Source organism: Eurosta solidaginis, chromosome 5, assembly GCF_040869045.1.
Source record: "Eurosta solidaginis isolate ZX-2024a chromosome 5, ASM4086904v1, whole genome shotgun sequence".
In the NCBI taxonomy this organism is placed as follows: domain Eukaryota; kingdom Metazoa; phylum Arthropoda; class Insecta; order Diptera; family Tephritidae; genus Eurosta; species Eurosta solidaginis.
In genome coordinates, this window is record NC_090323.1 from 146,662,024 (window position 1) to 146,734,112 (window position 72,089).

Genomic DNA, 72,089 nt, shown 5'->3' on the forward strand with positions numbered 1-72,089 from the left:
TTTTCTATTCTGCGTCATAAGTTCAACGCAACTACCAAGTTTCATCGCTTTATCTGTCTTTGGTAATGAATTATTGCACTTTTTCGGTTTTTCAAAATTTTCGATATCGAAAAAGTGGGGGTGGTTATAGTCCGATATCGTTCATTTTAAATAGCGATCTGAAATGAGTGCTCAGGAACCTACATACCAAATTTCATCAAGATATCTCAAAATTTACTCAAGTTATCGTGTTAACGGACGGACGGACGGACGGACATGGCTCAATCAAATTTTTTTTCGATCCTGATGATTTTGATATATGGAAGTCTATATCTAGCTCGATTCCTTTATACCTGTACAACCAACCGTTATCCAATCAAACTTAATATACTCTCTGAGCTCTGCTCAACTGAGTATAAAAAACCTTGTCTACTTGCGCATTTTCATTTCACTATTTTTTTTTTTGTTTTTGTTGAGTTTTTTTCCTCTTATCTTTTTGTAGTCGTCATTTCGTCCTTATGTCTTCGCTCGTCCTTAGCATTGCCTCAGTAAAAGTAAACCCAACTACAAATAGATAAAAGTGTACTTACACACGTAGAAACATATGTAAATATGTATATAAGTCAAAGCAATACATGCAGGCTTATGAGTTTTCTACTGACGCACGCAAAGAGTACTCCGTAAGACCCATGCAGTGGATGGACAAAAGCTAGGAAAGAGTTCAAAAAATGGTGCGCAAACAATTACATGAGATCACATTGAAATAACAGAGCAATACATGTGTCAGTCTCACAAGTAGAACGTGCTGAAGCCGGATAACCCCAATACTTCTTTTCTTCTTTTTCAACAGTGTTTCGCCGCATCCAAAAGATGCCATTACTCACACGAATTGTCATCGATATATTCTAAAGGAAGTCCAAGAGAACTTGCAGTTTAAATTGAAAAAATGGTTGTTATCATGAGGAGACACATTACATGCAGGGCATGCTTCGCGTATGACTTTTTTGATTCTCAATAAGTACAATAGCAGACTTCTCATTGCATTACGAGTTTCGCTGACTTAACTTCGATTTGGACACCGTAATAGGTTTAACTCTTGCCAGTCCAGGATAGCCGCCCCCATATGATGTGGGTCCTGCCTGTGGCATTATAGAATCACGCCTCCTTGGTCGAACCAATATCACATAAACTGAATGTGTCCAAAGCGTTCATTAATTGGTGCCTTGCCGTCAAGGCGATTTTGGCCGTTGGGTAACGATTCATGTTTATCATTCCTTTTCAGCGATAACTAATGCATATTGTCGGCACCAATGGAGATCAGGTCTTCCTCTAGTTACCTCTCCCAACTTACTGAAGGCGTCCCTTTTTGTCTGCTTCCAAATACGGTTGTTGATAGGAGCACTTTCTGAGGCAGAGAAACTTCTTCAATTCTCGTATAATGGTCTAGCCAGCGAAGCTTTTGGGCTTTTATACGGCGCAATATCATCATATTTTTGTAAATCTCATAAAGCTCATTATTATAAGAACTACTTCGTTACTTGCTCGTCTTTAGTATCATCTTTCTGAAAAAAAAGACACTGGTCTTAATTAATCCACTAATGAATAAGAAAAGAGCACTTTGTAAGTCCTCCTTTGTGACACAAAACATATTAAATGCTCCAACGATTTTTACAAGGATTGTTTAATTCTACGCAACGCTATCCTTGGTTGGTTGTCAAACAAACGCACACATAGAGCACACATTACACGCAGCCAGGCGCTCCTCGCAATCAGTCAGCCACCCATTAAGACCCTTCTTACTTTGGTTTCATGACCGTTGACTGCCCGTCTGTACGGTTGGTTTACTAGTATCTACGAAGTTTGTTTCAACATTTTGCTCTTCACCTCTATCACGCCATGAATTTGCTGGGTATTTTAACTTGGTTTTACCGTTAGCTACTATTCCTGCACCCACTGCTGTTACTGCTGCTCTATTTTCATCGTTTGTCTGCTACATTCTGCTTGATTTTTGCTTTATATTCCATGTAGTCGTTTTGGCGCGTTGTCTGTCTGTCGATTTGGTTGCCGTGTTGGCATGTTGCTGGTGGGATTTGCCGTCTTAACGCCATAGTGGTTTGTCGATTTTTCGACTTTGCGTTGTAGTGTATGTGCATATGTGTGAGTGTGTATGTATAGCTTTGTCAGTTTGGTGATTTTCATTCAATTTTTTTCTTTTTTGGGTTAGTGTTGCCTCTGTTGGGGCTAAAGCTAAGCGTAAAATGGAAGAGACTAAAATATTTAGTTTTTGGTTGTGTAAATAGCGCGCAAAAGTAAAACAATTCCCCGAAAAACAAATCCGAGTTAGGTGAGTTGTGTGACTTGTAGGAGCTTTTGCGTATGTGCAAGAATTTTAATTTGGGCTATTAAAGTTTATTCCTTTACTAAGCATTGCATTAATGGTTTTGAGACAAATTCGAACCAGGTGGAATTAGGGTATACATGTACATTAGACTGGGTCGATTTATTAACCGATATCGCGCCATCGATTTTTCGGTAGGATATGGGGTCAGGAAAAAAAGTTCCACTACGCAAACCGAAAAAAAAAAATAATTTTCAAGGCTGCGAATTTTTTTTTTTTTTTTTTTTTTTTTAATTTTTTAGGTTTTTTTCGTGACCTACTAAAAAAATTTTCATATGTATACCTGTCCGACCCAAAAATGTCCGCTAAAAACGTTGGCGATAACAGTTTTTTGAAAAAAAAAAAAAAACATGTAATTTTTTTTAGTAGATCATGAAAAAAAACCGTAAAAATCAAACAAAAAAAAAAAAAAACAAAAAAAAAAAATTCGCCGGTTCGAAAATTCTGTGTTTGTGTATGCTTAATGGAACTTTTTTTTTCATGAGCCCAAATCCTATCGAAAAATCGATGGCGCGATATCGCTTAACTTTCATCCATACAAATCGACCCAGGTTAATATACCTATATATATACAAATGACTTCATCTACCTTTGTTCACTTTTGGTAAATAGGTAAAAGGGAACAAGTGACTCCTTCCTGCTGCACCTATCAAAAGCAGGGAATTTTTAGATTATTATATTGGGAAAGCTCCCCTATTTCTAGTAGACTAGGCAGTAAACTTCGACTGCGAATTATGTAAGTCTTATATACATTTTTTTTCGAAGGACTTCTCTACAAAAACACAATCACAAACAGTCTGCCAATACAATTCGCCGTCAGTAGCCTCTACTGAAGCCTCACCAATATTTGCTTTTTTGTATGTATATGAAACCGAGGACAACGCAGTTCCCTCAGAGGTTCCTCTTTTTCACTATGGTTTTTCCAACCGAGCAAGCTTTGCAAATTCTTCAAACATACGCGCCCAAAAAGCTGGAACAACACATATGAGACCCAGCTTTATCGCAGGAAATGTTGCGTTTTATCCTCTTAATAATTATAAGGATAGGATGAGATGTAAGTTTGAATTATGTTTAGTTATGTAAATTCCCCAAATACTTTAAGCTAAGATAAATTACAATATATCATTGGGCTGATGGTGATTTGCACATATACTCCAGTGAGGTACTAAACCAGCGCTTTCCATCCCACAATGTCGGGAAGAGCCTTGATATTGCATATAGATTATCTTGCAAAGTATACTTGGAGTATGGATGTTAGATAATGGGAAAGAGATCTAGCCACAGCAGGTGGACTGAAAAATTAGAGGGCTATGTAAGCTCAGAGTCACTAAAGACGTAATACGCATAGAGGGTTTTCAAAAACGAAAATAAATGTAATTTTAGCGCAATACAACTTCGCCTAGTTTTAGAATCAGCTTTTCCTTCATTTGTCATGCAAACCAAAAAACCTGGTCTCACTTCGACAAGGCTCAATACTATGCGATAAAAAAATATAAATGCACGGTAATACCAATCATTTTGTTCCCTGTATCCGCCCCAACCAAAAATCCTATATTACTTCCTTCCATTTCCGTGCAGTCCTTTTTTTGATTTTACTTCTACTACTCTTCTCTCTTGCATACTTTCTTCACCCAACCTTTTATTGCAACATTTTCTCTTTTATTTCTGTATCCCTGCACTCTTCTCCAGACAAGCTTATTATATTTTGCCAATAACGCTTTATTTTTTTTTCACAATTTTTTTGATCATCCCGTTCTTAATGTTTTCCCCTACCCCTCTCTTCTTCCCCTCAACTAATTCTTCTGTTCCTTTTACCTCTCCGTTTCCTTTTTACTTTCTTAATATCAATTTTCCTTTTTCTTCCACCTTCTTCTTACACTTCCTCTTCTTCAAAATTTCTATCTTCATATTAGTCTGCGTGCATCTTCCCATTGCTCTTCTTACCGCTTTTTATTCACTTCCCCACTTTTTAATATCTCCCGTCCTGCCTCACCTTTTAATTCTCTCTTCCTTAATGGTAACAACACCCTTTGCCTTTTCCACACTTTCTTTATTCCATTAACTGTGCTATATTTCTTTTTGGTTCTACGTCGGAGAGCTCGCTGAACCACCTTCATGCTAAATCAACACAGTATACAAAACCAATCACCTCCATTTTTTTAGAGTCATTTGCCAATTCTGGACCCTTGCACCAATATTTCGCCTCAATTTTTGCTTAAACTCCTAATTCTGCATAAGCGTATGCATGGAATCAGGATTGTCGGTGAGCTCATCTTTAGACGGCTAGTATAGTGCCATTACCATACGGCCTTCGCTTGATTTGCTCCGAGGCATCTTGTTTAAAAGTTCTAGGCCAATTGGTTTACATATGGAAACGCACTAAATGCGTTGGTCGATGTTTATATCCTAAATATCAGTTTGACCTCTGACAGTATTCAGATCGAAGTAGTTCCTAGATGGCGCGTGTTTTCCTGGGAAGTCAGCTTTCCTTAACTGCGATTGTCGGGTATTAATTCTAATATCTGGGTTTGCCGGGCATTTATCGGCATACGATTTTTCCGACTCTTTAAGTATGAGGCTGAGGGCCTGTTTATGCTCATCTACTTTAAACGCCTGAGTTGCTGTGTTCCAGGTTTCTTTATAACACTAGCGGATATGACTTTTGTCACTAGAATGTGTGGCCTCCTCAGTTGGGTGTCTGTATTTTCTCTCCTTTATGAGGGATATTCCCGCTTCGCTGTTTGGATGATGTAGGTGACATTAATAGACATCCCGTTATAGTTCTGGGGCCGATTTAGTTAAAAAAAAGTTAATTTTCGGTGTGGGTGTCTACAAAATAATGACTTTGTAGAAGCTCTGCAAAAATGCGATTAGCCTTGTATGAATGTGAGATGAGTCGCAAAGGAGTATGCAACTTTAGCCAGTTTTGATATTTTTATATGAGTTGAAGTGATGCCTTTTTTTTTGAGAATCTCTGTTTGTGCCTGAACGGGTAGTATAATCGAAAGTCTTGTGGAACATAAGGAAACCACTGCTTAACTCGTTTGTTTTCACAAGCTATTTGAATTGCAAGAACTCCCTTGCTTGTGTACAACAAGCTCACTAATTTACTCCATTCATCAGCCAAAGTATTAAAGTCTATTCATTTTCATACCTTCTATATGAAACATTGCGTAAAACGCAAACAATACCTCATTAAATCGCTATGCGATTTTCCATGAAATTTCCATATTTTACGCTTAGCGCGTTTCGAATCATCATCATATTCCTATTAAGCACGATGATATTTATGGAAGTTATTAATATAGCGAACTAAGTAGAAGGTTATGACAATAGACAAACAAGTGAAAGGCAATAGCTAAGATTATGGTCAATATACAAACGCGTTATTGCTAATAATTTTACATGAACGCACACACACATACACACATTCAAAGTCTGAAACATAATAACCCCATACTAATTCGAACCATAAACTCCACAACCACCACCAAAACTACAAGCATTATTAGTCTAAGCATCTAAACCAAAGTCAGTAGAATAGCTTCAGTCGAATGTTTCAAACGAATACCACTAACTACATAGATACGTACAACAAAAATAATAGAGTAACAACAGAAAATTATTTATTTGTGTATGTAGGTTGACTACCACTTTCTCCACCCTCCCACAAGGTCTCATCAGCTAAAGTTTTGTACGTATGTACGTCGATTCCTTGACGCGGCTCAACAACTGCCCTCGACCTCAACACAGTCGATAAGAACAATGAGGTTGATGGGCAACCGACCAAACGACCAACAAACAACCGACCAGCTCATTCAAACAAACAAATATACAGAACTGTATGCCGTTTTCGAAATCAATTCGAGTTGGTTTGAGTTGATTTGAATTGCGTTTAGTTGAAACTCGAGCGAATCTTCATTGCCAACAACAATTGCTAATAATGTACGGAACGAATTAGTAACGTTAGTTGCTGACAAAATCATTCCTATGTACGTGTGTGTGTGTGAATATACATTTTGCAGGTCATTTCTCTGTTGAGGGTGTGTCAAGTTTTGGATTGTTGTTGTCGTTATATATTATTCGTAAATATACATCACTTGAGTTTATCGTTTTTGTTAAGCTACATGGTGTGACAGTTAGTTAAGCATAAGTCGAAATGGGCGGATGAGCGCAGGGTGCTGGAGCATTGTTTTTTGGACTCCCTGGCTTGGAAAGATTTCATAGAGTCTAAGTTTTTCTGTACCAAAGCCTAGAATATTTGAGGGAACAGTTCCGACTCGCTCAGCTTTCAACGGTGGTCCTAAAAAGACCAATAAATTTAAAATATTTTTTGTTTGTTGGGATGTAAAGCCGTGTGGGACGTCTGCAAAGTGGAGGTCTTTTACCCTGTGTGGGGAGTCTATTAAGAGTTTAAGGCTGCTACCTGGGTTGATCAGCTTCAAATTGGCAAGGACTACCCTTGTCCTTAAACTTACCGAGCAACAACCCCGACAAGGGATCGGGGATCTTCCCCCAGCTGGGCTTAGAATATACCCGCGGTAGGTATGCTTGTGGTAAAAGGCGACTAAAATACCATATTGAATCTAGTGGTTGTGTAGCGTAACTGTTTCAATATAAAACACAATTGTGAAGCTCAAATACCCGTGGTGAATCCTGTTTCTTTAAAAGCTGAGGCCCTGGCAACGCCAAGTTCCTCATAGATCTAGGGGAAGGGAGGGCGTTGTGGCCTTGAAGGTTTCATAAGGTAATGATAAATCGTTCCCGAGATGGTCGAGTTAGTACCTTAATGGTGCTTATCATCGGAACGTACCGGATCTGCATTCGGCAAAGCACCATCAACATCGATAAAACTCCCCAAGGCCAAAATTAAAAAAAAAAAAAAATTGAGATATTAAGAGTTCAGAAAAACACGTCAGTTAGGACGATTTCCCTAGTTTGGGCTGCAACATACCAAGGGTGAAGACTGTCTGCTCACAAAACTTTACTGTGAGAAGTATGGAGCCGAAGGTATTGGAAAAGGAGCCGTATTATTCTGATCTAGAAGTAGCACGATGCAAGTTGAAAGGGAAGCTCGCCCTATATCTCCTCTGAAGTATATCGCGGATTGCATTTTTAAACGGTTTTATTTAGCTTGACTTGATAGGCTGCACGGCCGTTGTGAACGAATTTTGTAATTAAAATTTAAGTAACTTCCCGATAAGCTACAAGCTTGAAACTTGGAATATAGTTCAGAATCCGATGACAATGCAATAATAAGATAAAAAACTTCGATAGGTGGCGCGTGGATCGAAATATTTCAAATAATCTTATTTGTGGTCCGATTTGGCTCATACTTGGAACAAATATTACATACAGTCCGATAGATATGACATCAAACACCTTTGGAGTTCGAGGAGGGACAAGCATACATGGCGCTGAGTCGAGTAAAGTCTTTGGAAGGATTACGTAATTAGGACTTAGATTGTAACAAATTGTCAGGAAAGAGTCCTTTTACTAATGAGTCACTAAATGAACTAAATAGAATGAGAAATATTTACTTACTTACTTAATTGGCGCTTAACCGTGTAAACGGTTATGGCCGTCCAACAAGGCGAGCCAGTCGCTCCTCCGCTCCGGGAGTGTAAATCATTTTCCACCTGGTCCTTCCAACGGAGTGGGGGCCGCCCTCTACCTCTGCTTCCATAGGCGGGTTCCGATAGAAAAACTTTCTTGGCCGGAGCATCATCTTTCATTCGCATAACATGGTCTAGCCAGTGCAGCCGCTGCGTTTTAATTCGCTGGACTATGCTGATGTCTGCGTATAGCTCGTACAGCTCATCATTAAATCTTCTTCGGTACTCGCCATCGCCAATGCGTAGAGATCCATAAATCTTTCGAAGAACTTTTGTCTCGAACACTCCCAAAGCCGCTTCATCTGCTGTTGTCATGGTCCATGCTTCTGCCCCATATAGCAGGACGGGTACGATAAGTGACTTGTAGAGTATGATTTTCGTTCGCCGAGAGAGGACTTTAATTTTCAATTGCCTACCTAGTCCAAAATAGTATTTATTGGCAAGATTGATTCTTCGCTGGATTTCAGTGCTGATGTTGTTGCTAGTGTTAATGCTGGTTCCCAAATAAACGAAGTCTTTTACTATTTCGAAATTATGGCTGCCAACAGTAGCATGGTTGCCAAGGCGCCTATGCGCTGACTCTTTGCTCGTTGACAGCAGGTACTTCGTTTTGTCCTCATTCACCATCAAGCCCATCTTTACCGCTTCTCTTTGCAGTTTGGAGTAAGCAGAACTAACAGCGCGGGTGTTTAGGCCGATGATATCAATGTCAACAGCATATGCCAGTAATTGCACGCTTTTAGAGTATACTGTTCCAGTGCGGTTAAGTTCTGCAGCTAGTATAATTTTCTCCAGCATCAAATTAAAGAAATCGCACAATAGGGGGTCACCCTGTCTGAAAACTCGTTTAACTTCGAACAGCTCGGAGAGGTCCTTCGCAATTCTGGTTGAGCTGATGGTGTTGCTCAACGTTATTTTGCACAACAGTATAAGTTTTGCGGGAAACCAAATTCAGACATAGCGGTATATAGGCAGCTCCTTTTCGTGCTGTCGAAGGCGGCTTTTAAGTCGACGAAGAGGTGAAGTGTGTCGATTCTTTTTTTTTACTTACATTAAATAATAATAATGATAAATGCTACAAAATAATTAGGTTGGTCCTAGGTACTAGTCATCGCACTCTTCATCAATCTGGAGCGTTGATCAGACAATCAAGTAAAAGCGTTGGCGCGTGAAATTTCTAAAAATTTGAGGCGTAGCATAAGCAAATTAAGGTTCAGTTGGTCTTACTTATGACTATCAATAGAAATTTGACACGTACAACGTTTTAATTTAATTGTCTGATCAACACTCTAGATTGATGAAGAGTGCGATGACTAGTACCTAGGACCTACCTAATTATTTTCTAGCATTTAGTATTATTATTACTTAATGTATTGTTTTCAATAAAACGGTTTATCTTAACCCATTTTCTCACGGTACCAGATTCCGTGAAGGAAATGGCATGAAATGTTGTGTGGTTGCTATTATAGGACTACTGAACGTTATTACAAGTTTTCAGGCTGATAGGTCTCCTGGATGCGACAGGAGAGGCTGTTGCGAAAAAGCAATGTTGGGAGAAACGCTGTAAAATGTGATGCACTTAAATAATCAAATAAATTCCGAAGTCTAGTCAATAATGATTTTGAAAATTGTTTAATTGAAGTAGTTTATTTTATAAAGTTAAAAATATTTTTATTTTGTAATAATTAACCTTATTATAATTAAAATAGCTTTTTCTTACTGTCCAATTTTGTATGATATTCATCAAAACATTTTGGGTGTAATCTCAAATTACATTTTTTACATTCATAAACAGTTTGCGATTGGCACATGGCACATATTTTACGTTTGTTGCCTGAAGGTTTCCATACTACATGATCACGGACGTTAGTTCGAGGAAGATGAAGTGGTCTCGCTGCTTCATCAATATCTGATGGCTCACTACTTTCTTGATAGAGTTCTTCTACGCAATATAAAAGCAGATATAATGCTATTTCCGTTTTAAAGGCAAAATAGCACATAGGACGAGTTCCTTCTGATTTACTAACTAAGCAATAAATTTTCCATGCATTAACAGTTGGGCTGTTTACTGAATTGGTCCATAGGGGCCACCACCATTTTTTCCACGAATGCCAACATGGTAATTAGCTACTGCATTATCATGGAGATCTACTCCTCCCATATTTTGATTATAGTCATTTGTAAGTCCAGGTTGTTTAACAGTAACCTTTTTTTCTCAGTTTTAGAACAACGCTGTGATTCTGTTACAAAATTGTATATTCTGAAATTAGATATTACTGTTACTCCAGCATTATCTTGCCATCGACCTACGAAAACTTGTTATTTATTTCAGAGCAGTAGTCAAATTCATGTTTCTTGAGGTTTCTGTCAGTTTTTAGCATTTTTTCTGTACCTCTAAGACGATATGCTCTGACAGTTCCAGTCACCATAAAACATTTTTCGTTCAATAAACAAAACAAATAATACGACGAAAAGAAATTATCAAAATAAATAGCATGATGATCTGGATTTGTAACGTTTTCCAGCAACGTTAGCACGACAGATGCTCCTGAACCTACTTTCTTGTCATATGGTACCATTGATCCTTTATACGGTGCTACTGCATACAAATAACCAGTGTGTGAACAAAGCGACCAATACTTGAAACCAAATCGAATTGGTTTATTTCGAATGAACATTTTGCATGAATGTCAACCAAAATATGGTATCATTTGTTCATCAATGGACAAAGACGTTTCGAAAATGCCGAACTGCATATAATGCATCAATTAGAGGGCGAACTTTAGCAAATCGATCTGTAGCATCAATATCGTTATTATCCATTAAATGGAAAACTTTTTTTATCAATTGGAAGTTATTACGTGATAATGCTTGCTTAACTATAGGTACACCAAATGTTTGCTGTGTACTCCAATAATATTCAATATGGGGTACTTTATGATAGCCACTTAGAATCAAAATTCCGATGAAACGATACATCTGTTGTTTAGTAATATCTGTGACGATATTATTCTGATGAGCATTTATGTTTGCATTCACGAAGCGCATTTCCATAATTTCTTTGTCAAAAAAGTGTATAAATAATTCAAAGTGTTTTTCCACCTGTTTGAAAAATAAAATAATAAATAAATAGAACCAAAAAATTCTAACTCTATCATAGATTCAACGATATTCTTTTTTAGCGGTTCAACTGATGTTTCGTCAGGCGGTCCGAAATTAAATTCAATAGGTTTGGTTTTCTTCCGTTTGGGTGCACCGAAATTTTTTCTGCAGTATGAGTGATGTTTTTTCCAGAACAAGATGGTCTATCGTGAGCTGTTTCAGATAAATATGGTGGCGGTGACCTAAAATCTTCCACATCTGATTCAAGCTCGACTTCTAGCTCTCCACATACATCCGTCATAGCTGTTACATCTTTTAGCAACTCATTATCATCAATAAGTTCTTCATCACTCACTGTATCAACATCTGCTGGTGGAATGTAAACAACAGAAGTTATTTTTTTCGAAACAACTTTATCAATTTTCCTTCCGATGTTTCTTCACCTTCATCCTCACTGTCTGATGCATTAATATAGGATTCAATTTGCCCAATTGTTAAAAAACGCTGACGATTCATTGTTTTCTAAAAAATATATTAAAAAGCTTACCAAAATACAAGCAAAAAAAAACTAGATTTACCAAATATTTACCAAAAATGATGAAAAAGTTCTTCGAGGTGTCTTTCCTTAAATTTTCCTTAGCACAATAGGCTAATGTCATATCAAACTGATATAAACATCAATTTTCGCGCCAAATAAAACGTCATAAAAAGCCAAATGTCAAATGCATCTTTTTAGCCAGCGTTGCGTTTTCGCAACACCTATTTTTAGCAGCTGGTTTTTAATAGAAAACAAAGGCTGAATGGGCAGAAGATTGACAAACATATAAATTTCATGTTTTCTTGTATAAAAACTTGAAAAAAAAAACCACATTTTTATTTTTTATTTTTACTCAACCGAAAACATAAAAAAATCATTATTTTTAAGACATTTTTCAAACATGCACTCTAGAGTATAACGGGTCGCTTATCATATTTTCAACATCTAGTCAGCGGGATCCATAGGTCTCTCGTTGAATGGCATCCTAAGAATTGAATACCGAATACTTCATTCAATATGCCTGCGAATATCAGGCGCTGTGAGCACACACCCCAGTAAGGGTGAAATATAATTTTCCGTGATCCCGCTACGAGTGTTCGTGCGCGGATTGGTCGAACTCTTCGACAAAGAGAATTCAAAATTTGAAAATCAACCGAATACGAATACGCAACGATATTGTATGACAAGGGGATAGTTAGGCTAGACTTTAACTAACCACATCACGGAGGCTATTGACTTACATATTTGAACACATGAATATTCTTCGAGGAAGGCCTAGACTGTGGTAGGGGCATTTCATTATACACAGACGGATCGGAAGTGGATAAAAGAACTAGATCCGGACTGTACTCAAAGCACTTGACCTATGCAGTGTCTTTCAGGCTGACGTACATGCTATGGAGAGTGCAGCGAAATTGCTCCAGGACAGTACGGTCTGAGACAAAAATGTAACGAAATTTATTGCTAGCCAGGTTGCCTTAAAATCTTTATAATCCGTATTTATAAATTCGGATACCATGCTATCCTCGTTTGCGTCCATATGGCATCTTAATATCTACCTTTTCTGGGCCCTTGGGTATGCTATATTAAAAAGAATGAATTTGGAGATGGAATGGAAAGGAAAGGTTTGGAAATGGACAAATGCGAAGCAGGCAGCTTTAAAACAAAGTTCATTTTCAAGATAAACAAATCTGTAGCTGGAATACATATGGGTATCATTACGGGTCACTGCGCTATTGCGCCGATTCTCCAAAGGTGGCGCATACCAAGAAGCTTCCGTTGTAGCAGCTGTCAGAATGAGGAGGAAGAGGAATCGAACCATCACTTTCTCTGCCGATGTCCAGGACTGCACACGAGGCGACTCTGATTTTTGGCGACATGGTTTTTTGACAGTCTAGGCTGGGAAGCTGGATCTTTTGCCGATATTTACGGCTTAAAAAATAAAACACATAAACCGACTACAGCTCCGAATAAACTCAGATGTCCGAATGGGTGCCGAAGCAAAACCGATATATTATGGAAAACTTCCGAATTCGTAACAAAATGGTAAAAATGTTTTTGTATTAAAACTTATCCCAAACCAGTACGAAGCTATCCTGAAAAGATCCCTCACTGTTATTTTGAGGGTTCTGATACCATTATGAAAATATCCTTAAAGAATCAAGTTGAAGACCCATTAATAAACCTCTCCATATGACAAGAGATTAAAGAAAATTGCAATGATTAAAGATAAAAACCATCCATTCACCTGCCTTCCTTACTTTACTTGAATATAAAGCTGGTCGTATAAACGGTGTAGGTATCTGTAGAAATCCTAATTCTGGATTACAGTCAGAATAAACCAAGAGCAGCGCACCCTGTATTTTTTCTGACTGCTTTCAGGCTACTCGACCTACTACACATAAACAATATCTCCTTGCTTTTCCACTGGTTTACTGTCGTAGTATATCCTTTGCACCCAACACATTCGTCTACTTCATCATCAACATCATCATCATCGTCATTGAAATTTGTGCCAGACTGCCTTTGCCAGGCTTATTCATACAAACACACGCACACATACCCAACACTTTTTCAAACGACTACTACACCCACATCTCCAACTACCCCGTCTTTCATGCCATATTTTGTCTAAGCATGCCTGAGTTGCTGTAATATGCTTGGGCGCGATGTGACGGAAATTTTCAGGTTTTCATTGTGTAGACATGTCAAAATAATAGTCAACTTACATGCCGCATGCCGGTAGCAACAACAACAACAACAATAATATTACATAGCAATGCTAGCAGCCATAATTCGTTGACTGGATGGATGAATGATGTCGTCGTCGTCGACAAGGACTAAGCGCAAAATGTTCATAGTATTTTGGTACTTGTGGTATATGCGCGTTGAGTCGCTGCCACTTGACGACACAATCCGATGACATATTTTTGAATACATAAATCTACACATAGGCGTAGCTAGCTTTTAAGTGCAGATGGGGTAGAAGTCAATAATATATCCTATTTTTAAGCTGACACATAATCGGTCTTGCGATTTCGGAAAAGTTGGCAGTTCGAGTGTATGCCGAGACCATGGGAAGTAAGCATATATTTATCAGAGGAGGGATTGGAAGAGCTTTCTGTAATTGATTTTTAAACATGTTTATAGAAGAGCAAATTTCTGCGTACCGCTTTTGGAGCCAAGTTCAAATATGTCAGGAGATTACCGAAAATTGCTCCAAAAAGCAACAAAATCACTTTCTTAAAGGCGCCACGACAGAATAAATGAATATTTCTGAATCACTCATTTCTTGGACTCGGTATCCAGATGTCACTTATATTGTAAAAGGCGAAGGAAAACGAAATTAAAATCAAGCTGGCTCGCAATGCGCTGTAATAAAGTACATACTTCGGATTCTCAAACAGCTTTAGGTAAATAGCTTTACGGAATCTATCGATTGGGGAAATACCGTACCGACTTCGTTATTCATGCAATGTCTTCCAGGCTGAGGTCTATGCCATAGAGAGAGCAACCAGACTACTCCAGGACAGTAGAGCCCCAGACATCAATGTTACGATCATTTTCGACAGCCAGGTGGCCTTAACACCATACGTAATGAATGGGATGCTACTGAGTGCTAACCCGTTAAGACGTAGTACTATTTACTCTGATAGCCAATAGGCTATTCAGGCCCTGAATTCAACACAAGAGAGATCGAAGGTTGTCTGAGAATACGTTATATCGCATGCGATTGCGTGCACCTATTTCCATGTTGTTGTTGTAGCGATAACGACAATCTCCGAAGATTTTGTGAAGTGTTATAGATATCCTTATCCTTTTCCGGATAAGGATCCGGCACGCTCTTGTAAAGAAGCCCCATTAAGTTACTAGACCGACCATCTCGGAAGGGACTTAATATTATCACACTGAAAGGCTATTACGCCACCCCACCCTCTACTTCCAAGGGGAACTTTGCATCGCCAGAGCCTCGCTAGTAAAATATGTGTATAAAAAAATCATATTTGTTACTGTACCCTCCTCAGATAGGTGAGGTTGGCAATTCAGTTGCTTAAAGTATACAGCTTTGTATTGCGCTTATCAATCTCTTTGACCAAAATCATAACAGCATCCCGGGGCAACGCGCATCCCAATGGTAATGCGGATGTCTTTTCCCGCATGAGTGCAAATTAACGGGAAGTAGGTTGGTCATCAATGGCCTATTCTTGCACTGATTGCCCTCGAGTAAGCTGGGTAAACCAACTGGCGTCAGCTAACTCATGGAAGAACTAACTGGCGCGCCTAGTTAGACGCCCATAACCGTTTAGAGCCCATTAAGTATGTAAGCTAAGGAAACGCAGGCCGGACACAATTTCTTGCTGGGTATTGATTCTATAACTTGATCTAACTATGTTACTGAACATCAAAGGTACTATTTTATTACTCTCCCGGCAATAATATATGTCTTTCTAACATTTACTTGTCCCAAGGCCAAAAACTCAATCAATTCGCTGACTAGGGTAAATAAATGGATCTTTGGACCTATGAATGGCTTCTACAAAACAGTTGGTTCTTTTGTTTTTACTTTAACCACAAAAAGGGGAAAAGGAAGTGGGGCGGATATAGACAGTGTTTTTCCAGATTAGTTCGTATAAGATACCACAAAAAACAAGTAAGGAAGGCTAAGTTCGGGTGTAACCGAACATTACATGCTCAGCTGAGAGCTTTGGAGACAAAATAAGGAAAATCAGCATGTAGGAAAATGAACCTAGGGTAACCCTGGAATGTGCTTGTATGACATGGGTATCAAATGGACGGTATTAAGGAGTACTTTAAAACGGAGTGGGCCATAGTACTATAGGTGGACGCATTTTCGAGATATCGCCATAAATTTGGACCAGGGGCGGCTCTAGAATGTGTTTGTACGATATGGGAATGAAATGAAAGGTGTTAATGAGGGTTTTAAAAGGGAGTGGCCCTTGGTTATATAGGTATACGCCTTTCGAGAAAGGTGGACCAGGGGTGACTCTAGAATGTGTTTGTACAATATGTGTATCAAATGAAAGGTGTTAATGAGTATTTTAGAAGGGAGTGGGCCTTAGTTCTATAGGTGGACGCCTTTTCGATATATCACCACAAAGGTGGACCAGGGGTGACTCTAGAATGTGTTTGTACGATATGGGAATGAAATGAATGGTGTTAATGAGGGTTTTAAAAGGGAGTGGCCCTTGGCTGTATATGTGAAGGCGTTTTCGATATATCGACCAAAATGTGGACCAGGGTGACCCAGAACATTATCTGCCGGGTACCGCTAATTTATTTATAAATGTAATACCACGAACAGTATTTCTGCCATGATTCCAAGGGCTTTTGATTTCGCCTTGCAGAACTTTTTCATTTTCTTCTACTTAATATGGTAGGTGTCACACCCATTTTACAAAGTTTTTTCTAAAGTTATATTTTGCGTCAATAAACCATTCCAAATACCACGTTTCAGTACTTTTTTCACATTTGGTATAGAATTATATAATTTTTTTCATTTTTCGTAATTTTCGATATCGAAAAAGAGGGCGTGGTCATAGTCGGATTTCGGCCATTTTTTATACCAATATAAAGTGAGTTCGGATAAGTACGTGAACTAAGTTTAGTACAGATATATAGATTTTTGCTCAAGTTATAAAGTTAACGGCCGAGCGGAAGGACAGACGGATGACTGTGTCTAAAAACTGGGCGTGGCTTTAACCGATTTCGCCCATTTTCACAGGAAATAGTTATCGTCATAGAATCTATATCCCTACCACATTTCACAAGGATTGGTAAATTTTTGTTCGACTTATGGCATTAAAAGTATCCTAGACAAATTAAATGAAAAAGGGCGGAGCCACGCCCATTTTGAAATTTTCTTTTATTTTTGTATTTTGTTGCACCATATCATTATTGGAGTTGAATGTTGACACAATTTACATATATACTGTAAAGATATTCAATTGTTTGTTAAATTTGGCTTAAAAAGATTTTTTTTTAAAAAGTGGACGTGTTCGTCATCCACTTTTGTTAATTTTTATTTGGCACATATATAGGAATAGGAGTAACGTTCCTGCTAAATTTCATCGTGATATCTTCAACGACGGCTGTTTGAGCGACTTAAACTCTGAGTTTTTTTCTTTCGTTTGTTTCATAAGCGCTGAAATTCTCATCCGGCTTATGAAATATTCTAAAGACATAGTTTTAGTTTTTAATTTAAAATTGAGGACCTTCGAGTAGAAGATGGGGTGCCAATACCTCAGAGCCCAGTGCTCGCCTCCATATCACATTTTTTAAGGGGTCTTCAAATAGAAGATGAGGTGGCTCATTAGAGCGAAACCTTAGAGTTCCCTATGTTCGCCCCAAATTAAATAAATAAAGGTGTACCGCTGCTTTGCATCGTCCCGTGTTTTAAATACACCATAAATAAAATTAAAAATAACAAACTTAATAAATTGAATACATTAAAATAAAGATAAATTAAATAAATAAAGGTGTACCGATGCTAAAATACAGTCCATTAAAATAATAATTTATAAAATTATAAATTTGAAAAATGCTTGGTTGCAATGGGCTTTGAACCCGCAACCCCAAGCATTTGAGTCGGGTACGTCATCCACTATGCCACGACACGTACACCTACAAGCACATCACATTACTCCCTTATAACTCACATTAAAAACTCATATTTTAAGTCGTAAATTACAGCTTGTAGAACTTTTAAATTACCTTATTTTAAAACTGGGCGGTGCCACGCCCATTGTCCAAAATTTTATTAACTTTCTATTCTGCGTCATTAGGTCAACCCACCTACCAAGTTTCATCGCTTTATCCGTCTTTGGTAATGAATTATCGCCCTTTTTCGGTTTTTCGAAATTTTCGATATCGTAAAAGTGGGCGTGGTTATAGTCCGATTTCGTTCATACCTACATACAAAACTTCATCAAGATACCTCAAAATTTACTCAAGTTATCGTGTTTACGGGCGGACAGACAGACCGACGGACGGATGGACGGACGGACGGACGGACGGACATGGCTAAATAAATTTCTTTTTTCGCCCAGATCATTTTGATATATAGACGTCTATATCTATTTCCATTAGTTTATGCCGTTACGGATTACCGTTATGCGAACGGAGTTAATATACTCTGTGAGCTCTGCTCAGCTGAGTATAAAAAAGCGGAGGAAGGGAAAGGTGAGCTGCTGAGTCGATTGGAAGGTGATTGGCGCAGAATGACCAGTTAAGTTAAGATTAATGGTAAACGGGTGAACGCCCGGTTGAAGGTGGAACAATGAGTGATTGATCGTGAAAGGTTTTTGTAGTAGTCTCGGTTGGTGCATTATGGTATGACGATTGGTTGATTAGTGTAAAAGTATCAGTGCCTTGGTTTTTGTTATAAGCGGTAGATCCGTGAATGGTACATCAAAGCATTATATCGAGCGGTGAATGGTGAGTCGCTGTCTTGTGTATATGGTTCTAATGGACACATCAAAGCCTTGGAAACGAGGATGTGTGACTTGACGCACGAAAAGTATTGTAGGAGAAAGGATCTGCCCGTACAAGTTACGAGGAACACCTCTCATTATCAAAACTACGTTTTTCCCTGGTTCACTGACTATAAGTTTTGATAAAGAGTTTAAGAAACGCATACCATTCACTTCCGTCGTGCCTCTGCTTTTTAGTTTTGTGGTAAAGTTTACTATAGTGAGAGTGCAAGTAGTGGTAACTACTATAGGTGTGAAAGCAGAATTACATGGTTTAAGTGGACAAATATGCAAAGAGTCTAGTGCAGATCAATGACCCCTCTTTAACAGAGTACTCTTTTGATAATTGTAACGTGAAAGAACATATTTGTACCAGTACATGTCATGTCATGATCAGTAATTGTGATAGAATCTATATCTATCTTCACTTATGCCTACATATTTACATTTATATGATGATAACAGTATTCAATAGTATCTATATAAGTTAATGCTTTTAGGGTAGTTGCCTGTTGTAATTGCGCTTTACTCATGTCTGTAAATTTTGCGGCTGAAGGTAGATCTAACTATGCTACCATCTCTCGTACCACCCACCCACATCCTCACAATTCACAACTCACCTTTTGCATGCCAGCCATTGTCACTGCTCACTGCTGCCTTCTTGTTCCTAGTATTCTTAGTGTGGCGTTGTTGTTAGTGCGGCTCATTACAATGTGCTCCAAATCTATGTTAGGTTGCAGATTGAAAGCTTTTGATTTTGTGCATGGGGATTTTCATTATGTAGATATGTATATGTGTGATTTTATGCATGAGAATACATTTACGCATACATAGTGTACTAAAAAGTTCCATACTATCTTATTTACTCTCTTCCTTCCTCTTGTCTAACCATATAAAAGGTTTTGGCTGTCCAACAAGATGCATCATTCACTCAGTCCTTCGAAGGGTTTTTGAAACGATTTGATTCGGTCTTCACTAAAACTCCGGATTTTTTAAGGGATCCATAACTATTGCATTTTACTCTGGTTACGATATTCTAGAGCCAATATTTTTTACGAATATACCATCCTTCTTCACATTATCTTGAAGACTATATCATTTCCACTTCTCGCATTTACATACAATAATTTTTAACTGCCTTTTCTCCTTTTAATCCTCTTCTTTGACGGTGGATGGTCCTATACGCATGGGTATTATATATACTCGCCTAAGTTCTAGGCAGTTTTGCACTGTGTCTGTAATTTTTTCACACAACTAGTAATTAGACGACATGTTACAAAAAGTTATCGATGAGTTATCGTTTTGTTCTCGATGAGTTATAGGTTTGTTATCGACGGGTTATTCACGTAAATTCATTTCCAATAGAAGAGTTTTCCAAGTGATTTGCTATCGAAAAGACATTGACTTAATTTCAAAATTTTGTTTTGTTTGTTTATATTTTATGGAAAAATTATGAAACTTTTTTTAAAAGTTATCGATATGTTATCGAAGGATCATTTATTCTTTACCGGTGTGCTGTCGATTTGTTAATGTTATTTGTTATATGTTATCTATTATGTATCGAAAAATTGTCGACATATTATCAAAAAGTTTTCGATTTTTTTTGGAAAAGTTACTAATTGGTTATAGGCGTATTATCGATTTGCAAACGAAAAATTATCCATTTGTTATTGCAAAATTTTCGAATTGTTATCACAAAGTATTCGATTTGATAACGAAAGGTTATCGCTTTCTTATCGGCGTTACCAATTTATTATCGACGTTTCACCGATATGTTATCGACGACTTATCGGTTTGTCTTGAAATAAATACCGAGGAAGCTTCAATATAATCAATGACACTGTCCGAGCTCCTCCTGAAAATTGCGTCGTGATCGTTTTTAATTTTTTCTATATGTCAGATGAATTTTTTTACCCCGTCGATAACAAGCCGAGAGGAAAGGAATAAGAAGCCCATAACTCGTGTGGTTACAAGCCGATAGCTCGATGATACTAGTTCCTTTTTGATAGTAAGCCTATAGTAAAACTTGTTGGTATCGGTTGCTACCGATAAGAAGCCTACGAAGCTCTTCTCCAAAAGTGCGAAATTATTTATTTCTGGTAAAGTTACGTCTGTCGCGGCTGAACTTGGACCCTAAGCGAGCTGTTTGCTGTATGTTTGCACATCGTACTTAACGAGTATTTAATACCCACGCCCCTTTTTGGCAAACCCTTCACTTACTTTGGTTGTAGTGTGCATTTGTATTCAACGTCTTATATTGTACGTATGTTTGTACAGAAGCGTGAACTATTTCACCTAAGAGAATATATTTATGGTTACTCTTGAAGTGTGTAATCTCCGTTTGGTTGAAATGCGAAGCCGCCACCTGACAAAACGGACAAAAGAGATTACCATTATGTATTTTGCAGGCATATATTTGGATGATATAAAATTATGCGGTGGACAGTGGCATTGTTTAAAAGGCCATGTAGCAAATTAGTATCATTTCTAAGATGGATATCCTTGCTATTACTGCAAGCTGCAGACATTTTCCGGTGAACTTTTCTCTAAAATACTTAAAGGATCATCGCTTCTTCTTTCCTTTACTTTTCAATTGCCTACTCAGTTTAAAAAAGAGCTCAAGGAAAATTCAAGGAACGTCACAAAAAAAAAAAAAAAGGCGTGATATACCTTCGAGAAGAATTAAGGCTTAGCTTCTTTCCAATTTGTGTCGTGCTTCTTTTAAAATTTTTCCTAAGAATTGGCAGATGGGACCAACAACGGATGAGTATTCACTGAGATGGCATGAATTAACTGCATAGGGTCGACCACGCTTATAAAAATAATTTTTTTAATTTTTCTACTTATTTGATGTTGCTTTGCCCGGGAGTTGAACTCAAGATCGTCGGGGTGGTAGGCGCAGCATGCTAACTTCACTCCACGGTGGTTACCACGCCATGGCGGTCTGAGATATATTAAGACCAGGAAAGATCAATGCCGCAACAATGAGGTGCTCCCTCACGCCCAGTATTAGTATACTAGCGTTAAGGTAAAAGCTCGACGATGTAGTGTCAGGTTGAAAGACATACTTTTCTTCATTAATTCCTTACGACTCCGTAACCTATCGTAGTCTGACTCAATTCTGATTCTATTCGATCCACAGTTCTCGAACTCCTTTATCAGTTACTGGATCTTCAATTCACTCAACTTGGCCATGTCCTTGTTGTCCTATGAAGCTCTGGAATTTATTCCAAATTATCAAATTAGCAAATCTTAGGAATTTAATGATAATTATTCCCTTTTTGATATCATTCGAATCAGAGAATTATCCAATAAAAAAACTGAAACTACTATACTAGTAGAATTTCAAGATTTAGTTTATTCGCGTGCTTCACTTACACCGTGCTAAAATCAAACTGATTAATTCTTTCCCTTGATTGCGCTGCTGATATACTCTCAGATGCCTCGTTCGCCTCTTTCTACTAGGGTTTAGACTTTTCGCGAACAGCCTTACCAAATGGTTGCTTATTTACTTCTCTTATATCTCTGCATCTCGTATTTATTTTTCTCTTCTATGTACATATACCCTGCAGTCAAACCAACTAGTTGTATACTAGAAGAATACTAGTTTGCCAAAAATCTCAACTAGTATGAGTTCTATCTTTTTCCATATTACCAACTGGTATTTTTAACACGCCGATGTCCTAGGAAATATCAATTGCCAGCCTCTGCATCAGCATCATACCAATTGACAAACTAGTCATTATATACACCAACATCATACCAGATGACATACTAGTCAGCATACCCATCAGACTCACAATAATTAACATACTAGTCAGCCTTTGCGCCATTATTATACCAGATGGCATACTAGTTATTATATACACCAATATCATACCAATTGACATACTAGTCAGTAGACTGGGTTGGTCCCCATACAAAAAAAAAGTTGCTAATGTCCGCCCCTAAATTTGAAGATTATGTTGAGAGGGTTTCGGAAACATTTTTTAAATTTTTTTTTTTTTTTTGAAGTTTCGAAATACAGCCAAAAAGGGTTTTTCGTTGTAACTTGGTTATTTGATGACCGATTTTTAAAATTCATATGTCATTATTTTGGTCTTGAGAAGCTCCACATTTCCGTTCAATGTCCTTTTAAGCTATGAAGTCGTTTTCACATGATTAGGTCAGCTAACAAAAAATAATCTTCAAATTTAGGGGCGGGCATTAGCAACTTTTTTTTCGACACAGTCTACTAGTCAGTGTATTCAACATCAACATACCAGTTGGCGTACTACTCAGTCTATGCATCAATGTAATAACAGTTGACATAATAGTCGATATTTCCATCAGCATCCTACTATTTAATATACTAGTCTCAGCTGGGTTGAAAAATTACTTGAAAATTGATAAATTAGCTCAAATTTATGTTATTCATTATATTTCATATTGTTACGAATATTAGCAAAACTAAGGGGTGCTGCTATCTCTAAGCCGATAAGCAGTGACGTGAATTCACATCAATAATTCAATCATTATGTATCTACATAAACGAATCAATAATTGCGTTTACACATATGTACGTATACGAACAGCGGAGAAGCAATGTACAAACACATGCATATATCTTATCTGAGTTGTCACAAGAGAGGGCAATAATTTGAGCAATTATTACTCAAATGAGAAATTATACATCTGTAGTTTTAGCTGAGAAATTTATAACTAAGTAAAATTCTGGAAGCGCCTAGAAGATGCCACGAGGAAATCACAGAGTAGAAAAGCATCATCGGTAGAGGCGCTATGGGCAGTTTCGATTAAGACGCTATCTAGCGAGCAATAGCAGTATTATTTTGAATAGTAGAGTTTCATTTGAGCTATCAATCAGTTTGGTTGCTAAGCAAGCTAGTTGCAAAGTATAAGTGTTATTGCGAAGTACTGTAATAAAGGCCATTTTTCCATTATTCAACATTGGAGTTATTTATTCAACAGTTTAGTAATTCGAACTTAGCAGAAGGGCAAATAAGAGGATTTGCAAGTAAATTCGTTACAATATATATAAAAGGTATGTATATATATACATATGTATTAGGGCGGGTCGATTTAAAAATCATTCATTGCTCTGTGAAAATCGTATTTTAGGGATCAAAATAAGAAAATTTGCCTAAGGAACCAATCCTCTAAAACGAATTCTGATGTCCCCCAATTTGGGTCGAACTTTTGGGTAGGGGAAAATTTTGAAATATCTCACTTTGATCCATTTAGAGTGCTCCAATCGAGTCCAAATGTATGACCGACCCCCACTAACTTTGGAGGCCCGACCCACCGATGCCAGTGGCACACCCCCTGGAACCCCCTTGGGGGTTCACCATACAAACATTTCAAAAAATCGCCGGTTTTGCACTTTACATGAAAAAATCAGCGAAATGCCTATGATTTTTCTTTTTGGAATTTATTTTTCTCTTTAGAAATTTATTTAGTCAGAACATATGTAAATGAAAAAATGAATTTAACTTAGCAATAGAAAAGAAATTAAAAAAAAATTATTAAAAATTAGCGTTTTTACAACCCTTTTGAAACCAAGGCATCACTGTGATGCATTTGCATGTCGTAAACATAGTTGTGTGGGTTTTTATTCAACCGTTTTAAAAAATGCAGGTATCACTGTGACACAATTGCAGATCGTAAAATTGCTTGTGTTGTTTTTTTTAAGCCACCACAAGACACAGCAGGTAGAATTGAAATTACCATTTCATTCTTATTACCTCGTCTCGTAGACCATATATAACGCAACAGTTTTAGTGAATGCATTAAGTCGTTGTGAAGAACTCAAAGTGTGAAGTGCTAATTTCAGATACAAAAATATTTCAAAAAAAATAATAAGTGAAGTGACCATTCCAAATCAAAAAGTTTACAATGAATCCACCATCCTCAACACCGCAAGATAAATCAACTACATCAACAACTATCGAAAACCCAATGAGTCATATACCCAAGCAAGATGTTACTGTTTTTGGTGTGTCTACTGATTTAACTGATCTTAATTTACCAACCCATCTGGATATCTTGAGATATTATTTTTACTTAAGCGAACGTGCTAAAACAGAACAAAAAAAGTTTTCCCATAAATCATTCACTATTCAAGTACAAGATAAGTTGATTGGAATTTGGGAAAAACTTAGTATGGAAATAATGGTGAAAAAAAGTGTATTTAATAAATTGAATAAAGTGCTTGACAGGTATCAAGAGCAAATCAAAGAAGAAACAACACCCAACAATTTACAGACTATGTAAAGTCTCTGGAAACAATTTTTTACATTGGAACATATAAATGCGATTTGAAGGCAGCTCCATGTGCATGCGGCTGGGTTCCCGATCGCCTCAAAGAGTTCATGCACGATGAATTGCTGTTAAAAAGACCATTGCATTGGTTCGTTTGCCTTCTACACTTCAACGAACTTCCGTTTCGGCATTTGTTTGAAGCTTTGGATAAATCAACCAGCACTGGACCAAGATCGGCAACCGGAAAACAGCCGTCAAATCGAAACTTGTGAAACTCTTCCGGTAAGTTATTGCTATCACTCATTTATTATAATTGTCAACCATTTTTAATTATTTTATTATTATATATTTTCAGATGGTGGACGGCTTCCAGAAAATTGAGTTGCAAAATATGCCCCCTGCTCCAGAAAAAATTGAATTTTCCACCGATTCGAAGTACTTATACGACATGGCCCATGCAATTTCTAGCGGCGTGGTTCCTGTGGATCTGGCTAACATCAAACCAGGGAAAATTGTACATTCTCGGTGGCTCACCAAGGCCGCTAGATTATTGCGATTATATGTGACAACGGAAAATCCAGATGCAAATTTAAGAATTCTGGTTGAATTTATAATTAAATGTTATGGTCCAATGTATTTCAATATCAAGTATTACAGCTCTGTCGTGTACGGCAGTGCATTATTTTTCAAGTTCATTGGTTGGTCACGATTTCTAGAACCTCGTTTACGCAAAATTGTCAATCAAGTAATTAAAGATAATTCATATTATGCGCATTCGGAAAATATCTTCTTATCAATGTTGTTGGTTATAGCAAAGAAAAGCGCGACTGTGCCATCAAGAAAATTCTACGCTATCGAACCGATGTTGACGAGCCAATGGAACTTAAGAGTTTATAAAAAACTAGATATAAACTTTAATTGCAAAGGTTATACGGAAATGATCAATTTGAATGATGTAAATATCGTATTTGAACCACCATTCACGCGAAGCATTCCGTATGATACATTGAAAGAATATTTAAATCAAGATGATCCACCGTTTAATGATCCAAAAATTCCATCACACATACAAGGAACGGAACGACATGTTCAATTGCTAGCTAGCGTTTCCAAACGGGTTATACCGGAAAATGTAGAGGCTGTTATGGCGACGACATTAGAGAGCCGTGCGAAATTGCCCAGACTTGAAAGTAAAAAAGACTTCAAACAATAATTTTTTTTTAGTTTCTTTTCTATAACTCACTTAAATTAATTTTTACATTTATTTTTGTTCTGACCAAATAAATTTCTTAAGAGAAAAAATAGATATTATTATAAATAAATAATAAATTTTATTATAAATACATAAATAAAAATAAAGAAAAAACATAGCCATAGTGGTTGACTGTGTAAACGCCGTCCTGTTATGAGTGTTAATGGAGTTCAGAATGGTGGTAGTGATATGCACTTTACGGAAGTCATGCTTATGGCTGGATAACCGAACAATTTCATTTAAATGAGGGAATCATAACGGATTTAAACGTTTTCGTTACTGACTAAAGGGATAATATCAGTAGATACTGGCTGGGTTTCCGGTCTTTCTCTGTTATTCTGGAAAGGCATAGGCTTTTAACGACAAGTAGAAAAAATGTCCTAGGCTACTGATGCCCTCATGGCACAGGTGATTTGGCATCGGTATAGGTCTTCCGTCTGGGACTATTGATATGGATGGCTTGGCCTTTTCAATAACTTCTTTAACCTCTGTTGAGGTAACGGTGAGGGTTGACTCGTCATGCTTGTGTTTATGTGCCCGTTGATTTGGACGATATCTAGCATTGTCACCTGTCACTCGCGCACTTCCTCGAGCCGACAGACGAAATTCTAGTCAAATGAATTATTTAAATACTAACTAATATTAATAACACCATAAAATTATAGCCAATGAACCCTTCTAAAACTGACCAGTATGAATAACACCACAAAATTATAGTCAATGAACTATTCAAAAGCTGATTAGTATGAATAAACCCACAAAATTCTAGTCAATGAACTAGAATGTTTGTTGACTACTTTGGCTTTTGACTGCAGGGTATGTGTGAGAAATGTCATCTGTGCTCTTTGTTGCTGTGTACAAGTTTGTTTAATGTCGCCGACTACGCTCGCTCTTAGCTGCAGTGTAAATGTGTGCGCAGCTATTCATTGTCTTATCTGCATACAGTGTTGTTGTGGTTGAGCAGCAATTATTTACTATAGTGGTAGTTATATCACCACAACAAAATTGGTGAAATTTTATAAAAATGCCTTTTTTTCGTGTTCTTTATTTTCAGTGATCTGTGGATGTGGTAAAAATTTCGCTCACATATGGTATCCGGAAGTATGAAATTTACAGCAGCTGCGAGACTTAGCGATGGCACCCAGAGCCATGATTCAAAATCAAGGATTCTAACTATCCCAAATGAGATAGGTACGGAGCTTCCAACACACATGAAATAAATATTTATGTACAAAATGATGTTTACACGCCTACTTTGGATAAGAACAACTTTTTTCTTTTAGCCCTTTACTTAGTACGCTCATTATAATAATCTTTTATTTATTTTGATTTGTATATTCGGTAGTATGCGCCTATTTAAAACTTACCCTTTTTTAGTAGTTCCATAGATAGCTTAAACTAAAAAATTATTCATATGTACACATTAACACATATTTTACGAATATGATATTCCATTAATTAAACTTTGAAATTTGAGACCTCAAAATTTTTCCTACCCCCAACGCAACAAACTTGAAGTGAACAAATGTTACAAATCTAACAACTTTCAAGGCAAAGGGATAGACATACACATGTACGCAACAGTGGATGAGTAAAAAGTCATGCATTGTCATAACAATACTATTAGCTCTTAACAACATTTTAAAGTAAATTTGTTTTTGTAAAGCCAGCAACTCTCATTCATAAACTCAATACGGACAAAAAATAATAATTTCAAACACTTTTTGCTTTGCGGACAATTTCACCACTAAATAATGCAAGCAGCAAAGCGCTTTTAATAAAATCAAATCGTCCACCAACTTATTGCCCACCAATAAGCCAAGGTATTATTTTGTTTGTAAATTAACTACTGGTCCTCTGTGCTCATTTGTGTGGACCTTTGTGGTGAGTGTAGGTGTGTATGTATGTGTTTGTGTTGGTATGTCCGTTCATTCGCAATGAATGTCTGATATTTCCGTTTTCCTTAGCACATGGTGCAACAAATGTAGGTACACATGTACTTTTACTCCCACCTACAAAAATACTTGAAAGTTCAGATGTCTGTGTGCGCCTTTCAAACCCTCACACTCATTTGATTTAATACTTTTTATATACCCAATAGAGGCAGGTGACATATCACCGTATTAGGGAATGATGCCTGGAAGAAGTGAAAGAAATCATCAGAAGCAACCAAGTCAGTATAGCATTTTAACCGCACAAAGCCTTTTACCGCCGTAGAACCATTCCCATCATAACTACCTCAAAGAATACCGTCAGGACGTGGACTAACCACTACGCTCTATTTCTGTTATGGTCACAGGGAATTATTACAGAAGTTGACGGGCAAGATGAGTATAACAAGAACGTATTTAATGGTTGGAGAGTACAGGAAAAAATAACAATAATATACAAGGGTGAAATCAAAAGGATAGAGGGACAGAAGACAACAGAATTGCGCGATTAAAAAGAGGGATAGAGGGATATAAATATAGGAAAAGAAAGAGGTAGCAAAAAAGTTGAAGCGTAGCTTATGCATTGCTTGGTTCGATTGAGAAGGCGTCGTTAGATTGGACAAGTCAGGCAAATATATATCTAACCTAGATAAAGGTAGTGTGAAGGATGGTAAAGGGGATACAAAAATTAGGCAGACTCATAAAAGATTCTTCTGGGTATACAAAAAAAAAAACATTTTCTTTCAAAAGTAAGCTTTTTTTTACTTTTTGTAAAATAATTCTATTGAAACGTCGGTGTTGAAATCTCACGCGGCAAAATGCCACATCCTGTCAACAATTTCAACCAGCAGTTACAACGTAACATAAATGCCACAAATTCTAGTTGTTAAAAATGTAGCGATGAAGCGCATTAGTATTTCATGAGACCTCACAATTTTAGCTATTATTTGTTGTCTAATTTTCATGTTTACGAAAAAAAACTACAAAATAAGCGCTGCGTTAAAAAATCAAGCTTTTCATGGCAGAAATACACTCGGAGTGTTTGCCAAATCACTGCCGAGGGCCGACCACGCTAGAAAAATTGTTTCTAATTGAAAAAATTTGTTTCTGAATTTTTCGATTTTGCTTTGCCCGCGCCGTGAACCCAAGATTTTCGGTATGATAGACGGAGCACGCTACAACTACACCACGGCGGCCGCCATAATAAAAAGGCCACAAATATTTTCCGATCGAAATAAAAAGCTTTAAAATCTCAAAAACAGCAATAGTCATGCAACCAAAATAAAAAACTCCAAAACTAACTGTTATTTTCGTATAGAATTAAAGAACTCTATAACAGTTATTTTTCTAACAACATAAAAAAACCTGGAAAAAATATTATTATAAAGCAATGTTTTTATAAAATTCATAACTGCTTCTATACCTGATTTTAAATCTTTGTCGCACTGAAATTGGCTATGGAGGTTTATTTATTTTCTTCCTAAGAAACCCTTCTTTCAAAATGTAAATTTTGGAAACCTCCTCAAATTACTTTAATGTTTGATGTATAAGGAACCCATCAATTTGAAAAGGTTGTTTCCTGACCCAAATTTTTCTAACTTTTGTTAAAAGTTATTCTCGACCTCTGTTTTGCACCCTTAGTTGGAATTTATACGTTTCGTCAGGCTCATCGCTTGCTTTATTATTCAAGCTTTTACGTCTCACATTTTTGATGCTTTCGCTGTGTGACCTTTTCGTCCCTTTTAATCCAATTTCACCTCTTGTTTGATTTATTCTATTGTTTTATGTCTTTGCTTCATTTTTGTTATATATCAATTCAGACACGCTCTGTTTGTTTTTTTTTTTTTTCATCTCCGAGCATTTTTTTAGCTTAATTTTCTAGAAAAAACATTTTACTTGGAATTTATTTCTGCTTGTTGTCTTTGGCGTTAAACGCATTCCTCCAATCCCACCCACTTGCAAATTTTATCAATATAAGTTGTCTTTAGTCTCACTTGTGTCATGTCATACCCAAATTATGTTTGAACAATTTACGTTTCTTGAATTTCATCCACAAAATTTTGACCTTCATTGATCCTCTTTGTCTTTGGTCATACTTTTATTCACTTGGTCGTCTTATGCGCATAATTTGCTATCTTTACTTAGTTTATTATTTTTGCTTTTGTTATACTTATGTACTTTATATATATACATATCTGGAATATTTATGTATACCATAATTCATTTTTGTGGGACTGTAATTATTATTATATATTTTTTTTTTACCTTATTTAAGGCATATATTATGGCCTTTGATGAATTCTTTTGCATTGTTTCATTTAACTTTTTGGTTTTTATGCTGAATGGAGCTACACAGACACAAGCGCAGGGTAACCTTTGTTTTTGCTACGAAGCCTGTTTTTGATTTTGCTGTGGGCATGAAAATTAGTGAACAATTGATTGTATTTTAACACTGTAAGAGTGTTTTAAGCGGATAAGGGTTCAAGTATACAAATAACGGTATTTTAGGATAATGTTGAAAGATAGAAGATTCTATCCGCTTCCTTGTGTATGCGTTTGTAACTTAAACCCAAGTAATGGTTGCTCGGCTTTTGATGTTATTTAAGTAGGTCTCTTAATGGTTTGATATGTATGTGTGCATATTTTAGTCTTGGTAAATATCTTTGTAATTTTATAAGCTTTCGCTTTCTTAACCCAAAAATGTTACAACTAGTACTACGGATCTTCAAACACGGTTACTGGGCCAGGTATTTTCTTTAATTTTTGGACTTATAAATATCTATGGGTCGTCCACGCAGAATTTAAATAAAATTTTTTAAATAACTCAACAGTCATTTCATACATACTACTTAACATACTTAAATAGCTTTCCGTGTGGTTTCCTACCAAAGGCAAAGAAATTCGGTCATATGTCTCCTAAAGGCCACAGGTCCTTTAACTTCACATCAATTCTGCTCAAAGCCTTTGGGAAGCTGATAGACGTATATTTAATTTTTCTCCGCAACACAACACGTGTGCACCAATGGCAAATCGGTAGATACGACCTGCATAGAGTGGATATAGTTATAAAGAAAACCCTGGAGTATAAGTAGTATGCCTTAGGAGTCCTCTCGAACATTGCCGGGGCTTTCAACAATGTCTATAATCGGGCGATCATGGATGGTCTTAATCCCGCCATAACCATATAAATTAGCTGCATGTTACATTGCAGAAAATTAACATCATAGTGAGGGCTGTATAAGAACACAAAAGCGGTGAACAGGCACACGCCACAGGGCGGAGTACAATTACCTCCGTTGTGGATGCTGATCATCAACCAAGTTTTCGGGCAGTTAGATGTTGGACTCGTCAAGCTTACGGATCACACAGATGACGTTGCAATTGTGACGAGTGGAAAGTGCCTTCCAACGTATAGCTCTTCTCTTTGATGGGTGAGGTGTTTCGGAATATACATAACTGAGCATCTAACATCGAGTTGGTGACAATGTGGAGAAGACAAACACGATAAGATAGTAAGAGGTACAAGGTTCAAGATAGATCAGACCCGTGCTAAGAGGCGTAATTATGCAGGAGAAGATTTACTCAAAGTATCTAGAAATCGTTCTATCCAATAAGATTTTGTGGAAGCTCAACATAGCGGAGAGTGTGAAGAAAGCCTTGAAGGCACTTTAAGCATAGAAAATAATGCTGTGGTGTACTTGAGGTCTATTGTCCTCTCTGTCATTGGATATTTACAGCGACTATACGGCCTATCGTTTACTATGAAAAAACCACATATTCCACTTGTAGACCTGGTGGCGAATAACATAGAAATATTAACTGCAATTGCAGCTTGAGCGCACAACATACGGTGATAGTGGTATGGCGTCTTCAAATATTGGACAAATAGACTACCTGTTTTCCTGCTTGCGTTTCGGTGTATCTAGTAGAGCCACAATGGCAAACGAGGCGGGTTAGGGGGGTAAGAATATACCCGCCTAAGATATATATGCCTGTTGTAAGAGGCGACTAAAATACCAAATAATTTAAGGGGTTGTTTAGCGCAACCCTTTCAGGGTCTAGGGGGTGGGAAGGCGGGATAACCTAGAAGGTCGCATGCGGTCATAACAAATCGTTCCCGAGATGGTCGGGCTTTTTACCGGAACGTACCGGCAAAGGACCATCAACATCGATAACACTCCCCAAGACCTTCGGCGAGTGTTCTTATCGCTACAACAACAACAGGCGATATACAGGTTCCAGAGTAATACGCTGATCGGGAAATAAACAGATCTTTCCGAAAGTAGTAGCCGTAACTAAAGCAGTAGAAACACATGGCTTGATATCGAGGATTATATGTGAGTCATCGATTTTATATTGATATTTTGAATGTATGTGTTTTACAATAAACCGATGAGTCGGTATTTATAAATCATTATCATGCCGATAACAAGTTGGTTGCGCTCCGACTTTTCGGTGGTAAATCGATTCATTTTTTAAAACAAAATCGATAAATTTTAATATTTATGTATGTAGGTGACACTTTTGCCTTGTTTTGGTGTGTAATTCGCTCATATCAACTCTTCCATGTACCTTGCTCCCACATAACTCTACAGTGTAGGGACTATACTTACGCTGTCATTCTTTATTATTCCATACAACATACAAATATTACATACTACACCTACGAATAAACACTATCTAGTACTCGGATAGACATATACAAATATTTCACACTACACCTGCATTTACACTCTACATACACACATAAATCCCAAAATAGCACAGCACTTACAAAGACTACTCTTACGCTTACATTTAGACCTTACGCTTACGTTCATGATGCCTTCATACCGGGGATTCAGCGCGTTGATAAGCGCAATACAAAGCTTTATAGCTTCCGCAACCCAATTGTCAACCTCACCAATGGCCCAGAAAGTTTAATGTGGTCATACAAATCGTTCCAAAGATGGTTGGGCTAGTAACTTAATTGTGCTTTTTTACCGGAACGTATCAGATCTATATCCGGCAAAGGACCATCAACATCGATACCAGTCCACAAAACCTTCGGGGAGTGTCTTTGTCGTAAATACAACCACATTCCTTCATATCGCGAGCAAAGATTTTTACATAACAAAATTATAATATCTGAACCACAATCAGTTAACTCGCATGGTGTCGTGCTCATCGCATGTGCTATGTTTTAATGAAATTGTATGTGGGAAACCATAGAAACGCCTTTAATTTTGAGACTTTAGAACGAGTACGAAACTCTTTCGACCTGCTAAATTATCACAAAACGTCTTAAGCTCCCTACATTTGAATAAATAAATTTATGTTTTTCGCCAATAAATTACTAAGTGAAGCAGTAAAGTGTTTATATTACAAAGGTTTAAATTCAATTGATATCAAAAATATGCATGTAATAGCACACAAGATCATATTCAAGAAGAAGAAGAGAGATACAAAATTTAAGTGACTTCGGTTTATTAATTTTTCGTTTATCTTAGGATTCTGTCTGACTAAAATCACACAATTTCTAGTTCTTAATATTTTAATTTGATTAAAATGTATTTAACTGCAAGTTGTGAGATAATAAACAGACAGATAAGTGTATCTACTATTTGAAATATGAAAACCACAAAAGCTTTTAAATTTGTTGCAGCTGGAAGATACAAACATACAAAATACATATGTATATATACTGAATTTATTTATATGTGATTTAGTAATTGGCTTGTGGTCTATGTTTGTATGCAAATATATCCGTACATTTGTGTAAACTTTGCACAATAAGAGGATACAATTTTAAAGATAGGGAGCATAGACTTTAACACATATATAATCTAATTTAGAAAATAAATATGGTAGTAAAACTTCAGGATGCAAGCGCTTACTTCACTTATAACGTGCAGATCGCGCCGCTTGTATACACTCAGTCGCTTCGTTCTCCTATTCCTCCCAAGATTTAGACTTTCCCGTGCAGCCGCCTCGATTATTTGCTTATTTATTTCTCGTTTCTGTACCTCATATTAAACAGTGTATACTTTTTGATGCTTTGTTTTAGACCATCACCAGCTCCTGTTCAGAAAACTTCCTCCAAGCTCTCTTGATGTTCCTCAAAGTTCTTTCCCAATACAATGATACATATCTTCAAGGTGTACCAAACATGTTTTTAAATGTAGCCCTCTCAGTATCTGATCAATAGGTTGCTAACTGTAGCGGGTGCATTACATAGTTCAAAGGGCATCACTTTAAGTTGCCAAAGACCATATCAGACACTGTAAGCTGCTTTTTCCTTGTATTCTTCCCTCATTGCCACTTACCAGTAGGGACATTTGCGGCCACCGTGGTGTGATGGTAGCGTGCTCCGCCTACCACACCGTATGCCCTGGGTTGAAACCCCGGGCAAAGCAACATCAAAAATTTTAGAAATAAGGGGTTTCAATTAGAAGAAAATTTTTCTAAGCGGAGTTACCCCTCGGCAGTGTCTGGCAAGCGCTCCGAGTGTATTACTGCCATGAAAATCTCTCAGTGAAAACTGATCTGCCTTCAGATGCCGTTCAGATTCGGCATAAAACATGTAGGTCCCGTCCGGCCAATTTGTAGGGAAAACCTAGAGGAGCACGACGCATATTGGAAGAGAAGCTAGGCCTTAGATCTCTTCGGAGGTTATCGCGCCTTACATTTATTTATTTAATTCATATTGGCTTTGGCTATATACATATATATCTGTATTTATGTAACTACATATGCGCTCTGCTGTGATGCAAGTCTAATTAGATAAGCTCTTTGTAGTGTTACTTTGGCCAAGCGGGAAAATGTGAGCTAAATAGAAGAAATGAGCGAATGTGGCGTAATCGAATCATCAGCTGATCTATGGAGCTCACAGGTAGTACAGGTGAAAAAGAAGAATAAAAAAATTAAGTTTTGTGTAGACTACCGGAAGTTGAACGCCGTAACGGAGAATTGATGACACTCTGAATTACTTTTCTGGTGCGAAATGTGTTCCACACTTGATTTGAACTGTGGCTCACACCACGGTGGCCGCAAGTGTCCCTACTGGTAAGTGGCAATGAAGGAAGAATACAAGGAAAAAGCAGCTTACAGTGTCTGATATGGTCTTTGGCAACTTAAAGTGATGCCCTTTGAACTATGTAATGCACCCGCTACAGTTAGCAACCTATTGATCAGATACTGAGAGGGCTACATTTAAAAACATGTTTGGTACACCTTGAAGATATGTATCATTGTATTGGGAAAGAACTTTGAGGAACATCAAGAGAGCTTGGAGGAAGTTTTCTGAACAGGAGCTGGTGCTGGTCTAAAACAAAGCATCAAAAAGTATTCACTGTTTAAAAAGGAAGTAAGTTACTTGGGCCATAGATTGATGAAAGAGGGCATCTGCACCGCGAATGAAGAGATAGAAGCTGTAGAGGACTTTCAAAGACAACAGAATCTGCATGAATTAATTAGTTTCCTGGAGCTGTGCACATAATACAAGTCTAGGACTTTTCGGTTGAGCATCGCAGAGCTAGCACCCATGGAAACGCTTACACAATGTCACGTAGGCCATGTCATTTCATATGTAAACACTTTTCGTAAGCTGAGGCCAAAGAAGACATTATTGATATTCGGTTTATGTCAATAACGCATATGGAAGAATGTGATATGGAGAAACAAAGAAAGTGTAAGCTAGAAGACGTAGATTTGACATATGTGATGTAAGGGTTTTCACGAAACGAACGACCCAATAGAGAAGAGATGTTAGCAAGGAGTCTTGTTGCCAATTCATACATTCGGTTGCTTGCATCGAATATGGGAGAGGGGATGTTCAGTGTTAGAGGAAACTGAACTTTGTATGAGGGGAAAATTGCTTACGTTCTTTTTGAATTGAATGACGTTCCAAATGCAGATCATCTTGGATTCTCGAAGACGTTGGAGGAATGAAGCCGTTCAGTAGATTGCCAACTGCTACGATTCTCGTTTTCATGAATTTTTTATTTTTATTTTCATTTTTTATTTCCCTCACTAGGGTAGGCACCTTGTCGTTCGTGTGAGGGCTTACCCGAACTCCATGGCGCCCGACTATGAGGTGGAGCTATTTAGGACTGACATCTACGCCGTTTCGCCTCATAGGAAGGGGGTGGGATGTCGATGACCAAGAACTGCCAACCCCCTAACCCAGGGTGTTATGCGGACCGTGCCTATTGGACGATTTGAAGCCAGGGGATAAATTCGGCTGTATTCGAACGGAGCCTTCCCGATACCGGGCCACTTCGAGAAGTATTGATGGCCTTACCACAGTAAGGGGCACTGCTGTGGCTGATGGTTGTTTCCCCGTATATAATACTGGACCGCTGAGCCCGCCTCGTCGGGCAGGTGGTCGTACGACCAAGATAAACGACTCATTACCTAATTGTAATAAGGACAATGATAAGAGGAGGACTGAGTCGCAAGCCAAGGACGACAAATACGCATTAAGCGATGCGTCGGACTCGCGGAGCGAGAGTAGTGGTGATTCAATGAACTCCGTGTTGGAGAATGACACAAATGAAAAAGCAGTAGAAGAGTGGAGAAGGGTACGGAGCAGAGGAAGTAAAAGAGCTCTCTGGCAGTATCGTGCAGCTCTAAGAATTGTACAACGTTTGTGAGCAGTGGTCGACCCAACAGAAGTGGATATCGACCGCTTAGAATGGGCCCATGAGGCGGTAGAAATAGGTCGAAGGCAGAATGAAGAGGCAACGTTGGGCGGAAGGTGACAATTGTTTCAAGAGACAGAAAGGACCCAGTCCCAGAGCCGCGAGGCAGGCCAGTCATTTATGATTACCTAAAGCTCACGTGGAGGCTCCTGTTTCAGGTTCAATAATTTTAGCAGGAATTATATTAAAATTAGGGGGTTAAGGTTTATTACGAATTTTTTCATTTTTACAATTTAGTGGTTTTAAATATACTTATATTTTTATTAGAATTAGATTAGTTGGGGGATTTTGAATTTGTTTAGTTTATTTACGTCAAACTGATTTGAAATCTTTAATTGCTTATTCTTCTGTTTCTAACAAGACAAGTAGGCTGTAAGACACATGGGCCCCAATTACGAGGTACCAACTCCTCGAAAGGTGCGAGTCGGAGAGAAGTTCGAACAACGGAAATAAGAGATAAGCCAAAGGGAGATAACGCAAAGAGTCCGGCTTTCTCGGAGGTGTTAAAGGGAGTTAACACTAAGACTCCGGCTTTTCCAGAGAAGATGAGTAATATGGCAAAGCAGTTGTTGACTGTGGCGCTGGTTGATCGTAGCAGTCCTTTCGGACAGATGACTACTGAAAGGTGGATATCTGTAGAAAAGGATCTTATTAGCTTAGTGCTTAAGATGATGTGGGAACAACCAAGTAAGCCCCTTCCAACCTTTGATTCTGGGGGATGGTATAATGGTGAGAAGATGATAGCGTGCGACAACATCGCGAGCTTGTGGTGGCTGGAGGAAGTGGTTCCAAACCTCCAAAGGCAAGGCACGAACCCGCGGTTAGAGGTGGTGGATAAAGCGCAAATCCCCACGGTACCAAAAGTTAAGGTATGGATACCATTCGTGATGAAGTCAGAGGATACACTGCGACTTCTGCAGAATCAGAATCCGAACATACCGACACAGGATTGGAAGGTACTAAAAGTATCTCGGCCTACGGAGAAAGGCCAGATCTACATCTTCCAAATAAACAAGCAGGCGGAGGATATATTGTACACGCAGCAAAATGTCCTTTGGCATAGGCAAAATTTACATGCGACTCAGGAAAAGAAGTCCCTAGGATAAAAACCCTAACACGCTAGAGGTGGGCGAAGTCGAAAAGGACCTCGAAAGCCTGAGAGAAAAAAGACAGGTGGAGGTAGCCGACGTCACCACGAAGGTGTTGGAAGACGACAAACCGCCAAATGGTGTTGTGACTCGCACAGAGTATTACCCGGCGCAACAGTAACGAGAGGCTGAAGGGGGCTCGAATACTCTAAACGAAAAGGACAAGAGGAGACAACGACGTCATGACGAAGGTGCTGGAGGAGGACAAACAGCCCAATGGTGCTGCGAGTCCTACAGATAAACCTCCAACACAGTAAAGTGGCGTCGAGCGAAGTCCTCCTTACCCTTGAAGAGGGTTCGTTTGACATGGCGCTGATCCAGGAGCCGTGGCTCTCATCGGGATGAAAGGTTTCTGGACTTAGCGCACGCGGGTTTGGCGTATACTATGCGCAAACGGAAGGACGGGTGCGAGCTGTAGTAATGGTAAGGAAACAGATGCATTAACATATGCTGCCTAATTACATTACTGAGGACCTAGTAGTGGTGGCAGTTGAGCAAACTAACAAGCAGGTTTTTATCCTGACATCCTACTACATAGCCCATGCTACGGAGTTTCCACCGATGGAGGGCAAAAGGCTAGTACAGGAGGAAGGGCGGTGGGTCAAAGGCGCAGATGAAAATGCGCACCACAATGCGTGGGGAGGAGCAGATACGAACGAGAGAGGGGGATCTCTATTTTGTTACATCCTGCAACCCAATTTGCAGATAGCCAACAGGGAAAATGTCCCTACATACATTGGTCCAACATTCCGCAATGTTCTGGATATTATATTGAACTCCGAGCGTGATATATCGAGGGATGATTGGATGGTTCTTGATAGACCATCCTTCTCCGACGATACGCATATCAGCTCCAGCATCCCCCTAAAGAGGTTAGAGAAGGTGGGAACCTTTAGAAACCTTAGGTCAGCGAACTGGATTAAATTTTAGAAACAGGTAGAAACAAAACTGGACGACCCAAAGAGGTTCCCAATGTGGAGGAACTGGAGGAATCCAATGAATTCCTAACAAATAAGCTTATGACTGCGTATAACAAAGCTTACCCTCTGAGAAGATTTAGAGGAAAAGCAGCGCCGCCATGGTGGAGCAATGAGCTGAGTCTTCTAAGAAGACAGGTAAAAGGAATGTTTAAGCTCTCAAAGACCGCGGAAAGCGAAGCGTGTCGGGACAAGTACAGGGATCTACTGAGGATCTACAAGCGTGAAATTTACAGGGCGAAGAGAATTTTATGGGAAAGTTTATGTACGGACATAGAGTGCTCCAGCGAAGCAGCACGGTTGAAAACAGTCCTAGCAAGGGCAAGCATGGTCCAGGGACTAATAAAGAAATAGAACAGGGAATGGTCACGTAATAGTGGGAAATCCCTTGAGGTGCTTTGCGGCACACATTTCCCATTGAAGGACGGTTTAGAAGAGCCAGCAGACATCACTCACAACTCAATAACAGAGCGGGTAGTACCGGGCTTGTTGACTGGTACCACGATCGAATGCGCAGTGAAGTCGTTTTCTAAGTTTAAATCGCCGGGCCCAGATGGTATATTCCCGGCCATGCTACAAGTTCCAAGTAGGGCGGTCGTGGAATGGCTTACAATAATATTCGATGGGTGAGAACTGCTCGTGTAGTTTTCCTACCAAAGGCGGGGAAGATCGGTCACGTGTATCCCAAAGACTATAGACCCATTAGCTTAACATCGTTTCTGCTCAAGACCTTTGACAGATGTGTACATAAAGCCCAACGTGGATGAAAAACTGTTCTCCAAAATACAGCATGCGTACACCAAAGGCAACTCGGTAGACACCGCATTGCATAGGATGGTAATAAGCACAGAGAAATCCCTGGAATTTTAGGAATATGCTCTAAGAGTCTTCTTGAACATTGCAGAGCTTTCAATAATGTTTCTAAATGGGCGACTATGGATGGTCTTAATTACATTAAAGTACATCCTGCCTTAATCAGATGGATCGGTTGCATGTTAAATTGCAGAAAGATTACATCACAATGGGGAATGCACGAGGCCACGAAATCAGTGGACAGGGGCACGGCGCAGGGAGGGGTGCTATCACCTCTGCTGTGGACGCTGGTCATAAATCAACGGTTCAGGCGATTCGATGAGGGACCCGTAAAACTTGCGGCTTACGCAGATGACGTTGCAATTGTCATAAGTGGAAATTGCCTTCCAACGATTAGTTCCTTGATGGATCACGCGCTTCGGGATACTCCTACCTGGGAATTTAATGTCCAGTTGAATGTCAATGCGGAGAAGACGGATATGGTCTTGTTTACAAAGAGGTACAAGGTCCCAAATTGGACCAGGCCTAATTTAGGAGGGGTGACCTTACAGGAGAAACCTTGCACAAAATATCTAGGCATCATCCTAGACAGTAAGCTGTCACGGAAGCTCAACGTGGAGGAGAGGGTGAAGAAGGCCTCAACTGCACTTTATGCATGTAAAAGAATGCTGGGGTGTGCGTGGGGCTTATCGCCCTCTCTTTCTCATTGGGTTCTTACAGCGAATGTAAGCCCTATTCTATATTATGGAGTTCTTGTTTAGTGGAAAGCCACACAAAAAGCAACCAAAAAATTAGAGGGGGTGTGCAGACTATCAATGCTTAGCGTTAAGGGAGCCCTGAAAACAACCCCGACGGCTGCACTGTATGCCATTCTGCATAATCCGACTGTAGACCTTATGGCAAAGAACATAGCATTAACAACTGCAACCAGGCTCGGTGCCTCGGGGCAGCTTTAGCGCCAACCATATGGCCATAGTAGTATAGCGTCATCAATCACAAGACGAACAGACTACCTGATTCCCTACCTGCGCTTCGAGGGAGATCACAAGGCCACAATAGAGGTGGACGGTTGGCGCAAAGGTGCGCAAATGGCGGACGAGGCGATACATGTGTACACAGATGGTTACAAAGTAGTGGAAGGAGTAGGGTCTGTGGTATACTATGCTGATCTGGAAATAAGCAGATCCTACAGGCTGCCGGGTTACTGTAGCGTTTTTCAAGCGGAAATATTAGCCGTAACCAAAGCAGTAGAAACCCTGGAAGAGAATAGCTTAAACTGCAACCGTGTTAACTTTTATATTGACAGTCAAGCAGCAATTAAGTCAATAATCTCGCATAGCAGATCATCTAAATGCGTGTTAGAGTGTAAGCAGTCTCTGGAGAGAATCGGGACAGGGAGAAGCATACATCTATATTGGGTCCCAGGGCATATGGAAATAGATGGGAATGAAAAAGCGGACGAACTAGCTAAAAAGGGCGCATCCCTTGAAGCTTGCTTCGTAGACGCCCCAATTAGACTGGGCGAGATTGAGCGAAGGCGAGAGGTGCACATGATCGACCAAGCAGGAAAGGCGTGGGTTCAAGCACGGGGCTGTAAAGTGTCGAAGATTATGTGTAGGTCTTACAACCTTAGACTAATAAAGTTGTTTCTATCATTAAAAAGAGGGGACTGTAGACTCATGACGGGTATTCTGACTGGACACTGCCTTCTGGCGTCACATGCCTTTAAATTAGGCTTGGTCAGTGATAGCAGATGTAGGAAGTGCGTGCCCTGCACTTGTCAGGCTAAGACTCCAGCTATTAGGAGTTATACAGCTGTCAGATCTAGAAGCAGCAAGTGACTTAAGTCCTAGGAAGCTTCTGGTATTTGCCAAGAGGACGGTGCTTTTGTATAACATAGGTCCTGGTTTTTGATAGGGTTTTTCAATTTGGTCGTTAAAACAAACTTTTGGTAACACTACGAGCTCAATCAGTCTATGTGAGGTCCTCATGGACCGACCAGTTCAAGCTAACCTAACCTTTATTTTTATTTTTTGAGTGTATGAATACGAATCGTTTCTTAATTTCTACCAAAGAGTAGGAAATTTTGCACACATACCTTTCTCCAACTTTCGATGTCTAAATATATTCAAATGGCTGAGCAGCTAAAAGGGCTTGACTTTACAAACACGTTTAACTAAAAGTAAGTAAAACAACAAAATAATGCGTAGCAAAGGTGGCAAAGCAATTTTTGTAAGTAAAAATAAAACTTGAAAGGATAAAAATGCAAATTTAAGTAAGGACGCTTAAAAAAGGACAGTCTTGGCCAGAATCATAAAAAAATAACAAATAAAAGTGTTTTATGATAAAATAATAATGCGGAAAAAACATAACAAGAGGAACGAAATGAGGGCAACCTTAATTGTGCTACGAGGGAATCAGTTTTCTAACAGAAATGTACAAATAAATTAAGGAAAATATACGATCAAAAAAATTCGGACAATAAAAAAGGTGGTCAAATTAAAATTGTTTTATATCTTCCATTTGTACGCTTAATGGTAAGCTTATAATAATGGGAAGGCAAATGCCTACTTATAAAGAAAAACTGCTAGACAGGTATGAGTTCGGAGAAGTCGTTGAAGACGAAAGAATGAATTAGAAAACAACAGACTCGAACAAAATATTTATATATGTACATCGTTATTTATGTATGTACGCTAGACTGAGTTGGTTATCATACGATATAGAAAATTTGCAAAAGTCGGCCCCTAAATTTGTAGCTAATCTCGAGAAAGTCTCGAAAATTTTGAAAAAAAAAAATTTTTTTTTCGCGTTTTTGGTATGGAATCGGCTTGTTATCCGCATCGGTTTCTCATTGCATTGGCTGTTATCGACGAGCTACAGATGTGTCATCGATTCTCTACTGATGTTTTTTCGGTATTAATTCGTAACAAACCAACTAGTCGACGTTAATCGAATACGAAATCGATAACTTTTCGATAACAAATCGACAAATGCTAACAACAAATTGAATAATTATGAAAGAACTTCAGGAAGTTTTTATTCTTTACCTTTCCTCTGCAATCTCTTATTTTCTTCTCTGATTTCCCTCATTTTTCTCCACTTAAAACCTTTCCTACTTTCTCTTTGCTGAGATATCTCATAAATCTGTAACTTAGAGCAGACGTCGGCAGAAAGAAACTGCTGCTGTGTTAGTGAGAATGCAATGGTCGCGCAAATCTTACTTACTTACTTACTTAATTGGCGCTTAACCGTCTAAACGGTTATGGCCGTCCAACAAGGCAAGCCAGTCGCTCCTTCGCTCCGCCAACCGGCGCCAATTGGTCACACCAAGGGAGTTTAAATCGTTTTCCACCTGGTCCTTCCAACGGAATGGGGGCCGCCCCTACCTCTGCTTCCATAGGCGGGTTCCGATAGAAACACTTTCTGGGCCGGAGCATCATCTTTCATTCGCATCACATGGTCTAGCCAGAGCAACCGCTGCGTTTTAATTCGCTGGACTATGTTGATGTCTGCGTATAGCTCGTACAGCTCATCATTAAATCTTCTTCGGCACTCGCCATCGCCAACGCGTAGAGGTCCATAAATCTTTCGAAGAACTTTTCTATCGAACACTCCCAAAGCCGCTCCATCTGTTGTTGTCATGGTCCATGCTTCTGCCCCATATAGCAGGACGGGTGCGATTAGTGACCTGTAGAGTATGATTTTCGTTCGCCGAGAGAGGACTTTACTTTTCAATTGCCTACCTAGTCCAAAGTAGCATTTATTGGCAAGATTGATTCATCGCTGGATTTCAGTGCTGATGTTGTTGCTAGTGTTGATGCTGGTTCCCAAATAAACGAAGTCTTTTACTATTTCGAAATTATGGCTGCCAACAGTAGCGTGGTTGCCAAGGCGCCAATGTGCTGACTCTTTGCTTGTTGACAGCAGGTACTTCTTTTTGTCCTCATTCACCATCAAACCCATCCTTACCGCTTCTTTTTTCAATTTGGAGTAAGCAGCGCGGGTGTTTAGGTCGATGATATCGATGTCATCAGCATATGCCAGTAATTGCACGCTTTTATAGGATATTATTCCAGTGCGATTAAGTTCTGCAGCTAGTATAATTTTCTCCAGCATCAAATTAAAGAAATCGCACGATAGAGGGTCTCCCTGTCTGAAACCTCGTTTAGTTTCGAACGGCTCGGAGAGGTCCTTCCCAATTCTGACTGAGCTGCTGGTGTTGCTCAACGTCATTTTGCACAGCCGTATAAGTTTTGCGGGGAAACCAAATTCCGACATAGCGGCATATAGGCAGTTCATTTTCGTGCTGTCGAGGGCGGCTTTAAAGCGACGAAGAAGTGATGTGTGTCGATTCTCTTTTCACGGGTTTTTTCCAAGTTTTGGCGCATTGTGAAAATCTGGTCGATGGTAGATTTACCAGGTCTGAAGCCGCACTGATAAGGTCCAATCAGCCGATTCACGGTGGGCTTCAATCTTTCGCACAATACAATTGAAAGGATCTTATATGCGATATTAAGAAGGCCGATTCCACGATAGTTGGTGCATTTTGCAGTATCCCCTTCGTGTAGACTGGGCAAAGAACACTTAGATTCCAACCGTCGGGCATGCACTCTTTCGCCCATATCTTGCTAAGCAGCTGCTGCATGCGCCTTACCAACTCCTCGCCGCCGTACTTGAATAGCTCCGCAGGCAACCCATCACCGCCCATGGCCTTGTTGTTTCTCAATCTGGTTATTGCAATTCTAACTTCGTCATAATCGGGCGGGGGAACATATGTTCCATCATCATCGGTTGCGGGATCGGGTTCTTCATCACTGCGCGGTGAATTGCTGCCTCAATTTAGGAGAACAGAGAAGTGTTCCCTCCATAATCTGAGCACTCACTGGACATCGGTTACAAGGTCGCCGTTTTCGTTACTACATGAGTTTGCCACGGTCTTAAAACCTTCCGTCTGTCGCCATATTTTTTGGTAAAATTTTCGGGCGTTATTCCTGGTGGCTAGCGGCTCAAGCTCCTCGCACTCTCGTCTTCCTGCTTCAGATTTTTTCTTCCTGAAAAGGCGTCTCGCTTCCTTTTGCAACTCACGATAGCATTCATACACTCCTCTTGTCGCGCTCGCTTTTAACGTAGCCCTGTAGGCAGCGTCTTTTCTTTCAGCTGCAACGCGGCATTCTTCATCGTAGCAGTTGTTTTTTCGTGGTCGGCGGTATCCAGTTTTTTCCTCGGCGGCAGTACGAAGTGCTCCTGTATTCCTTCAGGATGAGTTGTGCTCTCAGAGAGCAGGTGTGAGAGTCGAGTTGCGAAATCATTGGCAATCTGTTGTGATTGAAGCTTTTCGACGTCTAACTTTCCTTGTTTTTTTTTTGTTCCCTGGTTTTAGCCGCGTTGAGGCGGGTGCGTATTTTGGCTACAACGAGATAATTGTCCGAGTCGATGTTAGGTCCTCTGATCGTGCGCACATCTAAAACACTGGAGGCATGCCGTCCGTCTATCACAACGTGATCGATCTGATTGCGAGTATTTCGATCAGGAGACAGCCATGTAGCTTGATGTATCTTTTTATGCGTTTCATTTTGTAGGCTAAACTTTCCGACTGTAGGGCGAAAAACACCTTCTTTGCCCACCCTGGCGTTAAAGTCACCAAGCACGACTTTTATATCGTGACGGGGGCAGCGCTCGTATGTGCGTTCTAATTGTTCATAAAAAGTGTCTTTCACCTCATCGTATTTCTCCTCTGGCGGCGCATGGGCGCAGATGAATGATATATTAAAAAAATTTGCTTTTATTCGGATAGCGGCGAGACGTTCGTCCACAGGTGTGAACGCCAGAACTTGGCGACAAAGTCTCTCTCCCACCACGAATCCGACGCCGAAACTGCGCTTATTCGTATGGCCACTCCAATAAATGTCATAATTTTTGATTTTCTTTCTGCCTTGCTTCGTCCAACGCATTTCTTGGATGACGGTGATGTCAGATTTTGCTTTGACGAGGACATTATTTTTTTTTTATTATTTATTTATTTATTAAACATTTCTTAATGCATATTTTAAATAAATTACAATATTGAAAGAGCCCATTCTATTACTCTATAGCATAAGAAAGGTACATGACATTTTTTATATTAAATTTTTAAAATAGTATTAAATGCCAGTTCACATATTAAAATTCTTTTTCAGTGTGGGGTGTATAGTTTTTAATAATATTATAGAATAAACTCATAATAATTCAGATAATTAGTTAAGATTACGATAGAGAAACAGTTGATATAGTTAAAAAAGTTACATATGACTTACAACAACGTCCTCAGCAAGGCTTCTAGATCGTAGTGGCTAAAACTAATCAGATACATTTTTATTTTATTTTGAAATAGGTTAAGATTTCTTATAACTTGTACAGAAGTAGGGAGAGTGTTGAACATTTTGCACGACGTGTATGTATAAAAACTTCTGAAGTGAGATGTCCTAGCATGCGGGATTTGTACCGATGGAAGCAGATTGCTCCTAAGGTTGTAGACTTCAGACGGATAACTTTCTAAGTACACCGATCTAATAAAGCAGCCGGGCATCTGCACCAATCCCATTCAGGAAGCGGATGTTCCAGGTGCATGCCCTCAATTCATTGTCCTCCAACGTTTGCCATGGTCGTCATCAATAGAGAGTGTATTTATCCGAGGCTTGTTTTTATATTTCATTGGATTATGGTTTTACGTGTCGGGTCCCAAGCCCAGCGCACAACCCGCTCAGCGGCGGTGACAATATTACTTGGCATGTTTATATAGCGAGCCGCTTGCTCCAAGACAGACGCCCGCTTGCAGCCGCACTTAGAGGCGTCTGTAACGCTGCCGATGAGATCCCCCCGGCTAGCCCTTTCATCGATTATGTCAAAGTGGCCTAGCCAGGTTGTCGCATTCTCACATTAGCTCAGCGCTAAACACCCGCTACCCAGAGGATACTTGGCCGCAAGCGACCGGCAGTAGTGAGCTGCTTGAACCGCATGCAAAAGAATCGCTCTGGCCATTCCCAGGTGAATGGCGGTCAGAAGCTTTCCCCAATTTTGTGGACTTCTACACACGGCTCCACCCTCCTCGCGCAAATCACTTGATGCATAATGTTTTGTTGTTCAGCGAAGATCGTTTGAGAACAAATGGTTGGCAAATAGTGAAACATGGACCAGATTTGTCAATATTTCAAGGGACGAACATAATCGGCGTTACGGCGCCAAATGCTCAGCGACTACTAAACGAACGATAATAAGAATACTTTTGAATTGAGGGCGAACAGTTGATTCACTGCTTGCCGCCTTCTGACTTAGAATCACAATTATATGACTCCCATTTCGCTTGCGCCTACAATTGCACTACAGTTAATCAGAGAAAGGCGCAGTTGTCAGCTGATCGATAGCAAGCAAACATCAGCTGAACAACAGCCAGAGCTATTCACTGATGGGTCAAATAATCATTGTTTTTTAATGGAGGCGTTAGCTAAAAATTCAGTTTTTTCACGCTTACGCCGGCGCGAGTTGAATAGAAAGGGTTCTGTCAATGCACAAGTCACCGTCCGCAACTTTCGGGTTACTTCGGCTTTCGCCTACTTAATTAAAGGTAACTCGCTTCTTTATGACAAGACGATCCCTTCTATTTCGCTTTGGCAAGGTTTTAAATTACCATACTGATCGGCGTATTCCGAGGTCTCAGTTCTGGCACCTTGCGAGCACCTTGTATTCAACTATGGAGCGGGAAGTGTTCATCGAGTCATCCAGCGCTAAAATTAAGTGTCTGAAAAATTTTATTGGACCGCTTTCTGAGCAGCCACTGCAAAGGTGCTCAGCACAAATCTTTTGAAGTCATCTTTTGCTCTCCCATCCAGGGGCGGAGTGGGGGATGGCGATTTAAATAAACTTTTTAAGTAAGATAAAGTGATCTAAAAATTTTTCATACAAAGACACATACATATCTACACTCATCTACAAAATTCATAATCACTCAGATTTTTCCAGTTTTTACTAAGTTTTGCTTCGACCTTCATTATTTTCGATATTTTTATAAAAATATGTATTATTATATAACACCAACAATCCAAACATACACTTAAGACTTTTTAGAAAATTCGGGAAAATTTCGCGAATTTTCATGCAAATTTTTAGTTTTCAGGAAGAATTTTTAGAATTTATCTCTCACTTTGTTTTGGGGAAACCCTCATTTTTTATTGATCTTGATGAGAAAGTTTATGTTTCATGAAAAATTTATTTATTATTCCATTTTTTCGGGTCGTGCATTGAAAACTTTTATACAGGTTTTGAAACATTATAAATGTGTCAATTAGGCTAATTCACCACTATTTTTATTAGTTATCTTAGCTGAAAAATACTAAAAGTTTATCCACATTTAAGCAGCTCTCCATATTGTTCATAAAGTTCGAGCCCTCGGCTTTCAAAGAATTTCTGCTGCATTAACCGAATTTCGGGCCGGAGGAAGATAGGTTCCATCAACTACTAAGAGCTGTCCAAAGAACTATAGATTGACTCAATTTTACATATTTTTTTTATCTTTATGTAGAATTATGTATAGTATAAGTCAGGGCGTGCCACAGTTCCCAAAATAATGGAGATTTCCTGGCGTGAATGTATTACTGCTGCCAAATAGTAACATATTAACGCGATATAGGGACTGAAATTTGCGAAGGCCTATATAAATAATTGTTTGTGACATTTTAAAAATATTGGTCCTTCTTTTGTTTTTCCAAAAGGAATTTTTGTCCAGAAAAAAGATGTGGTGTGGTAACCGTGATCATGAAATAGTGACCAAGGCGGCCAAATTTCAGCGAAAAGTACGCAATTCTTTCTTCAAATACCAGAATGGTGCATTTTTTCTGCTGATTTTCCCCACAGCGAAACAAATGGAAATTGGATATGAATATATAGCTAAACTATTCATTTCATAAAATATTTCAACCGGAGTGCAGATCTTGGGAGGGGGGCGGGGTGGTCGATTAGGACGATCTTATAAATTATACATACATAAAAGCTAAAAATTTTAAAATTTTATATATAATTAAAACAACTTTTATAACTTTCATAAGTTCAGATCAGAGTGGGGGTGGAAAGCGCCCCCCTCGCCCCCCCCTGGATCCGCCGCTGCTCCCATCATCTCTTTCATTAGCTTGATTTCTCTTCCTCCCGCTCCATATATATGAGATAGCTAGTAAAGGGTATAACAGCTTAGTTTTACTTTACTGTTTTGCAACCCACACTGTTTTCCAACTGCAGAAGGAAATTTGGAGACCATTTATTTTTTTTCTTTTTGGAATCGTATTGTTCTTGTTGTTGTAGCAGTGCTTCGCCCCATCCAATAGGTGCGACGAATCACAATTGAAATCGTATTAGAAGTTTGTCATCACGTGATGCCACTTCTTTAAGTTCAAAGTGCCGGAAAAATACTAGCCAGACAACGTTATACTACAAGGTGTTTTGATTTTCGATGACGATCTAAGGCCGATTTGAGGCAGTGCTAACACTGAATATGCAGACGGGTTTGTGATCTTCAGTGATAATCTTTTCTAATATCGCTGTGACCGTTTTTTTTTTTTTTTTGGAATATAAGTGGCACTTTTTTTTACACGCTTTACCTTCATTGTTCTTATGCTTCATTGCTCTTGGCCCTTTGTATGCTAAACTAATCCATTCAAAATTATAAAATTAAGGTTCGAAATATTTTCATAGTCATTGTGTGGGTACTCAGTTCTGATATTAAGAGCAAAAACTATATTTCTGGGAATCTAGCAAGTAAGAAGAATTAAAACGGGCCACCCTTGTATACATACATATGTACATACAAAAAAGGGGATACAAAAATGATAAAATGTATGACCCGCAAGCATTAGTCTGTGGGGGGTACACAAACCGATGCGTGGACGTACATATATACTTACTTTTGTGCATAAAATGTCCATCATTGTAATGGGAGTAGGCGACCCTCGCTGATGTGTTGCTCCCTTCACATAGCGACAGTCACAATTTGTTTTTCACATGGGTGTGTATACTCGCTTTTTTCCACAAATTCATATAACTGCACACAAAATACTTACGCATTTTTATAGTCAAACCTACATACACATATATGCTCCACCATTGATATTTATAAAGTAGCAGTAGCTGTGAAAAAGTGACATTACAGACGACAGTTTGCCATTTCTGACAAAGCCACTCCCACGGGATGGTAGCTCGTTCATATCTTGATCATAATAATAATTCACCCTTTCAGTTTTTTTCTTTTTGCGTAAAAACATTTTTTAACACATTTTTCCCTATGTTTTCCTCTACCATACGCAACCGTTTGAGGGATAGTAAAGTTGTGGATCCTTTTTTTGCTTGATTTTCAGCTTTTTCACATTTATGTGAAGTATTTTTCCAGTTGAAGCTTTAATCTTTTCTGGTTTTTTTTTACGAATTTCCATTACACGCAGAAAAGGTATACACGGCTTTGTGCTTGTGTGTGTGTGTGTTTGTATGTATGTTATGCATTCACTATTAATGGGTGCTTGTATACTTTTGGTAGCAAACGGCATTTGTTGCTTTTTCACTTAATTTTTTTTTTCGTTTTTTTTTTTTTCATTTCACTGTTACTTAACTTTCATAGGCGGGTACAGGGCAGCGATCTAATTTTATTTCTCTGAAACGCAAAATATTTTGTGTCAATGAGAGGGCATTTATCTTGAAAAAAGGTTGAATTAAACTTAAAATCGGAGATGTAAACTTGTTATAGGAAAAGTTAAAATAAACAAATTATTTCACAAATCTATTAAATCTTATAAAATAAAGTCGCTAAATGCCATGTATGCATATAACTTCACACAGAATGCTCCGATTTTAAAACGGGTTTTTGCATTTGAAAGTCTAGCTACGTGAGATGGTACAGTTAATATAATTTGAAGGTATATAATATAGGGGCGTGGCAAATTTCCAAAATGTAGTAAAAAATCACAAAATTTTTGTTTACATAGCTATAACTCATAAACGGATGGATGGACTTAAAAAATTCTACTTTTCAGTAAAACTTTGAAATATTTACCTTCGATCTGCATCAAAAAAAAAATACTAGATTCCTTTTTTATATCAGCCAAATTGTTTAAACAAAAGTAAAATTTTTATCAAAAAATGCGTATGTGTGTTTGTTCGCTGTGAACTGTCCGCGCTAATTGCTTTTGAGTGAGGCTTGATGCGACACATACGTACGTACATATATAGCGTTCGCTGCGTTATTTAACTTCGAGCGTAGGTTTATAGGTATGTATAGATGGACATCACTACATAGTATAAAACAAAGTCGCTTTTTCTGTCCCTATGTCCCTTTGAATGCTTAAACCTTTAAAAATACGCAACGGATTTTGATGCGCTTTTTTTAATAGAGAAAGAGTGATTGAAGAGGAAGTAACGGATGAACATATTTGGCTGAAAATTGGTGGAGGGGTAGCTCAGAACCAGGAGACACACAAAGGCTCCCGTTCTGGATAGGGTCTTGAGATCAAAACGTGGACCTGGGTAATCCAGGGATATGTTTGTACAATATGGGTATCGAATGTAAGCTCTTTATGAGTACTTTGATACAGGTATTTTTCGTACCCGCGTGTAACTAGGGTCTCGAGATATAAGAGAAAACGTGGACGCGGGTACCCCTAGAATGTGTTTATAGAATATGGATAACGAATGAAAGCTGTTGATGAGTGCTTTAGTACAGGGTAGTTTTCATACCTATTGGTGACTAGGGTCTCGAGATTGAGGCCAAAACGTGCATCAGAGTAACACTAGGATGTGTTTTTACATTATATATATTTATATATATTTATTTTTTTATTACGACTCTAAGAGCCTAGTTCAAAACTTAAAAATATGATTGCATTAATTAACAATGTGTACTTAATTTAAATTTTTAAATTAAAAAAATTTTTAATTATGACACATGTATCACTAATGCATTTAGATCTCAACGAATATATCATTTAATCGGCCTAGATTTGGTGTAGTCATACAACCGTCTGCTAAATAAGTTTCTATCACAATTAACTACACACATGGGCTGACTTCCGCTCCGAAGCCGGAAAATTCTTTTTGCCGAAGCGACACATTAGCCAGCTAGAGGACGCTATCCGCCAAAGAAAACAGACGAGCAGAGAAAATGCCAAGGACTATATCCTCGCCCTCCAGACGATGATTCGCCGCCACCCGACTTTGTGCAAAGAAGATCATCTAGAACGCATATATGTCGGACTACGGGTGGAGTATCGACTTTTTGTGAAGCGGGGCGAGTTCCAAACGATAGAGCAGCTTATGGAGCTCACCGACGAGTACGAACTGCTGCGAAGCGAAGAAGCCAAACAGAGCCGACTGTTAGCACATAGCTTAAGCACAGTAATAATCGAGGAGCTGGAGGAGCAGAATGATCAAATAACAAAGTCCCTATCCACACTCACTGACCGTTACGATACAAGAAACACCTGCTGGCGATGCAAGAAAAGCGGCCACCGCCGCTCCCATTGCAACAACAAAAGACGACTTTTTTGTTCTAGATACGGCAGAGACGGAACGCTCTCCAGGGATTGTGCATGCTACGGAATGAACCGAAATAATCCGATAACGCACGCACTATTATCATCCTTAGCCAAAGGGAAGGGGAACGACGGACGTTTTTACATACAGGTGTCCATCGAAGGATTGATGTGCCGCGCCCTGATCGACACGGGGGCCACCGTGACATACATCAATGAAGCCGTAAGAAGGCATCTGGAACGACGAAAGATTCCACCGTTATCCAATCGTCGCAACGTGCAACTCTCCGACCAATCATGCATTGCGAGCACCCACTCCTACCCGGTCAAGGTCAAATACAATGATCAAACAGCCAGTACGTTGGTGTCTGTTATCCCTAATTTGGCCGAGAGTGTTATCCTGGGTATGGACTTTTTGGCAAAGCGCAACGTTACCGTCTCACTGGATGGAAAGCCCCTTACCACAGCCGGTGCAACCAAAGCAAACGCACCCGTAACCCTGCATTACATAAGAGAAGCGGAACACCTCAACGAAGAGCGAAAGATAGACCACCTAGAGCTCATAGAAACACATCAAAAAGCACCCACACACCTAAAAGGGCCAAACACTGCCGCAGAACACATACACAACACAACACTAAAACAAAGTTATTACCGGGCCATCCTCCTCAGCAACAATGGTGAGCAACTCATCACTAACGCTCCGGCAACGAGCCTGAAGGATCATAACATCACCCACCGATTTACCAAATCGTGTGCCCCCCACAAAAATCCTACCGAACGCGTTATCAAAACAAGGGTGGCACAACGTACGAAACAAGACCATCGGTACTGGCAACGGGAATTACCAGAAAAAGCGTTCGCCATAAATACAACCCAACACAAATCAACCGCCGAAATAAATTTTAACCGCAACTTCGTTGGGCCGAGAGAAGCACGAACAAAATATGCCATGCCCGAAGAACCGCCTCCATTCGACGCAGTACCGTGGCCCGCAAATAAGCCACGAATACTGGACGCTAAGTTATTCTGGAACCCGCCATTAATAGCCGGCCATCTAAACGCCATCGTATGCGACAAACTAACCGCTGGTGACACTATACCGTATGCACCAAACCGAGAGCCGCTCGATAGTATTAATGGAAACCACGCCCAGACCTCTTTGCCCGGACTATGGCTAAATCGTATAAGGGTGTAACACGGCGCGTAGGGTGGACGAAGATCACGCCATAATCAAGCTGAAAGAACACTACAAGATTGTACGATTCGCTGGCTGAGGAGAACAAGATCCGACCTAGTTTGATAGGTTTTCTATACATGAAATGTAAATACCTTAATTTTGAAATGTAAATTTAAAATGTAATATAAAAATGTACATATGTATATACCTTAATCTTGAAATGTAAATTTAAACTGAATTTCGACTTGCAATGTAAATTTAAACACAAATGAAATGTACACATTATTGTTGAAAAAAAAAGAAGAAAAAAAAAAATCAATCAATCATAATAATAAAAACATCAACGAACACATATACACACATGTCGGCCGAGCCATCGGATTCAACCGATGATAAAACATACCTGGGCTCTGCCCATGGTAGTTCAGGCCTCCGCGCAAAAACCCTAGAATACCACAACCTTTCGTCCGCCGAAGTAGGAGGGGGACTGTAACGTAGCAAATGCTACGCCACAATATCTATTTCCTATTTTGCGCCCACCCCTAACATCATATTTTCCATTTACTGCCCACCCCTAGTAGTGTATGTACCGACATACATATATACATACATACCGGCCCAACAACCATCGCGCAAGCACAAAGCAAGCCAGCGATGGTGAACGCACAATGCTTGGGAATTTTCATTCGTTGCGCGCTGTGCGCGACAATGCGAGCATAATTCCCAACGTGTTCATAGTTACCTATAAATAAAATGATTGGCCTGAATACACCAGGCACACTTCGCCGTAGGTAAGTGAAGTGCGTGTCGGCCGCCACTGGCGGTTCTGCCGATGGTACTTCCCCCCAGGCCTATTGGGCAGCCTTACCCATATTCCAGGGACTCCCTTTGGGTCGAGGGGGGGGGGGGGGGGGGGGGGGGGGTAAAGTTACAAGGTCGGTTCTGCCGATGGTACTTCCCCCCCGCGGCCTATTGGCAACCCTAATATTTTGTTATCATCTCCTCTGAGTAAGACGGGACTCACCCCCCTATTACTCAGAGGAAGGGTAATGCACGTATACACGGCTCAGGTAAGAGGGGAACACTTCCCAACGCCTGCGGCGGGACAAACTCCCCTACTACCCTAGCCGAATACCCGAGCCAATATATTGTAGTTAGTAAGCCTCATACTAATAGAGACACTTCGCCGTAGGTACCATCATCATCGCGATCCCGATCCACGGACATCCCATCCCGAAGCCTAGCCACCCGTTGTCATAGCTATTTGGTGAGAGCCGCCGTCATCCAGTACTCTCTCCCTGGGCGTGATCCTAACTACCGCCGTCACTACTACCGCCGTTAGCACCCCTTAGCGAGAGCCACCGTCGTCTCCACCATCTCGGCTACCGCTAGCTAGCACTCTATCTCTCTCTCTGCGGAGAGCCGTCGTCCTTGGATTATAATATAAGCAATACTACTTAGTGAACATCTCTCTCTCTCTCTCTCTTCTGGATTCAAGGTTGTGGATATTTTAGCCTAAGAGCCGCGTGTGTGTGTGTGTTCGAAATCAAAACACTAATTTACTGTGTATTTATTTAGGTGGGGGAAGTGGGACCTCCATCCGACTCTGGATTGACTTGAGCATACCTCAGCCTTTGACCAAACCCACCTCATAAATGGCACCCGAGCAGGGCTTGAACCCTGGATCGTGGCTTATTTGCGGGCCACGGTACTGCGTCGAATGGAGGCGGTTCTTCGGGCATGGCATATTTTGTTCGTGCTTCTCTCGGCCCAACGAAGTTGCGGTTAAAATTTATTTCGGCGGTTGATTTGTGTTGGGTTGTATTTATGGCGAACGCTTTTTCTGGTAATTCCCGTTGCCAGTACCGATGGTCTTGTTTCGTACGTTGTGCCACCCTTGTTTTGATAACGCGTTCGGTAGGATTTTTGTGGGGGGCACACGGTTTGGTAAATCGGTGGGTGATGTTATGATCCTTCAGGCTCGTTGCCGGAGCGTTAGTGACGAGTTGCTCACCATTGTTGCTGAGGAGGATGGCCCGGTAATAACTTTGTTTTAGTGTTGTGTTGTGTATGTGTTCTGCGGCAGTGTTTGGCCCTTTTAGGTGTGTGGGTGCTTTTTGATGTGTTTCTATGAGCTCTAGGTGGTCTATCTTTCGCTCTTCGTTGAGGTGTTCCGCTTCTCTTATGTAATGCAGGGTTACGGGTGCGTTTGCTTTGGTTGCACCGGCTGTGGTAAGGGGCTTTCCATCCAGTGAGACGGTAACGTTGCGCTTTGCCAAAAAGTCCATACCCAGGATAACACTCTCGGCCAAATTAGGGATAACAGACACCAACGTACTGGCTGTTTGATCATTGTATTTGACCTTGACCGGGTAGGAGTGGGTGCTCGCAATGCATGATTGGTCGGAGAGTTGCACGTTGCGACGATTGGATAACGGTGGAATCTTTCGTCGATCCAGATGCCTTCTTACGGCTTCATTGATGTATGTCACGGTGGCCCCCGTGTCGATCAGGGCGCGGCACATCAATCCTTCGATGGACACCTGTATGTAAAAACGTCCGTCGTTCCCCTTCTCTTTGGCTACGGATGATAATAGTGCGTGTGTTATCGGATTATTTCGGTTCATTCCGTAGCATGCACAATCCCTGGAGAGCGTTCCGTCTCTGCCGTATCTAGAACAAAAAAGTCGTCTTTTGTTGTTGCAATGGGAGCGGCGGTGGCCGCTTTTCTTGCATTGCCAGCAGGTGTTTCTTGCATCGTAACGGTCAGTGAGTGTGGATAGGGAGTTTGTTATTTGATCATTCTGCTCCTCCAGCTCCTCGATTATTACTGTGCTTAAGCTATGTGCTAACAGTCGGATCTGTTTGGCTTCTTCTCTTCGCAGCAGTTCGTACTCGTCGGTGAGCTCCATAAGCTGCTCTATCGTTTGGAACTCGCCCCGCTTCACAAAAAGTCGATACAAGTAAGGCTCAGCTATGGATCTATAAACCTTTACTTTGTAATAATTACTTAAGTTTTTACAAGTTCTTTGAATAAACCATAATTTTTTTGCTATTTTATTTCCTGAATAGCAACATGGGCATCAAATTTTAATTTTCAATCAATCTGAACACCCAAATATTTAATCGTATTTACTTTTTCTATTTCCATATTATTTATTGTAATAGTTTCAAAATTAGCAATGTTTTTTCTTGAAATAAGCATGTATTTAGTTTTTTCTATATTAATTTTAATTTTGTTTGTACACAGCCAGATATAAAGTTCGTTTAATTCACTTTGTAACTTGATTCTTATATCATTTTCAATTTTGCCATTTATAGAAATTAGAGCATCATCAGCGAAAAGTTTTATGGAGCTGAATTTCAAAACAGAATTTATATCATTAATATAAATGTTGAATAAAATTGGTGCAAGAACAGAGCCTTGGGGTAGGCCAATCTTAACATCCACTTCGTCTGATATTATCGAACCAATTACTGTTCTTTGTTTGCGATTTGTTAAGAAATCTTGGAGCCAATCCAGTTCAACATCTCTAATACCAATTCCTTCCAATTTTCTTAATAATAAAATTTTTTTATCTATAGTTTCGAAGGCTCTTTTAAGATCAATGAAAACTGCTATTATCGCCTTTTTATTATTAAGTTCTTCTTTCCATTCAGCTAAAACCATATTCAAAGCTGTTTCACAGGAATGTTTTTTTCTAAATCCTGATTGTTGAGGTATGAGTATATTTTTTTCTTCCAAGTATTGAACCAACTGGTTTTTTACCACAAGTTCTAAAATCTTTTCATCACTGGCCAATGTATTTATCGGACGTAACTCCTCTGCTTTTATTGTGTTATTAACTTTTTCGATTGGCACAATGGTAGAAGTTTTCCAAATCCTCGGAAATATGCCACTACTTAAACTTCCATTTATGATTTTCGCATAGAAGTATCCCATATATGATATCATGTCTTTAAGAAGACCATCTGATAACAGCTTTTTACTACCTCGCTTAGATTTAAACGTCATGACAATTTTGATGACATCGTCTGTACTAACTTCTACAAATTTGAAAATCCCATTTAACTGAATAGGAAAATTTACTTCTGTATAAAATTCTTCTATATTATTGCAAATATCCTCAATGCTATCAACAAAATAGTTATTTAGATTGTTAGCAATTTCAGATTCATCCGTATATGCTGTACCGTTTATCAAATTTTTCTTGAAAGAAGAGTCTTCATTAACCCTACTTATTTCGAATTTCAAATATTTCCATATCGCTTTACTATCTTTACTATTCATCTGTATGTTATGCTCCATATGCTTAATTTTTTTAATTTCTACCAGCTTCTTATATTCTTTTTTTATGTTTCTATACTCATCCCATTCTCCGGATATTTGAGCTAGTTTATAAAGTTCTAATTTATATTTATTCATGTTGGCTAACTCTTTGTCATACCATTTATTAATTAAATTTAAGTGTACTACCTTTTCATACGTTAAGTTTCGCATGGCATTCAAAGCATTGCTATTAACCAACCCTACTTTGGACTCGAAATCAATTTTATTAAAGTTACTAAACTCGCACAAGCGCAATTGACTAATCAGTGCTTCCGTATTATAATACTCCCAAGAAGTAATTTTTTTAAGGCTTCTCATTTTTGACTTAGGACTGCTTTTAATTTTAAATTGGATGGTTTCATGATCTGATATTTGGTGTTCATCTAACTTTTCACATACTATATCATCAGTATTCGAAAAGAGTAAATCAATTTTAGTTTTTGATGTCGCAGTTATACGGGTATCAAAATCAACTTTTTGATTCATTGAATATGATTTAAATAGATCGATTAGTTGAATGCTATAAGTTGAGCTATTATTCAAATTGATATTCAAATCACCTACAAGAATATTGCTATCTGACAGTTCGCAAGTACTACCTAGGACGTTGCGCAAATAGTTAATAAAATCGGCATCACTTGTACTAGGAGAGTGATAAATCACTCCAATTTGCCATTTTGGGTTGAAGTGCTTCAATTTAATAAAAATACACTAAAGATTTTTATCTATTGCTTTGTTGCATTTAATGTTACATTCAATTGAATTATGTATGTAAATCAGCACACCGCCAGTATGTCTACTATGTGAATCGCATCGCACTAGTTTGTAAGTATGTATATTTAACTCTGAATTTAAAATTTCATTAGTGGTACATGTCTCAGCACATAATGGTTTCAAATTGATGCTGTTGATGAGTGCTTTAGCACAGAGTAATTTTTATACCGCTGGGTGACTAGGGTCTCAAGATATGGGCAAAACCTGGACACGGATACCCCTGGAATGTGTGTGTAATATGGATATCAAATGAAAGTCGTTGCCGAGAGCTTTAAAGTAATTTTCATTCTGATATTCGATTTAGTTGCATTAACCTGGCAAAATGATAAATGTGCATGCGAAGCCGAAATAAAGACATGAAATAATAATACCCACTTAACTATTTACATACGTCCTATTCGATTTGCCTGGCAATAAGGGATGAAGAAGAATGTGAAAAACTTTAGAGAAGAGAAAAGACGGAAGGAGAAGGAGACTGAGAAAGAGATAGAGTGAGACGAAAATAAATATAGATGAAGCGAAAAGACGAAGGGAGGATTGAATAAAAGGATTAAGAAAAAGTGAGGAGGGGGAGGGGGGGCATAGTTAGACGGAAAAAGTTTATTAAAATTTATGGAGATAGACCAAATCTAGGGCAGAACAACGTCTGACGGGTCTGCTAGTATACATATAAGATTCACCAAAATCCTCACATTAGTTTAGAAGGCCTCGCAGCACCTGACTTTTAAACTATTTCACTAAAACCAACCAAGCCCATCTCCCGTAGAACATTAAAGTTACAGTTACCGAAACAGAAGGCGCAGTATTCTCAGGCATATGAGTTTTAGACAGGCATCAGTTGCAGTCAGCAGTAAAGGTAGGAAGACACACAATCATAAAAAGGTTTGGAAGTTATCCTTAGGGAACTTTTGGAAACCAATGTCTCTGCTGGACCACTGTTATAGCAAGCGCTTGCTAAGTTATTTTTTTAAGGAAGTCAGACTTAGAAGGCAGCACATTTATCTCGAGTACTAAATGGTTTGAAAGACAAATGCGTACTGATATTGAAAAAGTCCAAAAAGAACGAAGCAAAATGATTAGATACTTAGAAAGTTATTCCGAAACTATCAAAAATAGTGCCGAAATATTTCGAAGATAGAAGCTCAAATAATTGTTGCGAAGTTATCCGAAAACAATCCCGCAATTATCCTGATGGAGCTCCTATATGGTTTTCAAAACAGTTTTGAAGTGACATTTAAGTGAGTCCGAAAAATTACCTGATTTGATCTGCTGATATCATCTATCTATCAGTCTAGTTTCAAATTAGTCTCGGCAAATATTTCCGCACGCACAAAGTTATCCTGAAACAAAAAAAACGCAAAATTATACAAAGATGCTGCTGGCAAAGACACTCAGGTTCTGCATGCCAGTTTTTAGTCTGCAATGACCGCAAGTAATCCTGTTAACCATCCTTATTAACTTTTGCAGATGTTTATACCAGCTCTATATCGCCTGTTGCTGTATCCCCTTCAATCTTTGTCTTTCGCAGACACACGGTTTGGTTCCAGTGTTGATTTATCAAATATGGCTCTTCCCTCCCGAGCTAACCCTTTATTTTGTAAATTCCTTATTTTATAAAGCTAGTCCTAAGGGCCTTCCACTTGCCTGCTTGACAAGATTATCTGCCTGCTTTGCTTATTGCCCTCCATTCCTTTAAGACCTTAAACCCAAGACGGCCTGATGTTGTTACTGGTCACCAAGAGGTTCAGTTTATCCACACAAAGACGAGTAATGATTTTATCTGAGTCGAGGATATTGCCTTGAGAGCCACCAGACTTTCGCTCAGTGTCATAATACACTGAGATTATGGCAAAGACATTCGCCTGAAAAATGCTCGTGAACCTTATCGGATTTTTTTTTTCCAAGTACAAATATTCCTCCGCTATGCCCTCTATACTATATGGGTCTAACTTTCATGGTGCACATCCATCGTAGGATCCTGGGACTAAATCACCAGGACTGGCTAAGATGCGTCTGTACATCACTGTTATAGTCTTGGAGGTTACATTGTTGTCAACATGTTTCCTCCGTAGTAACTTGGAGTCGAAAGTTACTCCGAGATATTTGGTTTCAGTTAATGTTTCCAACGGTACTCCATCCAGTGTGATTGCTTTCATCCCACAGACGGATCAACTTTTTGTAAAATTATGGATGGCCGTCTTGGTCGGATTGAGGTTCAGTTCTTCTTCTGAATGATATCACACAGACATATCGATGATTGCCTGACAGTAGCTGTAGGAGCTTGCCCACCACCCGGCTCCAAAATAGGGGCGACAGTACTCTGCCCTTTGTAGTTTTGATTTGTATCCTATAAAAATAGTAGAAATATTCCTAAAAGGTTTTAAATAGCCGTAGATCTATTCGAACCGTTTGCCTATGCCTTTCAAGATCCGCAAGAGTCCAAAACATTCGGTGAGCGTCTTTATCGTTACAATAACAACAACAATTAGCTCGTCATCAGTTTAGAGGCTATCTACTAACTGATTACCTTATTTATTATTGGCGTCCTACCATTAATTGTACATAATGTATATTCATTTTGTTTACTTTACAAACTACAACTCCCAAAATAAAAGCTGCAATACAAATGCTTTGGTACGCCAGGGCGTATGAGTAACTTATATATACCGCTCGGATAGTATGTGCATATGTATGCATGTACCCAATAAGTACAACTTATTCAATTGTATTCAGTAATAAGCATACATGCTAATGCTTTTACTTGTATAAATAAGATAATTAAGTTTATTATTGCATTCTTTTATCATACTCACATTGTGCTTATGTGACTTGTTGTCTCTTTCAATATAGTGAACCTAATACCTAATGTTAACAGGAACACAGAAAGCATAACAAATTATTTGTTTGTAAAGCATGAAGACTGGGATTCAGTTTTGGGATTATTTGCACTCCCTCTTTGTTAACAGAAATACTTGCGTGTTTATATACATATTTATGTATATCAGTTATATATTCATTTAGATATAAACTTTATGTTGTATGATATGATATTGTTGTTGTACTACTCGTACCCATAAAATGTGTATGTATGTATGTAAATAAACGTAAATATAATGAAATGAGGCAAATAATAAACTTGGCTCATAAATGCTCAATAATAATAATGCATGTTGTAGAAAGTACATAACTTTGTATATTATTTTACTCACACTATAATGCGTACAAATATATTTATTCATATACATAGAATTATGTACTCATATGTGTATACACATGTGGCTTTTTTGTTGAGTCATACAAATACAATAATATGATGTGTAAGTTATGCTAAATGTGCTGAAATGTATATGCATGTGTATCAATGCATGAGTATATTTGAAACTCATGACACTTCAAAATATATGTAGATAACAATAGAAGTAAGTATGAATAAATTTAGTTTCATATCTAAACCACCGCGAAGTTTAAAGTGTAGGATTACATCAAGTAGGTCGAGAATTAAATATTTTAACTGGCTCATGGTAAAAGTCATACTTTAAGCCAAACGCGCTAAAAATTTAAGAGCACCTCATAATTCGGACTTTCAGAATTCCAACAACATATAATACCGACAACATAACCACCGCTGTATAGCTAAATGGTTAACGCAGCGTGCCTAAAGCGTACTGATGATGAAGGCTTAGCACCCTTCGAAATAGATCTATCTGCGCAGCTACGGCAGGTTGTCTGAAAAATTGTCTACTTACTATTCCAAAAACAAAATACAATTTTTCAATTATAGAAAAATTAAAAAAACAATAAAAAAATTATTGTTCTGGCCTTGAGTTCGTTTCGAACCTTGTATACTTTATCAATAGGCCGATAAAACAAAAACAACTGTATAAACTTGTTGCGTTTTGCTATGGAACCTATATTCTGGAATATTTCATCATCGCTAAATTTTCTGGTTTTCACTTCGCATGAAGATATTTAGATATATTTTAGAAAGTGAAGTTTTTTCAAAAAAGGTAAGGGTGCACTTATTGCAATTTAATTTGGAGCTCCCCACTTTATGTCATTAATACTGGCTTTTCCTTTTTTTAGATCCCTTTTCGTTACGTTTACTTATTTCATTTTCTGGTAACGTAAATGATATTTATGCACTTTTTTTATTTTGCTACGATAGAGAAATAAAACAAATTTTCCTTTGAATTGTTCATTCATTGAGTTGCAATAAGTTTTTAGCAAAATTATATCCACTTCTGTGTATCCTGAATTTCCCTTGTTCGTTGCTTTCAAAGTGAATAAAAGGCCCCTTTAATTTGATAAATCGCAAAGCTCCCACTTGCCTTAACATGCTTTTTTGGTACTTTTTATCTTGCCAATACACACATATGTAATACCATATCCACCCTCAACGCTCATTCATCTAATTTCATGTCAATTATTGTATCTGAAGAAAAAATTGCCTCACGTTCGATCTTAAATAATGCCAAATACAGAGCTATTGATGTGCTTTTACACTAAAATGCCTAACTTGAGGCTATCATCGTCATCGTCATACTATCGCCATCTCCATTTACAGAGCAGATACTTCAACAGTGCTAAGAGGGTTGAGCGCAATTGATTAGTACGCAAGTGTAGGCGAGTTGATGAGAATGTATTGATAAATGTTTTTGGTTTTTTGTCTGTGCTAAATAATTCAGTTTTGAGATTACGGCATTTATGAAGAAAATATCCAGAATTGTTTCAGTGTCATCGCCTTAGAGCTAATAAGCAGACTCGAAAGCAAAAAATGTATCCCTTTAGTAAACTATGACCACGTTCGCTCTGTAGTTCTTTGATACATAAAGCAATTTTTATCTTAAGTAAAAGTGACATACATTCATGAAAAGGATTGTTTGCATGGTGCGAAGCCTAGAGCTGGCTTCATGGTCGGCACGCTAAATACACATCCGCTGAAAAAAGTCGAGAATTCTCGATGATAGTTCCGGCAGAATGTAGTTTAATATATTTCAGCAGCCATATATTATACACTGATGCCATAATCCAACACACGGTGTGGCATAGAAGACCAAAAAGTTTCAGGTTTATGCTGAGGATTTCGTTTTCATATGCAAAAAAAATTGTATCAATGGGCTGCTCGGGAGGGGTGATTAAATTCAGTTAACTTTGTGACCATTTAAAGTAGTCATAATGTCAATTGACCTTTTGGCCGTTGAATTTATGTCATCCCACCGTTTTCTTCACCCTTGCAAATAAAAGCAATCTATAGTTTGTTTAATAACGAGCTGCGTCTTCGTAAACAGTGGATTATTGTCGATCGATTGTTGTACCGTTTGCTTTAAGTATGAGCCATGACGTAGTAAATTCAATTTGGAATCGATTTGTTGCTTTGATGAGTCAACCAGAGCCAAAATTATGTTGTTGAGATGAAAGAGAGCTATAAAATAAAACAAATAAGTTCTTGTTATCTTCATTCAGTTCTCTGACCTGTCTATTATTATCCACAGCTTAGGAATTTTTTGCCATTGGGGTCGTGCTTTCTACAGGCAAATTTTTGCTACTATTGCATTGTTGAGACGGGTCATAGCTGCTACTCCATCAATCTTATTCATATTCATATTCATATTCATATTCATATTTATTGAGTCAATGGCAGAAACCTTACTGACTAGATTTACAAGTTTGCAAATTAACTTAAAACTAAGCAACTAAAATTAATTAATTCAAGGATGAGATAAATTTTCTCGATAGTAAGACTCAATCCGTAACTTAAACAAAGGCCTGGGCATTGCAAAGTCAAGATTTAACATTCTGGAAATTTTATTACACTCTTCGAGACCTCTTGTGAGAGGGGCAAAGCTAAGGTAATTGGTTCTCAGAACTTCACCGTAGAATATATTATGAGAGCGTAGAGATCTACTAGGAACTAGAAAATTTAACTGCTCCAATAGAGCTGAGCAATCAATAGTACCAGAGATAATATCGTAAATAAACATTAAATGTTGTACTGAGCGTCTGACATGCAGTGGCATAACATTTATAAGCATGCACCTGTTTATATAAGGTGGTAGGGGATTAACAAAATGAAGGGGTAGGAGGGCGAATCGAATGAATTTACGTTGAACCCTTTCAATTCTAGCAGAGTAAGTGCTGTAAATGGGATTCCATATGATAGAGGCGTACACTAATTTAGATCGCACTAATGAATTATACAATATACTCCTAGTGTATGGGTCCTTAAAATCCTTCACATAACGCCGTAAAAACGCTAAATTAGCATACGCTTTTGGTATAAGATAGTTAACATGGTTAACGAAAGTGAACGAAGAGTCGAAAATGACACCAAGATCACGAAATTCTTTGACAGAGGCAAGATATGTATTAGCGATATAGTATGTTGACGTAAGCGCACTTGTAGTTCTAGAAAACGTTATATGCCAACATTTACTACTGTTAAGTCTCAGATGATTATTAAAAGCCCACACATTAAGAGCATCCAAATCTCTCTGTAGGAGCAATGCATCAGATACAGTGGTGATACGCCTAAACAGTTTTAAATCATCAGCATAAAGTAAATAATTTGAATGCTTTAAATATAAGCCGACGTCATTAATGAAGATAACAAATAAGATTGGACCGAGAATACTACCTTGTGGCACCCCAGAGGTTGCCAAGAACTCATGTGACCTCATATTCTCGATTTCAACAAATAAAATTCGGTTTGTCAGGTATGACTTTAACCATGACAGAAAAGCTGAATGGAAACCAATGTACTCAAGTTTCTGAAGAAGTATCTTGTGGGACACTGTATCAAACGCCTTAGAGAAATCTGTATATATAGTATCAACTTGATACCCATCCTTAAAAGCAGAAACACAGTATTGCGAAAAAACAGCTAAGTTTGTCACTGTTGAACGACACGCAACAAACCCATGCTGACATGGATCGATTATTCCTTTAATAGCAAAGGCCAACTTCTCCTTTACTACTTTCTCAAACAGTTTTGAACAGGTTGATAGTTTAGAGATTGGCCTGTAGTTTTCTACCTCGCTCTTATTTCCAGACTTGAAGATTGGAGTAATAGAAGCCAATTTCCATCGATCAATGAAAACGGCAGTGGACAATGACACATTAAAGATATGGCACAACGGCACGTATAGCGAACTGCTACATTTTTTAACCAAAAAAGAAGACAGCCCATCAATATCTTTTTTTAAAGAAGATTGTAGGGACGAGATGCCAATAATAATATCTGATTCCGATACCAATAATGAGCCAAAGTCCAAGGAATTAGCTGTATCAGAACCAACCCTAACATCAGAAATATTAGAGTCAACAACAAAACTAGATTTGAAAAAATCAGCAAAAAGGTTCACTGTTTCCACTAAACTGTTTGAACTAATGCCATTAAAATTGACAGAGGTTGGAATATTGGAGCAACCTTTTTTTGTACGGACAAAGTTCCAAAACGCCTTGGGATTTTGCTTTAACTCTTCTTCGAAACGGGAGATGTATTTATTATATAAAAACTTATCAAGCACATTGAACTGCTTCATGTATAATAAATATCGATCTCTAAATGAAAAGTCGTTGGATGCTTTGTACAACTTAAAATACTTATTTCTAAGATTTTTAAGCTTTTTTAACCTGGTATTGTACCAGGGTAATTTATGTATTTTGCTTCGAAGAAGGGGGAGATTTCTACTAAATATATCAGATAACTGCAGCAGAAAAATTTCAAAGCATTCAGAGGCATTTTTAGCACAGAAAATAGACTTCCAGTCAATTTCAGCAATACACGAATTGAGTGCATCAAAATTTGCATCCTTGAAATTGTAGGAGGGAGTATTTTGAGTGGTATTGTTGTTAGGTACAAATTCAATGAATTTTAATAATAAAGATAAGGGTACGTGATGCATGTCCGATTTGCAGATAGGAAATTGACACTCAGATAAGTGAGAAATTAAATTTTCATCGACAAAAATAAGATCCAGTATGTTATTTAGCTGGTTCACAAATGAATTAATCTGAACAAAGTTGGCACTAAAAAGAGTATCTAAAAAATATATTTCATGTTGATGATTGACATTCATAGGTGTTAATAGATTGTCATTTAGCAATTTTGACCAAACAACCCTGTTCATATTAAAATCACCCAAAACGCAAAAATGACTGTTTACATTTTTTTCGTAAACTTCAAAAATATTATTCACATGCGCGCAGTACAGAGACTCATTACTACAAGGCGAAATATACGAAACACAAATAAACAACTTTCCAAACAGCCCACAAATAGAGACACACATTTGGTCCAGTAGCGAGTCAGTATTGGGGAGCTGAACGAAAGAAGAAAGGAGGGTACGTCTTACGGCAATTAGTACCCCGCCACCTCTTTGGCATCCCGTTTTGATTGGATCCCTATCCTTACGATAGGTATGAAACAAAGTAGTATCAAAAAATTCTGCGTCAAAGAAATCATTGTTGAGCCAGGTCTCAACTATGACAAACACATCATATTCACAGCGCGAAGTGACTAAGAAAATATCCTTAGCTTTAGTTCTCATCCCCGAGATATTTTGGTAGTAAATATTTACATTATTAAAAATTGAATTTTGCGGATTACTTACTAGGGGTTGAGCGTTTGGCCTTTGCCCTTTTGAAAAAAACGAAACGGCTTTACTTTAACATCAGTTGTTTTCCTTTCCGGGGTATAAAGTCCAAAGGAAGCTGGTACAATTCTGTGCTACGGCTCATGCAGATGACCTACAAAATCTCGAGGAGTTGCCCTTCTAGTGAACCGCCTCAAGTTATTTGTATCATCAATATTCCTTCCACAATGAAAGTTGACTGGAAAACGTGAATAGTATCACGAGTCTCGCAGCTCGATCATTGTTCAAGCTGCAACCAAATAACCAGTTACAACCCAGCAAAAAACACGATTACCTTAGAAGGGAAAGAGGAATCGAAATAAATTTTCGGAATCGCTTCCCTTTTCCCTTCTTTTCTTTATTACTTTTACATGGGCATGTCATTGGAGGTAAGCCCCTACTTTCTGGACCACCGTCAAACGAACTGATAACCAATTACAGTTACTATTGAAGAAGCTACTGCAGCATGCCTTACAGAGAAGCGGATGTAGAACGCCTTGCTATATTTAATCCATTAGAAGCAAAGCAAGAACGCCTTCGGTAGAAACAAATGCAGAATGCCCTTCTTCATGAAACCCATGGTATCGACGCAAGAACCCCTTCCGGAGAAGAGGGTTTAGAATGCGTTCCTATATTAAATCTTTAGAAGCGAATCAAGAACCCCTTCCGGAGAAGATTGTTTAGAATGCCTTCCTATTTTAAATCTATAGAATCGAAGCAACAAACCCTTACGTTGAAGGAGATTTAGAATGCCCTCCTATATTAAATCTATAGAAACGAAGCAAGAATGCCTTGCAGAGAAATAGCAATGAACCCCGTATATAAAATAAACTGCCTAAATTCTAAAGCCTTCCATCGCGGCAATTCTTGAAATCCCCTTGGTTTTCGTACGAAATCCTTTGGAATGTAGGGGGCTAAAGACGATAAAAAGGATGATAGTTCGATGCGTTTTTGCGGACTGACTTTAATTGAGCTTGTCCCCCTCAGAATAGAGCCAATCATTTTTTTAACAACCCCAAGGTCAATAAGATGCATGACATCCAAAGGGAATTGCGTGACCATCTTGATATTTATTTCCTCAAGGCAATGGACCCTGTCTTTATAAAAAGGTAAATGAAAACCTTTATCGGATCTATTTGCAAAATCAGAGTCAGTCCTTTGGTTCCCAGTAAATGGACGAAAAACTGTAGTATTTCGGATTCGTTCACCGAATTGCGTGCATTTAGAACACCCAACAAACGCTGTGTGCCCTTTTGTACCACAAATATATGATCGTGCGGGTGTGTCGCAAATAATGGCTCGTATAGATATCTTTATTGGCTTATTGTTGCATGTAAAACCATTTATTGCTAATGATTTAATTTCTTCTACAAAGTCGTGAAGGTATACATCAACAATATTAGGCTTCTTCTCACCAACGTAACTTCCAATAAGAAACACAGCGTTTGTTTTCAAATTGGAAACGCGACCCAAAGTAGGCCACAGACCTATTGAAGAGCTCTTAAATAAGGGCAGCCCATCTATACCGATATCTATCTGCAGTACATCTAAATTCTCCTCAGAAATTTCACCCACAAGTTTGTCTAACTGATTTTTGAGTCCTATGTGAAGATATTGCCCTGGTGACACTGTACGAGTTACACAGTTTGTAGTTTCGCCTATTAGAGTTTTAACACTTAAGGGTACACCCAGGTTTTCATATCTCAATATTCTTAAAAGACTGGCAACACATAGTACCAGGGGAAAAAACTCCAGGAACCAGTCCCTCAACTTGTTCCTAAGTGGTATCATTCCTAACGCAATATTTTCTGTATTAATTTCATTTTGTTTAACACTTTCACTTTCACTTTCACTTTCACGGTCACTATGTTGTCCTGCTCCTGACGAAGTATTGTTTATATTAATTTCATTTTGTTCAACACTTTCACTAAATTTTTGGTCTATTTCGGTTTTTTTTATTTTTATTAAACGTTTTAACTGTCTTTTGCTTAACATTTTTATTTTATTTTAATAACTCACTTTTTTATTTGATCACTTATAAAAGACGCGTCACACACGGATAACAATGCAGACTGAATTAAACAATTCCAAACATGATTGTTGTCGAATGGAAATTTCCACAGAAGGTAACGGGAGTTAGGATTTTTTTCTATTTATCTAGCTATTGCGCTTTATTGCATTACCCGTAATTGATCACAGAAGTGAATACAAATTAAGGTAGAGTAAAAATGCGCGTGCAACATCTCTGCTTCTTTTATGTATTGCCAGCAATGGGTAGGAGAAGCGAAATCATTTGAAGGAATTTCAATCAATGCCTTCTAGAATACATTATACTTCGAGCTGAATAGCGATTCTTTGCAGCATTACCGGCAATGGGTTGGTGAAGTGAAACTACCTTTAGAAGACATTACCTTAGAAGCGATTACCCTTAGTAGCGATTACCGATTTTTTGCTGGGAAGCCCTGCAGTACAATGTCCATTATTACACTTTAATCCTTCGGGGCAAGAAATGTCAGGAATTTAAAAAAAAACTCCCCTGAGCTCAGCATTTTAGTTCCCACGTGATTATTCGAAGAACCTTCGAGCGCACAAAGATTCGAAATCAAGTCCATATTAGCCACAACTTTCACCTCGACATCGATTCCAACCTCTTGAAATGGGGAGTATTATTTCTCGGATAGATTGAATTCATATGCAAGCAAGTTCAGCAGACCGCTTTTTCAAATGTGTTCTCAGCCTTACTTCTTTCTTGTTAATATATCGGTGGTGAAGCTAGCAATCGCAGTGGAGATCAGGGCACAGTCATCTGGCTTTGAATTATTATGTATACTTAGTTAGTCGACTGTAGAGACAATGATTTGCAAGATCCTTTCCATCTCTTTGACAAAGATGAATGACCATTATTAAACCAATGTTCCATACATATAATTCACATTGAGTACCTTGTAACAGCCCCAACATACTACTTTTGGATCTCTTGGATAATTATAATCCTCTTAGCTCGTGATTATACATCCAAATAAGGGCGTACTTCCTCATAAGCAATATTATCTCCTTTTTACTTACATATTTTGATAGCTAGTCCGAAGTGTTTACATAAGCGGGTAACCATATTCAGCAAAGGCTTCTACTTGGCCTATAAATTAAATAACGTGAAGGCGGTATTTTACCACTAGAAATATAGGAGAGGACAAAATATATATCCGCTTTGCGTACCTTCTGTCTATGTGAGAATCAGTCATGTGATGTAAAATTTTACGGCTCAAGTGACAACAATCAACGTGGCGAAAAACAAATTGATTTAGGAGACTCTCACGTCAGGGGTGTGACAGTGTAGGTTTAATATATGCTCAATAAAGTAAAAATAACTGAGTCGGAAGATCCTCTAAAGACCTGTTACTTAGCTCTATTCTGCTCAGTGAACTAGCTGATTAGTCAGCAATTGTCATATGTATTTTATCAGATATTAAAACTCGAAAATACCGTCATCCTCTAAGCGGAGTCTTACTGATCTCCGACAATGATTCGGACGCACCCAAAGTCAAGAAAAGCTGCTATAACAACAACGACATCATAAGCACCAGATAGCGAAAACTACACAACATCAATATCAATGAAATAAACACTAATTAGAGATAACCACACGACCGGAAGCTCGAGAATATAATGCACGAATTATACAGAGGATTGAATAAACAATGAGGTGAGGAGGCAAAAATATCGCTTTCAGAGTATATAAGGATGATTAAGCGAAGCATGAGATTAAATATACCTTAAAATCACTGTAAGAGAACTCCTGTGGAACAAGGAATTTTCAATTATCTTGGTGTGTTGGTTTTCCGACAGGGTGGATAATTGATGTATGTCATCCCTTGTCAACTTTCGTTTTGAGAGAGCCAGATTTGGGTATTGTGCTATTTTCAGAATTACTTTCCGTTTAAATTATTATCAAATTCCTTCATCACAATATTATAAACTGCAGTTATGTGAATTTCGCTTCTTCAGTCATCACTGACAGAATTCCCGGCAGGGTGTTTGCACTCCTTCATAATTATGTTGAAGGTCTTTTCTCAGCTTTGGACGACACGGTAGGTGTAAAATAAAGTGTTTGGTGAGAACGAATAAAGTTTGGCGAATTCTAAAAGAGGGTCACGTGAAGAGTATAGAAAATGTTTAGCTTAATAAGTAAAAGGGAAACAATTAAATAAACTTTGGTTAGCATAAAAGCGAAATATTAAAAAACAACACAAACAAAAACAAGATATTCGCAGCGACAACAAGAAAAGTTCCTCATCTAGCGGAATATTGCCTGAAGGAGCATAAGAGAAGGACACTTGAAATTTTGTGAATTTTTAGAATGAAATGAGGTCATTTTACTGTGGCATGTAAAATTCTTACACATATTTACATTCTCGCACACATACATATGAATCTAAAAGAATAAGGCACAAAGTTTTGGTATATAAGTGTGTGTATGTTATGCGGAAATCTGCTTTAAGAGAAAGTAAGAGAAGATCAGGTGAGAGGTTAGAGGTGTTTTGCTTGATATGGTTAACCAGAAACGAGATGTCGTTGTGCACCGCTGTTGGCATAAGCCCGCCAAAGTACGTGGTAGGTGTAATTTAATATTTCCACCAGCTTCCAAGATTGTCGTTTAAATTAATGTTAAGTACTTTGGTAGTGGCAAAAAGGTGTGGAAAAGGAATACAAATGCTAAATATATTTTTTAATTATATATATTAATTTGTGCATGGAGCAACTAAGCGGAAATTTCCACTAATAATTCAGGTTTAACTTAGTGGTAAAGAGTGGAGGGATGTACCAAATTATATGGGGTTAAACTGAAATGACACTCTTGGTTGGGACAGCTCCCGAGTTGCTCCTTTTGATTTTTCTTCTGTTGCTTTCCGATAAGAAAAGGAAAGGAGAGAAAAAGAAAAGAAAGCGAA

At 38.6% G+C, this 72,089-nt stretch overlaps 1 pseudogene; it reads right to left on the reverse strand.

Moving 5' to 3' along the window:
- Window positions 1-5,534: 5,534 nt before the first annotated feature.
- On the reverse strand, window positions 5,535-46,375 carry LOC137254307 (uncharacterized; annotated as a pseudogene).
- Between the last annotated feature and the right edge of the window lie 25,714 nt (window positions 46,376-72,089).